The 57,340-nt window shown below is 42.3% G+C and overlaps 1 protein-coding gene across 1 annotated transcript; it reads right to left on the bottom strand.

Annotated features, from left to right (window-relative positions):
- Positions 1–1,234: 1,234 nt before the first annotated feature.
- RFXAP (regulatory factor X associated protein) lies at positions 1,235–20,334 on the bottom strand. Its single transcript, XM_030200386.1, has 3 exons — positions 19,717–20,334; positions 7,397–7,507; positions 1,235–1,665 (listed from the first exon to the last, which is right to left on the bottom strand). The coding sequence occupies exons 1-3, from the start codon at positions 20,164–20,166 to the stop codon at positions 1,558–1,560; spliced, it is 669 nt and encodes a 222-aa protein (XP_030056246.1). The 5' UTR covers positions 20,167–20,334; the 3' UTR covers positions 1,235–1,557.
- Positions 20,335–57,340: the final 37,006 nt, after the last annotated feature.

The following is a 57,340-nucleotide window of genomic DNA, read 5'->3' as shown; positions in this document are numbered from 1 at the left end:
TCAACCTTGTCTTGTCTGTCTGTATTTTTAGATTGTAAGCTCTATCAAGCAGGGACTCTCTCTGTGTCAGGTGTTCAGCGCTGCATGGGTCCGTTAGCACTATACAAATGTTAATAACAACTAGCCTCTCTTCCTCCCCTCCATACTAGTTTTTCTAGACAGTGGAAAACTGTGGAATGCATTCCTTCCTTCTAGCAAAGCTATTTTACTCACAAACTAATGTGTATGTCATTCCTCTTCCCTAATGACAACATACAAGCCAGCCCAGTTGCTATGATAGTTCTGTGTACTGCCATGCTTAGGACATTTGAAAGGCAAGGTCTTCCATTTCTCAGACTGGCTGAGGATATTGTGGAAGCAGAAATAACCACCACTGCATGGGGGTGGGGAACAGTATGCAACACCAACACTAAGGAACTGGACTTTTTGTTAACACTGGCCGTATTCTAGAAAGAACCAGTTTTATGACCCTTGGTTGAGCACTCTCGCTGCAATGACTAGTCTGAGTTATGAGAGGGAGTTATAAAACAGGCACTGTTGCCCAATATCAGGTGACAGACTGTGCTGGAAGCTCCAGGAGGCACAAAAAAAATGGCAAAAACAAAATTCCATACCTAAAATGAAAATTACACAGAAAACTACACATCTGATGTCCAGGACTGGGGCACTAGGATGACAGGAACAAGAAAGCATAGAAAACATATAGGAGTAAGAATCCTATTTTAATCTTGGAGTAAGAATCCTATTTTAATCTTTAGTGCAAGGCATACCATATTCTGTTCTAACATTTTCCTCTCCCTTTGCTTTCCTCGATACCCAAAATGAAATGGCACTTCCTGTCCCCACCCTCAAGCCCTCGCTCCAACATTCATAATGCAATATTCTTGCATTGCTTCTACCTCTCCATGTAAAATAAAAGGTCCCACATTTACAAAAATAAATTGTTTACTTATTTTTCTAAGGAAGCCCTATCTACAAACTGGGCGCGAGAATAAAATGCTTATAATGAGAAATCTACTATGCTTCGTGGCTCATAAATCACTAGTGGTCTATGGAAAGTATGTGTTGAGGTTTCTAATGATTTTTTGCCGCCTTCCTCTCCAGTTCTGAAAGATTACAGTACTGTTATAACTTGTGTAGCTTTGATTTCTCATTTTCAATACATATAAATGTTTAATTTTTCCTGCAAAAAAATTAAAGCCTTTTTTTTTTTTTTGTTAAACTTGACAGGATGTTGTGTTTCTGAATGCTTATTTTATTAATATTCCATAAAGATTTACTTTATTGGCCCCGCATGAAAAAAAAATATCAGGAAGACATTGGCAATACATTTATCATCTGCATAAGGAAACTTTTTATTCCTCCCTATATTTTTACAAAATCAGTAGTAACCGAATAGCTTAAAAAAACACAAACTGCATCACATTTTTATCGCTGAATGATAAATACATCTTAAGACAAGACCACTTGTAGAAGTTCAACCTGAATTCAATGAAAAGTTATTTCTAGCCATCAGTTCATGATGATGCCAAATTGTTGATCTTTAACTGGACTCTGTCACACAGATGCTTCCGGAAATGGCCTTCTTGGCTCAAAAGTCTGTTGACTTAGCAACTGCTGTTGTGTCTTCAAAAACTGTACCACCGTTGGGCTTCTTAGTAATGACTAAAACAAGAAATAAAAAGGGATGATAGATGTGTATATCTGAACATTAAAAAAATTAAGTTCTCTACAATTTACTGCTACATTTGATTAAAAAATGTATTTGAACTCTGATTGCACTCATATGGAGGCAGTGCATAATAATTTTATACCACATGTGCAGTATAGTTCTAGCATAGTTCTGAAGAAAGCACCTGTGAGGTCCCAGAAGGTCATACCATAGTGACTTGTAAAAATCTTCATACCCTTGTACATTTTCATCTTCTGTTTTCTACACCAATTCAAGAAGCATTAAAAGTAGGAGTCTGTTTCACTAATCTACACAACATATTCTACAATTCAACATGAAAGAACTTTTTTTGACTATTTCATTAAGAGTAACTAAAGAATAAGAAACAAAAGTCTTCATCACCTAAATTTTCATACCGCTTGAATCATCTAACAGCCATAAGTCGTTTAGGATAAATTATTACCAACTTTGCAGCAGCATGCTACAGTTGTTGCCTAATTTTGGTGGAGTATCTCAGGCTCTTTCAGGTTAGAAAGGTATTTACTATCTGTGGACTGCAGTCCTCAAGTCTTGCCACTGATTTTCTAGTGGACTCATGTCTGGCCTTTGTTCTGTTTGAGGACATTCACTTTCTTCTTGTTCAGCTACTTACTTTATTCAATGACATGCTTCACTAAGCTTCAGGTGAATTACATCATGGAAGTGAGGATAGATACCTGTAGCAGGTATTCTCCGAGGACAGCAGGCCTTATATTCTTACGTGGATGACGGCAACCTCGTCGCCCTGTCTGGGACTTATGACCAGCATAAAGTAGAGCTTTGTGGAGCACGAGACACACTCCACCACATATGTACAAGTGCCTTCCAAGGGGAAATGGAAGGGACTGTGAGAATATAAAGGTCTGCTGACCTCGGAGAATACCTGCTTCAGGTAAATATCTTCGCTTTCTCCAAGGACAAGCAGGCCTATTTATTCTCACAAAGTGGGGAGTCCCTAGCATCTAGGCTCAATGAAAACAAACAACATTGGTCAATTGGGCCTTGCAACAGCGAGGACAAAAACAGAGATCAACCTGAAACCATATACATACTGAGTGAGAGTGTGCAGCCTGGAACAGAATAAAACAGGCCTAGGGGGTGGAATTGGATTCTAGACCCCAAACAGATTCTGCAACACTGCCTGCCTGAACTATCGCATCAGGTATACTGCTCAAGGCAGTAATGAGATGTGAATGTGTGGACTGAAGACCACGTTGCAGCCTTGCAAATTTCTTCAATGGAGGATGACCGCAAGTGGGCCATCGACACAGCCATAGCCCTGATATTGTGAGCCATGACCTGACCCTCTAGGGTCAGCCCAGACTCGGCATAAGTGAAGGAAATGCACTCTGCCAGTCAATTAGAGATGGTGCATTTCCTGATGGTAACCTCGTCCTGTTGGGATCAAAAGATATAAAAAGGTGGGTAGACTGTGGGCCCAGTCCGCTGCATGTAATAGGCCAATGCTGTCTTGCAATCCAAGGCATGCAAGGCTCTCGCCAGGATAGGCATGAGGTCAGGGAAAGAATGTTGGCAAGACAATCGACTGGTTCAGATGGAACTCTTGACACCACCTTCAGCAAGAACTTAGGGTGCTTGCGGAGGACTACTCTGTTGTGATGGAACATAGTATAAGTTGCATCCACTACTAAGGCCTGAAGCTCACTGACTCTATGAGCTGAAGTAACAGCCACGAAGAAAATGACCTTCCAGGTCAAGTACTTCAGATGGCAGAAACTCAGTGGCTCAAAAGGAGCTTTCATCAGCTGGGTGAGAATGACGTTGAGGTTTGACAGGGGGCTTTGATAAAAGCAAACCTCTCATAAAGCGAAAAACTAGAGGCTGTCCAAAGATGGGCTTATCTTCTACATGATAAGCACTGAGGTGAACCCTTATTAGTTGGTCTTAAGACCAGACTTGGAGAGGTGGAGAAGGTATTCAAGCAGGGTCTGGGTAAGGCAAGGGGATCTAGGGCCTTGCCCTCACACGAGACAGCAAACCTCCTCCATTTGAAAGAATAACACCGCTTTGTGCAATCTTTCCTGGAAGCCAGCAAGACCCAAGAGACACCCTCCGAAAGACCGAAGAAAACAAATTCTACGCTTTCAACATCCAAGCTGTGAAAGCCAGAGATTGAAGTTTGGGATATAGACGAGATCCCTCGTTCTGTGTTACAAGGGTCGGAAAACACTACAGTCTCTACGGTTCTTCGAAGAATAACTCCAGAAGTACAGGGAACCAGATCTGCTGAAGCCAGTAAGGTGCAGTCAGAATTATGGTCCTGTGGTCTTGCCTGAGTTTCAACAAAGTCTTCCCTACAAGAGGTATGTGAGAATATGCATACAGCAGACCTGTCCCCCAATGGAGAAGGCAGCCGATGTTGGCCTGCTGTGGGCCTGAAGCCTGGAACAGAACTGAGGGACTCTATGATTGATGTGAGTGAAAAAGAGATCCACCGGGAGGTGCCCCATGCTTGGAAGATTTCGCGAACAGTGACACTGAAGAGATCACTTGTGCAGTTGCATAACCCTGCTAAGCCAGGCTGTTGTTTTTGCCTGCCAGATAAGTGGCTTCCAGGAAAATGCCATGTTGGCGAGTACAATGCCACATCCAGATGGCCTCCTGACACAGAGGGCGTGATCCGGTGCCCCCCCTGCTTGTTGGTATAATACATGGCAACCTGATTTCTGTTTGAATGAGCACAATTTGGTGAGACAGTCGATTTCTGAATACCTTTAGAGAATTCCAGATCGCCCGGAGCTCCAGGAGATTGGTCTAAAGATTTGTTTCCCGAGTGGACCAAACACCTTGAGTGGGGAGCCCATCCACATAAGCTCCCCAATCCAGGAAGGATGCATCCATCGTTAGCACCTTTTGTGGCTGAGGACTTTGGAATGGAAGTCCCAGAGTCAAGTTAGATCGAATGGTTCACTTGTGAAGTCAGCGAACAAGCTTTGGGGATACTCGGATGGTATCTTTCAGACTTCCCATGGCTTGAAACCGCTGAGAAGCAGGATCCATTGGGCCGATCTCATGTGAAGACGTGTCATGAGTGTGACAGACTGTGGATGCCATGTGGCCCAACAACATCAACATCTGCCGAGCCATGACCTGAGAGGCTCGAACCTGGGAAGCCAGTTCGACTAACATGTCCGCTCTGGGCCCCAGATGGTAAGCTCGAATCCTTTGTGTGTTGAGCAGGGTTCCTATGAATTCCAATTGTTGGGCAGGATAAAGGTGGGACTTGGGGTACTTTAAAAAGAACCCTAGTAGCTCAAGCACCCGAATAGTCCTCTGCATGGACTCTTGAGCACTTTCCTCCCAGGTGCTCCGAACACATGGACGCCCAGTCTGTGTAGCGATGCTGCAACTACTTCTAGACATTTGGTGAAGACCCTGGGAACTGACACGAGGCCAGAGGGCAACACGTGGTACCAGAAATGGTGTGTTCCTAGCTGAAATTGAAGATACTTTCAATGGGCTGGAAGCATTGGAATGTAGGTATATGCATCCTTCAAGTCCAGAGAGTATTGCCAATTGTTTTCCTGAATCATGGGGAGAAGGGTGTTCAGGGAAACCATCCTGAACTTTTCATAACCATAAACTTGTTCAGGGCCCTTAGGTCTATGATGGGACGCATCCCTCCTGTACAAAGTAGCACTTGGAATAGGATTCCTGCCCTTCTTCCTCTGGTGGAATGGGCTCGACTGCATGGGCCTTCAAAAGGGCTGAGAGTTCCTCTGCAAGTACCCATTTGTGCTGAGAGCTGAAGGAATGAGCTTTTGGTGGGCAATCTGGTCGGAGATTGTAAGGGGCCACCTTTCGTGAGAAAACGTCAGCCACCCCCCCGACGGCAAGTCGTCCCAGATGAACACTGGTACTGCGGCTATGCTCTGCTGAAGCCAGTCAAAATCCCGTTTTGACTGGGGATGAACACAGACCTTGGGCGCACGCTATTGACAAGAATGAGCATGTTGGGGCTGAGCCTGAAAAGGCTGGCAAGTAGAGGTGGCGTACCTATGCCTCCGAGAGTAATAGGGACCTCTCCTTGACTTGCCAAAAGACCTCCTAGCTGAGGAGGTTGATGCAGAAAGCACCCAGCGGGAGGGAGAAGAGATGGTATCAGTGTGATTCTTGATCTGGTCAGTGACCTCCTCAACCTTCTCTCCAAAAAGGTTATCCCCCTGGCATAGGGTATCTGCCAACATCTGCTGAACCGACTGTTCCAAGTTAGAAACATGCAGCCATGAGAGTCTGCGCATTACTATACTTTGGGCAGAGATCCTGGATGCCACATCAAAAGTGTTGTAAGCGCCCCTGGCCAAGAACTTTCGACACACCTTCTGCTGCTTAGCCAACTGACAAAGTGACTGTAGCAATGTACCAGTGTGAAGGTCTGAAGCAATGTTATTTCTTCTATGTAGCACTGCACACTGATCAAGCTCTTTTGCTAGTATTTAAAACATTACATACAGATGACATTCACTTTTGCACCATCATCCATCTTGTGCCCTTTGCTTGAGCCAAAATTGCTTAATATATCCAATTTTTCAAATCATTCAGAACACAATCACACATGCTTTATCTTTTCACTGGCTAAATTGGAATGCTGAAAAAAAAATGGTCTTCCTATAGATTTTCTGGAGCGCAAACCTTTAGGTTTCTATAAAAAAAAAAAAAAGGGACACATTTAGACTAGCTTATTCTAGTTAATGCTTAATTAGAACAATTTATATTCACTTGTTATTTATTCTACATAAGTACATGAGTATTGTCACACTGGGACAGACCAAAGGTCCATCAAGCCCAGCATCCTGTTTCCAACAGTGGCCAATCCAGGTCGCAAATTCCTGGCAAGATCCCAGAAATAAGCAGCAGATGTTCCCCAAGTCAATTTAATAATGGTCTATGGACTCTTCCTTTAGGAAGCTGTCCAGACCCTTTTTAAACTCCACTAAGCTAACTGCCTTTACCTTGTCATGTTTTTATTGATGTGCTTCACTATCAATGTTCTGACAGGTATTCAGTGCAATTTAACTAGCCAGGAACAGCTCCTGGCCGGTTAAATAGCCTTAACCCGGCTAAGCGCTAATATTCAGTGAAAGATAGTCATGTATCTCGGCTGAATATCAGCGCTTAGCAGCTAGCCCGGTCACTGGCTATGTTGTGTGACATAGCCAGTTAGTGCCAATATTCAATGGCTGACCAGCTAAGTTCAGCGGCCAAACAGACCTGCAATTTATATCAATTTAACCAGTTATATAAACTTAACCAGTTATGTTTATAGCGGCCAAAAAAGCCCCAGAAATTCAATGCTGGTTGCTGGATATGGCCCAGAATCCAAGTTCCAGGTTCACAGCCAGCTGCCTCCCGTTGTTTGTAATCTGCTTGGAAGTGTAATGATTAGTGGGATATAAATAAAATGAAACAAAATAAATATACTCTCAGCCTCACAGCTAAGATAGCCACCAGTGGTATCATGTGTGCTCTGTACAGTGGTGTGAACAGCTGAATGACATCACTAACATTTCACATAGGTCACAAAACAGTTTTCAGGCAACCAATAACCCATGACACACTAATGACCAGAATGACTCAGCAGTGAAAGGGTCTCTATCATTGTTGAAATCAGAAAGCCATCCAATCCCTTTTGTCAGGATACAGTGTCATGAATGCCCTACTTACCAGTCTTTTTTGATTTAATACTTGTTCCAAAAGACTAGGTCTGGCAGGACGATCTCCAACAGAACTTGTCTTTTGCTTGGTCATTGAAGAAACGGCATTTTCAGTGCAATCCTAAACATAATTTTAACATTAAAAGATACATAGAAGACAAGCATTACATAAAATCTTAAAATAAGACAACCAACTTCATGTAATAAATATGTCAAGACTGCCAACTAAGTCTTGCAGCTAACAATACTGCCCCACAAAAAAACAACAGGGCATTATCTGGCACTAGCCAATAATGCCTCTGAATGGAACATTCCCTTTTCCATAGTTTTGTGGATGACAGTAAAGCAGGTACAAATATTTAAACTGTAGAACTGTTAATTGGGCATTGCTGTATCTTCTTCCTTCTATAGATCCTCAATGTCCTTCTGCAGCCAGCGACTGCCACACTCACTGTGAAGGACTGAAAAGCCATGTCACTTGAGAACTTGAGTCAGTGATCCTTTTATGGCAGATTGACCTCTAGCAAGACTACCACTAGGGGTCAGATTCACCATCTGGAACCTAGGGCCACTCCTGTTCTGTATACTAGATACCAGGGATTATTTGGGTAAGTGGCTGGGGTGGGCTGGAGAACTGGGATCACTATGTATGGGGGCTGGGCTTCACATGGGGGGGGGGGGGGGGGAGCGAGTAGCATGTGTGCCACCCCAGCAGATTATTTTTGTGCTTGGGCTGGCATTGTGTTACATGAATTGACAGATAATGGTGCCCCTGCATATTACATCTTTGATAGACTGCCAATCATAAAACTCTAAGCAGTTTACAGTTAGATCAAACATCAAGCAGAGAGACAGACGCAGGAGACCACATGCTGTAATGAATTCTAGGTTGCAACTGCAGTTTAACAGCAATTATCCACAAAAGGAACTAAAACAATGATAAAAGGAGGGCTGGAGTAAAGACATAAAACAATGCTGGGAGATGTAGATGGGGCTGAGCTACTAGCCAAAATTAAGAGTGATCTATGCTGCATGATAAACCTAGCTGAAATAATAAAAAAGAAACAACTTTTTAAACGCCGACTTCAATTTCTTAAATGAAGTTTCAAGGCATATCTCAAGAGGCAGGACATTTCAGAGTAGTAAATAACATGGTATCCATGTGGTACCTGTCTGTCCTGTGTGGTAAATGCACAGTGCTGCGTACGACTGGTAGGGCTATAGAAATGATTTATAGTAGTATGTCCTCTGCATTTACCACATAGGCTTTGCACTTAAGGTGCATAAGGGCAAACACTTACTACATATAATAAAAAGGCCCCACAATCTCTACTTCAGCAGTTCTGTAGAACGTTTATGTGAATGTTTGCTGTCTTGCTGCATGACACGCTTATAGCATAGTTTCAGATCATGGGTAAATGACCTATATATTTGTCTATTCTAAAGAAGTTTTTATAGTTCCACCAATGATGGCAAGCCATCTAGGCCCTGCTGCCACTACACGGCCCCTCACCAGGATACCATGCTTGACAGGATGAGATTCTTACTTTGAAACCCAAGCACTGCCTTCCAAACAAACATGTTTGGTATTGGCAATGAAAATTTTAATTTTTGAACCATCTGTTCAGAGAACATTATTCTCAAAATTGCATGGGTCATCCTGGCTTGAGAACCTGCTACGGCAGTAATGTTCTTTGCAGAGAGCAGTGGTTTTATCCTAGTTATCCCGCCAATGAACACACCATGCCTGTTCAATTTTTCCCCCAATAGTTGATGCATAAACATTCACATCTACCTCAGCAAGAGACCTGTCAATCTCTAAAAGATAATGTGAGAAAGTGACCTTCCTGCTTACTAAGTCACACTAACAGCTGACGGGCGCTAATGCTGACACAGCCCATTCACTTTGAATGGGCTGTGTCTGCATTGCTGCATGGCTAAGTAAATTGGGGGGGGGGGGGGGGGGGCATAACTTTGTGGATGATTTTCCAGTTAGTTCCTGGCATAGTCTTGTAACATGTCCAGGCAAAACTATTTATGTGGGAAGAATGACCTCAAAAGGTAACACTTTTTCCAATATGCAATGAAATGACCTCTTGTTCTTAAAAGCTCATGCCTCAAAGTGGTTAGTGTATAACAGGCTTGTTCAATCTATGGTCTGGGAACCAAAACCCGACCCCACCAAGTACTGTTTTCTGGACCTTGGAAGCTTCGCAATTCTTGTGGTGCTTGCATCAAGACTAGAAAATGCAAGACCAACCCAAACTTCTGGCACTGTGTGGCTCAAGCTTGCAGACAGCCAAGTCATGGTGGGGAAGCAGGAAACCCACTCTTTCTTCTGCAGCTGAAGCCAGGTGAGGGAAAAGAAACTGGAAGGGGGGAGGTGGTTACATGAGCGACAGAAAGTAGGTGTAGGCTTGGGGGGGGGGGGGGTACATGAGCAAGACTGGGTGAAGGCTTACGAGGTGAGAGGACGATGCACCATCATATTTTGTCACTATCTGATGAAGCATGCAGCAAAATACGATGATGCATGTTTTGGCTCTCTGAATGTTACAAAAGATAAGACTAGATGGACCATACAGGTCTTTATCTGCCATCATCTACTATGTTACAATGCATTATAAATGTGGCCCCCGAATCATTATTAGCTCATACTCAGACTATACAACTAGATCCTGGTCAAGGTACAGAAGAGTCATCCGACAAGTAAAATATTTCACCAGTTTAATGTAATTTTAAAACCTTTATCATATTTTTTGGCAAACACCTTACCTCGAGCAACCTTCCAAAGTACAGAAATATCAACATGAAAAACAAAGTTAGTTACTTGCAACAGGTGCACTCCAAGGACAGCAAAATATTCTTATATGTGGGTGACATCATCCAACAGAGCCTGGCACAGAGAAGCTCCCCAGTGTTCTAATATCAAAGCCTTTGGAAACACTTCATCGCATGTGCACGCCTCTTCCCGCCTGCCGTCATTGACTGGACCAGGTCAGTCTAGTACAATAGCTGATAGAATGCAACTCCGAGGGAAGGAAGGCAGGTATGTAAGACTATCTACTCTCTTGTCCTCAGAGAGCACCTGCTACAGGTAAGTAACTGTCTTCTTTCCATTAGATTGTAAGCTCTTTGAGCAGGGACTGTCCTTCTATGTTAAATTGTACAGCGCTGCATAACCCTAGTAGCACTCTAGAAATGTTAAATAGTAGTAGTAGTAGTTCTCCGAGGACAAGCAGGATAGTATACTCTCACATGTAGAAATCCCTAACTACCATCTGTCCTAAATTAAAAAATAAAAACCCAGAGAAAAGAAGGCCTGTAATAGGCAAGGCCTATTGACAGAGCTGCAATTTTGGTTTGTTTGTTTTTTTGGAATAGCCTGGGCCTGGAGGAAGGGAGTTGGATTCTAGACCCCAAATAAATTCTGAAGGACTGTCTGATAAAACTGGCTGTTGTGTCAGGAACTTCCTCTGTGGAGGTTCTCAGTTGGGCAACCAATACAGCCATGGCTTTGATGTAGTGAGCTGTGACATGACCCTCCCAGAATCAGCGCAGCCTGGCTATAAGCAAATGAGATGCGGTCTGCAACCCAACGACTTCATCCTATTCTGATAGTCATCTTTCGATAACTTTGTTCAGCTCTTTTTCTCCTCATCCATGATCTTGTTGTAACACCAATTGTATCTGTCTCCTGGAATGGCGATGCCATAACAGGTTTCTGTAAGCCACATTGAACCTGCAAATAGGTGGGAAAATGTGGGATACAAATGCAATAAATAAATAAATTATTGATGGCAGCCCCCATCCTATTGGGGTGAAAAGAAACAAAAAGCTATGTGGACTTTCTCTGGGCTTTTACTCCACTCCAGAGAAGGCCAAGGCTCTCTTGCTGTCCAGGCTTTCACCTTGATGGGCATGTGGTTTTGTGAAAAATGTTGGCAGAACAATTGACCAATTAAGATGGAATTTTGACAAAATACCGTAGTAAGGAGTTTAGGATGCAAACACAGAACCACTTTGTTGTGATGAAACTTGGTATAAGGTGGATCAGCTACTAGGGCCCGGAGTGACCTCCACCAAAAACAATCTTCCAGGTCAGGTACTTTAGGTGACAGGTATCAAGAGACAATACGGCTCATTTGTAAAGCACTTAAGTTCCATAGGTTCTTAGACCTGCAGTCTAAGTGCTTTGAAAAAAAAAACCCCACCTCTATATTATTTATTTATTGCATTTGTATCCCACATTATCCCACCTCTTTGCAGGCTCAATGTGGCTTACAATACATCATGGATAGTGGAAATGAGAAGATAGTAGACATTAAGTATAGCAGTAGGATTTTGGGTTACATGGTGATAGAATACATGATAGTGAAATAACAGGTATTCTTAACATTTCTGGATATATGTGGGAGTTCACTTGTTTTGATCTTTGTGGTATATCTTGTCGAAGAGATGGGTCTTTAGTAATTTGCGGAAGTTAGTCAGTCCATAGGTCGCTTTTAGGTTGCGTGGTAGTTCGTTCCAGAGTTGCGTACTCATATAGGAAAAGGTTGATGCGTACATTAATTTATATTTTAGGCCTTTACAGTTGGGGAAATGAAGATTAAGGAATGTGCGAGACTATCTTTTAGCGTTTCTGGGTGGTAGGTCTATCAGGTCGGACATGTAGGCTGGGGCCTCGCCATGGATGATTTTATGTACTAGGGCGCATACTTTGAATGTGATGCGTTCTTTGAGTGGTAGCCAGTGTAGCTTCTCTCGTAGGGGTTTTGCTCGTATTTTGATTTTCCAAATGTAAGTCTGGCTGCAGTATTCTGGGCCGTTCGGAGTTTTTTTTTTAAGTATTTGCTCTTTGCAGCCAGCATAGAGTGAATTGCAGTAGTCTAGATGGCTGAGTACTGATGATTGTACCAGATTACGGAAAATGGTCCTTGGGAAAAATGGTTTTACTCTTTTTCATTTCCACATTGAGTGGAACATTTTTTTGGTTGTGTTTTTTGCGTGATTCTCAAGTGTTAGGTGCTGATCAATGGTGACTCCAAGAATTTTCAGGGTATCCGAAATTGGTAGATTTAGTTTTGGTGTGATGTAACCCTTTCACCTTCTTATATTTGAGATTCCACCAATACGATCAATATACTGATCAGATTTATCATTCAATGATGGTTAAATCATTTTGGCAACTATGGACATTGTATCCTTTACATCCCTCAAACTGAAGTCGTTAGCATCATTGAGGATATTTTAAAAAGTAGGAGGTCCACCTAGAATTCCTACATAGTTTATTCTTGCATTAGTAGAGCTAGCTTTGAAGGAGAATTTTTTTTGTATTCTGCTGGAACATTTTATAAAATGATTAAAAGGGCAGCTATGGGGCCACTATAGCCCCCCAAATAGCTAATTTGTATGTAAAACCTTTGAGAGAACAAATGTAGATGTCTGTCCATTTAGGAAACCACTTATATTATGGAAAAGATTTACAGATGACATATATGATATGGAAAGGCAATAAAGAAAGCTTGAATGAATTTCATATATGGTTGAATAATAAAGATTCCAATTTTAATTTAAAATATGATCCCATAAGTATACCCAGGGTAGACAACTTCGGTCTGGCCCAAAATCATTTTTCTGCCCATTTTGGCTGAGAGGCTATGGCCATGGTTTTGGTTGATACTGACCGTGTTTTTTTGGTGGAAGCCAAAAATTTGTGCTTTGTCATGTTTTGTCTCCCTCCCTCTGAACAGGAGTTGTCTGTCCCCCCTGCCCATCTTACAATCCCTGGTGGTTTAGGGGTGTAGTCAGGGCAGGAGTGATCCCCAGTTGCTCTTGCCCACATTGGCTGTGCTCTCAAAATAGCTGCCGTGACCTTTAGTGGCAATCTCATGAGACCGCTGCAACAGGTCACGGCAGCCATTTTGGAAGTAGCGCTGACATGGGCAAGAGCAACTGGAGATCACTCCTGGGTATACTGAGTAAGAAATAAGTTTGTATTTTTATCAGTTTTAGCTTTATTCATCTACTTTGATCTCCTGAAGTGTTCACTATTGAGATATCTGGTTTACAATAAGAATGTGGAACATAGAATGACAAGGGGACAGGGACCCACAGTAATTGCGGGGACCAACTTTGTCCCCATGTCATTCTGTACTTTGAAGCCTGTTAATAAACTGGACCGTTATTTATGTGTGAGTGATGCAGATGATGATATTTTGATTTTGGGGGAAAAATCAAGCAAACATGCTGGCCACAACTGGCAAAATTTGAGTGGGGGATCCTGTGCATGCATGCTATCAGCACATCTTCTGAGAAAACATCTTCTATTGCAGGAAAGACTGTGGAAGACAGCGAGACAATCCTGAGATTGTTGACGACTTATTATTCATTCACAGATTGAAAAATCATAACGGTACTTCATAGGGCATATTTCTCCCCTGTTAGCACAGAGAGGGTTCTTATTTTGTACCCATGGACATTTTAACAGGATGGTAGTGGTGGTGGTGGGGTTATTATAGTTGCTGATTTATAAACAACAGTTGCACAGCATATTGCTCCTTTTTATATTTTAATAAAAAAAAGATTTAAAAATAAAAATTATAAATGTTCAAGGCTTCTGCAGAGGAGGAGAGAGCCTGAGGGGATGGAGACAGAACCCACAAGGACAGGGCCAAACTTTGTCCCCGTGTCATTCTCTAATGTGGCATTGTAGCTCATTAAAGTAAATGTGTTACTGGTTTTATATCTCATTTAACAGTGATAATATATCTTTTATGGTTATCTAATTTCTCCGATACACATTTCCCAAAATAAACTAATCATAAGAACATATGATGGATTTTAAAGCTTGTTTTGAATAATTTTCATTGATTGTAAAAACAATTGCTCTTTATTTAAAACTGCCATGCAGACATTAATCATGGTCATACTGTTTCTATTATAATAAAAAATTGTGTGTGGGGGAGGATTTTAATTATAACCCCATTACATTGTTCAGTTTTGAAAATCTGGTTTATGTATGTATTATATAGAAGTATTGTTTTGTTTGTAGGTCTTTAGACATTTAGGAATCAGTCTAAGCTATGTTTTAAAATGTTTTTGATGCTCCTTTGGTAAGTTTACACATAAAACACACACACACACACATATATATTGCATTTTGTCACAGATGCAGAGAGGTGGCAATCTGCAAGTGATCAGAACAGCAAAACACGAAGCAGACCAGCAGGTGTAGAAGTGTGCAATTAATTACAAGCAAGCAACCATTGCGGCCAAGCTTTGTCTTTATAAAAGACTACAGCAGGGGTAAAGCTAAAGGGAATTAAGTCTTGTGAAGGAGATGTGCTGCTGCTCTGGATACAGAGTACTGAAATTAGGACAGAATAAGGATCTAGGGCCTTGCCCACACACCAGACAGCAAACCTCCTGGTTAAACCTCCCCTGGGATCAAGGAGGACCTAAGACACACTTCAGTAGATTCAGTCAACCTCTAGCTTTTCAACATTCAAGCCATAAGATACTGAAAACAGCATCTGTACTGTTTCATGGAAAAACGATGACATACCCGCAGGTGGGAAGACAAGTATGCGCGATGATGTGCTTCCAAAGGTTTCGAGAACACTTGGAAGAATCTCCACACTGGCTTCAAACTGCATTAACCACATGTAAAAATATACTACCCTGCTTGTACTGGAGAATGAATTTTCACCTAGCAAGGCATCAAAGAAGTAATAAAAATGATTTTATAATGGGGGGGGGGGGGGGGGTCAGCCATTATGCAGTGGTAACACCTGTTGATGCACTGACTAAGCTGGGAGACCTAATCCTATGTAATGAAAAAAATTCCACGGTAATTGGAAATGAAGACTCATGGCATCAAACCCCAGCTTTGGTTCTTATTGAAATGAAAACACAAGAGCGGGGGGAAACTGCTGGGCCATCAAAGAATAGTTGTCCATTGCTGTTTAAGTCAGAACAAGGAAAATACTTGAGTGAAAAATAGCCACGCTATAACCAAAACAATTAAAAATATTTACAGTATAACAAATGAAGCTTCTCCCATAAACTTGGAACACTCATACTCGTATCGGTATTACCAATTACACTGCACACTTATATACGGCCTCATATTTGTGTGTGATGCAACTTTATATCATCAATCCCATGTGCAAATGATCATCTGTTGTGCTGCTCCAACAAGGGCCTGACTAGCACTATATTGGAAACTAGGCACACATAAATTCTCTGTAAACCTGGAGGATGTAATGGGACAGTTCTACAAACTGAAAAGTAGCAATCACCTGGACCGGATGGTATTCATCCCAGAGTACTGATAGAACTGAAAAATGAACTTGCGGAGTTATTGTTAGTAATAAGTAATTTATCCTTAAAATTGAGCATGGTACCGGAAGATTGGAGGGTGGCCAATGTAATGCCGATTTTTAAAAAAGGCTCCAGAGGAGATCCGGGAAATTATAGACCAGTGAGTCTGACGTTGGTGCCGGGCAAAATGGTAGAGACTATTATAAAGAACAAAATTACAGAGTATATTCAAAGTCAACATGGATTTAGTGAAGGGAAATCTTGCCTCACTAATCTACTACATTTCTTTGAAGGGGTGAACAAACATGTGGATAAAGGTGAGCCGGTTGATATTGTGTATCTGGATTTTCAGAAGGCATTTGACGAAGTACCTCATGAAAGACTCCAGAGGAAATTGGAGAGTCATGGGATATGAGGTAGTGTTCTATTGTGGATTAAAAACTGGTTGAAGGATAGGAAACAGAGAGTGGGGTTAAATGGTCAGTATTCTCAATGGAGAAGGGTAGTTAGTGGGGTTCCCCAGGGGTCTGTGCTGGGACCGCTGCTTTTTAACATATTTATAAATGACCTAGACCTAGAGATGGGAGTAATTAGTGAGGTAATTAAATTTGCTGATGACACAAAGGTATTCAAAGTCGTTAAATCGTGGGAGGATTGTGAAAAATTACAAGAGGACCTTACGAGACTGGGCGTCTAAATGGCAGATGACGTTTAATGTGAGCAAGTGCAAAGTGATGCATGTGGGAAAGAGGAACCCGAATTATAGCTACGTAATGCAAGGTTCCACGTTAGGAGTCATTGACCAAGAAAGGGATCTAGGTGTCATCGTTGATGATACGTTGAAACCTTCTGCTCAGTGTGCTGCTGCGGCTAAAAAAGCAAATAGAATGTTAGGTATTATTAGGAAAGGAAGGGAAAACAAAAATGAGGATGTTATAATGCCTTTGTATCGCTCCATGGTGCGACCGCACCTCGAATATTGTGCTCAATTCTAGTCGTATCTCAAAAAAGATATAGTGGAATTTGAAAAGGTGCAGAGAAGGGCGACAAAAATGATAAAGAGGATGGGACGACTTCCCTATGAGGAAAGGCTAAAACGGCTAGGGCTCTTCAGCATGGAGAAAAGGCGGCTGAGGGGAGATATGATAGAGGTCTATCAAATAATGAGTGGAGTGGAACGGGTAGATGTGAAGCGTCTGTTTACGCTTTCCAAAAATACTAGGACTAGGGGGCATGCAATGAAGCTACAATGTAGTAAATTTAAAACGAATCTGAGAAAATATTTCTTCTCTCAACGTGTAATTAAACTCTGGAATTCGTTGCCAGAGAATGTGGTAAAGGCGGTTAGCTTAGCGGAGTTTAAAAAAAAGGTTTGGCTGGCTTCCTAAAGGAAAAGTTCATAGACCGTTATTAAATGGACTTGGGGAAAATCCACTATTTCTGGGATAAGCAGTATAAAATGTTTTGTACATTTTTGGGATCTTGCTGGGTATTTGTGACCTGTATTGGCCACTGTTGGAAACAGGATGTTGGGCTCGATGGACCTTTGGTCTTTCCCAGTATGACAATACTTATGTACTTATGAACTAACATTTTTGTAAGCAATATTATTGAAAGGCTGTCTGGTAAGGTTTGCCTCTTTGTAGACGATACCAAAATCTGAAACAGACACCCCTGGCGGTGTGGGTAACATGAGGAACAACTTAGCAAAGCTAGAGGAATGATATGGAAGTTGGCAGCTTAGATTTAAAGCTAAAAAATGCAGGGTCATGCATTTGGGCTGCAAAAGTCAGAGGAAATGGTACAGTTTACGGGATGAGGGACTTTTGTGCATGAAAAGAGGAGTGGGACTTGAGTGTGATCATATGTTAGGACCTCAAAGTGGCCAGATAGAAAAGAAGACAGTGAAAGCTTCAGGGCACAGAGAAAGGAATGGCCAGTAGGGTGGGGGTGGGGGGGGGGGGAAGAGGTGATGATGCCCCTATATAACACTCTGGTGAGACCTCATTTAGAATATTGTGTATAATTTGAGACCGCACCTTCAAAAAGATATAAACAGGATGGAGTCAATCCACAGGGTGGTTACTAACATGGTCAAAGGTTTTCGTCATACAGCGTATGGGGACAGACTTAAAGATCTCAACCTGTATACTTTGGAAGAAAGGCGGGAGAAGGGAGATATGCTAGAGACATTTAAATAACTACGTAGTATAAATGTACAGGAGGCGAGTTTCTTTCAACTGAAAGGAAACTCGAACAAGGGGGCATAGGATTAAAGGGAAAGGGGAAACTCAGAAGTCACCTGAGGAAATACTTCTTGAAAGGAAGCTCTGGATCGAGGGGGCATAGGATGAACATGAAAGATGACTCATCTGAGGAAATACTTCTTCATGGAATAGGTGATGAATTCATGGAATGGCCTCCTGGTGGAAGTAGTGGAGACGAAAACAGTATCTGAATTCAAGAGAGCTTTGGACAAGTACACAGGATCTCCAAGATTGATAAATAGAGTAGATAGCATGGATGGGCAGACTGGGTAGGCCATATGTTCTTTATATGCTTACATTTTTCTCTGTTTTTAAAATGAAAGCACACAGAATATAATGAATATTAACCAAATGGCAGATTACCTACTAGCAATTACATAATGTCAATTTAAACATTAAAATCCAGGAGTAGCCTAAGAGTACCTTATGCCCTTGCTCTGTGAACTTCATTAATTTTTAAGCTGGGGCTGCTTTGGATCCAAACGACCTGAAAGAGAGCTATCAATTATCTTCCCAACCAGAACTGTGGCAGTGCTTCAAACTTTTCATTGGGGGTATTCTGAAGGAGACTGGTGTTTTCAAATGCGTTCTTTATTTTTGGGGCAATGTCTTGTCCTGCAAAAGCATGCAGGTATTCCCCCTCCATTTCTGTCCCAAGCTTGAATAGGAGGCAGAGAAAAAGCCCAGAATGATGGCTTGCATTAAAGAACACTTCCCTGGGTGAACCTTCAGCTGTGGTTTCCCTTGCCCAGTGAAAGACCAACCAGGATAAACAATAAGACTTAACGGGACAAACCCCATAGGAAAGACACCAATATGGTAAGAATATTGAACAATGAAAACTTTTCTTGCAATACTGATGTCTTTCTTGTCATTTTGTCCTTCAGTTTGGAGTCTTAGTCTCTCCTGATTAGGCTTGTTCTTGCTGGACTACAGAGAGAAAACATCTTCCTTTCTACCCCCCCCCCCCCCAAGTGGCTAAACATATCCCTTTCCACTCCCTACCCCTCCCATTAAGCATCTCCTCTCCCTTTTACTAACCCCTCCAATCATGTGTTCCGCATCTTCTCCTTCTTTCCTCCCACAACTATCACTGCCCTTACCTCTTCCTAGATATGGACTGAGTTTTCAAGCAGACTTGGCATAGACTGTCCTAGCAGTACTGTCCCCCACCCCACCCTCCCTCCCACCCACCCACCCTACAAAGGAGCTCAGCAGGGGAGGTAGATGCGCAAGCACTTAATCAGCTTGAAACTCTGGGTCAAGCCTGGAAAATAGAAGGGATGGGGGTAGATCCTGAGCAGAGATGGGAAAATATAGAAGGGGACAGTAATGCTGTTCTCCTGCCACTCTAGGCAGACGCCAAGTCCACCTACTATCAGAGCACCTTTTACCCTCACCCAAGTATCTTTACATCACTTTACCATTCTGAGGTGGGAGACTCAACAGGTCTGTAAACCTCGTTTTTAGACTCTAGGCATATGCCTAGTTATCCCTTAGTCATGCCTTGAGGCGCTGGTTAAAGGTCCCATGATTAGAACAAAATGTTACAAGAATGCCCACTCCGTCTACCCTCACCTCCCAAGAACAACAAACACCTGTTGGCGGGCCACAAGCTGCAGTACTCGTGATCCGTATGATGGAGCTACAGCAAACTTATGAACTACCATGTCTCACACGCCCTCTATCTGGGGCTCATAATCTGCTCTTTGCTGGAGCGCCAAGACATGCTGCTTACCGCTGCTCCCCGAGCACTACCGGACGTGGCTTGGTCGCTCTTTTTGCGCTTGTACTTGTCCTTGTACACTTTGTTGCGGTGCTTCTTGCACATCCAGGGTTTGCGCTGCTTTGCCCCTTGCGCCCCGCCGCCGCCCATCTCCTGGCAGCCCTCGTAAGTGCACGTCCTACCATTCCCGCCTCCTCCGTCGCCAACACTACCACCGGCACCCCCACCGCAGCTTCCGCTGTCGCCCGAGTTCTCCTCCTCGTCCAACTCCTCGGGGCTGGCTGTGCTGTCCAGGGGGTCGGACGTGTCCAGCAATTCAGCCTCATCTTCGGGCCCTGCGGGAAGTAAGTTGTAGAGCACCCGCACGCCAGCCTCTTCCTCTACCGCCGGGGACACCTCACCCAACCTCTGCCCGACGTTCACCGCCGCTTCCTCCTCTACGTCTTCTTCGCACGGCTGCATCAGAAGCAACACTGAGCCGGCCAGCGGCTCACCGGGGTCCCCGGGTCCCTCCGTCCCGCTGGCAGTGGCGCTCTTCTTCTTCCCCGCTCACCCTTAAGCTCGCCCGGGAATGGCACAGCAGGTAGGCAGTAGCAGTACTGCGCAGTGTGTGCATTGCGCAGGCGTGGCCGGTGTTTACTTCCGGCATTGACGGAAAGCAGGAGGTACGTGCGCGCGCCCGGTTGGCGGGTATTTTGAGGGCGGGGCAGCGTGTGTGGTTGGCTGTTCTTTACTTGGCCATTATTACTGTGATGTAGGGGGAATGCACAAAGTAAATAACAGGATGATTGGAGAGTCGAAACTTTTCAGTTATTCAGTGTTGTGTCTCCTGCCTTTCCCTAGTAGCTCGAGGTAGTGCTGCTGTTACACATGCTAAACATGCTGGGGCCCAGGGTAGAAGTGCACGAGGGAGTCCCCAAACTAAGTTCCCCAGCAAACTCTGTCTTCTGCAACTCTGGACAGGTTTGGGGGTGCCCAAGGCAGGTACCATGATCTCATCCCCTTCTCCTACCCCCATAACGTTGTCTCCGGCTCAAGGTGAGGGACAGCATAAAATGTAGTAGAAAAAAATACTGCATACAATTACAATTAAAAACGAGTAGAAAAGAACGCCCTTATTCAATATAGCAAAAACATTCATGAAGCAATAGGAAATAAAAATGCACTTGGAATCGGGGCAGACACAGGGTAAGCTATATTTTGTTCTGTTGTCATTCCTTCTGTCACTATGATTAGTAAAATATGGCTAAACAGATAGTATTGAATATAATTAACTAAATAATCTTTGAAAAAGCCAGATTTTTCTCAGTGTCCTAAATGTAAGGAAATACCAAGTTTGCTTCTTTTAGGTCTAAAAGTGGATAAAAATTACTATGACGAAATAATAGTGGGTGGAACTGTTAAATAAACCCTTGTTTAATATGCCGAACAACACAAAAAAGATACTCCATAAAACTAATGACCAGCAATTTCAAAACAAGTTGTAGAAAGTTGTTTATATATATTACTAGTAAAAAAGCCCGTTTCTGAGACAAATGAAACGGGTGCTGGCAAGGTATTTGTTCTCTGCAATGAATGCTTTGAAAGTGTTTTTTTATTATATTTGTGTTGTGTTGGTAATGAATATTTGACTTTTTTGTGTAATGTGCATTTTTTGTTGTTGTAGTGTTGGTTGTGTTGTTATTGTATTTGTAGGATGTAGTGTAAAGAAGTTAAAAAGCAGTTTGTGAGACATTTTTATTCATTTATCTATTTGTTGTTTACATTTGTAATATTTCTTTATAAACAATGTGATTTGGTGTGAATTTGCATACCTGGGAGTCCAGTTGTTTTTTTTTTTTTGAGTTTTGGTCTGTGCTTCACTGTTTCACTCTGTTGTGGTTTTTCCTTGTTTGCGTTTCACCACACTGCTTGTTTTCTCTGTGTGCACTTGAGAGGAAAAATGAAATGGTCATTTATAAATTGTAAATGTAATTGGAATGATATATGGTACTGTGAAGTTACTGGTTTTGTTATTTGTGTTTGTGAGATTGTGTGTGTGTCTCACAGTGTGTGTTTATTGGAGTGATGTTTGGGTTTGATTGTGCTTATTGTTGAAGTGGTGATATAGAGAGAGTGAGAGTGTGTGAGTGTGCATGTTGTTGGTTTTTTTTTTTGTATTGGTTTTTTTGTGTTGGAAGTGGGCGGTGGTTGTGTGTGTGAGTGAAAGATCATGTGTGTCTCACAGGTAGTTTGTTTGTGTGTGTTGTCCTTGGGTGTTCGTGTGTGTGTGTGACACATTGTGTGTGTGTGTTTGTCTTCCCTTGTGTTCCTTCCACTGTTGTTGACCAAGCTGCATACCTTGTATTAGAGATTGTGAGGGTGTGTTGTCTCTGTACTGTGGTTCTAAGTGTCAGTCCTTTTAGTTAAGAAGTGCATTTCCTCGTACCTTGTACGTTCGTTGGCAGTGTTATAATTTTCTTATTTTCCTTTTTTTTGGACTCTGTTAGGAGACATTAGGTTTGGCAGTTGCATGAAGTGACTGTGTGTGTGTGAGAGTGATGCATGGGAAGGAGTACGTGTGAGAGAGATGACGTTTGGTTAGGGGGTGTGTGTGGTGATGGGTGAGGTGGCATCATTGTGTGTGTGTCTCAGAGAGTGTGGCTGTGTGTCACAGTGATAGTTTGTGTGGGTTTGAAAGTGAGAGAGGGTTGTGTTGAGTGGGAGGTTATTTGTGAGTTTCTGTGTTTGTGTGATGTTGTGGTTTTGTCTCAGAATGTCATTTGTGTGTGTGTGTGGGGGGGGGGGATAGTGTGTGGGGGTGGTGAACTGTGAGTGTGTGTTGGTTGAGAGAGTGAGTGTCCATCTGTCCATGTTGTGCATCTGTTTGTGGTTTGTTTTTTTTAATGGTGGGGGGGTTGTGGGGGGCGGTAGTGGTGTTTGTGATTTTGAGATACAGAGATGTGTCTGAAAGATAGTTTGTGTGTGTGGGGAAGTCAAAGATGTTGGGGCAAAGTTGGAGTGCGTGGGCAAGTATTGTGTACTAATGTTGTGGGTGGGGGGACGTCTGATGAACATGTAGGGGTTATAACAAAAGAGAGGGAACGAAGTACAAACTAAAGTCCAAAAAAAAAAAATCTGTTTGGATACAAAAAGTGAAAGTGCCTTGGTGCTTTGTAGCTTTTACTATATGAGACGTGGGGACCCCTGACGCAGGTGCTAGTCACCGAAACACGACCCGTGTCGGGTCTTTTTGTCAAGGCTCATTCATTAAAGAACTATGTTCCATTTTTAAAGGCCCGTGGTGCTGTTTTTTTTTGTTTGAACATTTAGGGGTTGTTTGTTGTGTTTTTTTGTTTTTGTTTTAGAGTTGCAGTTGTCTTGTGTCTTTTTTTGGCCTGGGGGTTAGGGGCATATGTTGGGGGTGGTGCATGTTTTGTGATATTTAATTCTGCTTCAGTGTATGTGTGACACAGAGAGTGTGTCTGTGTGTATTTCACAGAGAGTGTTTGTGTGTGTGTGAAAGTGAGAGAGGGTGGCGTTGACTGGGATTGTGGGGGCGATTGTATTTGTTTTTGTGATGTTGTGTGTGTGTCTTACAATGGAAAGGGTGGGTGGGTTGGTGAACTAAGAGGGTTTTGGTTTAAGAGGGGGAGGAGGGGGGTTTGTGGATGTTTTTTGCTGGCTAAGTTACAGGAATTGTTTTTGGGGGGAGGGTTTAGGGTGTTTATTGTTGTAGGGTTGATATATATATATATATATAGAGAGAGAGTGAGTGTATGTGTGTGTGAGTGTTTTTTGTTTGGTTTTGGTGTTGAGGGGTGTGGTGGTTGTGTGTCTGTGTGTGAGTGAGTATAAGATCATGCCTGTCACATTGTTATTGTTTGTGTGTGATAGTGTGAGTGTCTGTAGGTGATAGTGTTGGGCGCACAGGGTGTTTGTTGGTGGATGTGTCGTTGTGGTTGTTTGATATTTTGTGTGGGTTTTGCTCGTAGTGTGTTGCTGGAGTGTTTTTTTTTTCAGTTGGGGGGGTGGTGGTTCGGGGAATGTCCCTTGTTTGCAAATTTTGGATGAAGTGGTGGGTGGCGTTGAGGGTAGTGTTTAACTGAGAGTGTGTGGTAGTGTGTTTGGAGTGGGGGTTTGCGTGTGTGGTGGAGGGGAGTTACGGTTTGCAGCATCAGTGCAGCTAAGCGTGCTTTATCTGCCCTTTTCTCTCTGATGTTGTTTTTCAGCAAGGGCGTGATCAAAGCTGAGATAGAGAGAGAAGGGCAAAGCCTGCACTGTTTTTTCAGTTCTTGTCGGCTTTGGTGGGAGCAGATCTTGAAGTGATGTAGCGATGAACGGATGTAGGACGACGTTTGAATTGTTGTGGAAAGGGGTGTTGTTCTCTAGGTGCAGAGGCTTTTCATGACGGGAGGGGGCAGGGGAATGCTTCAATGTTTTTGTCCACGCTGCCAGCTTCAGAACTTTGGAGGTGCTTTTTATTATATAGGACTAGTAAAAGAGTCCCGTTTCCGAAAGAAATGAAATGGGTGCTAGCAAGGTTCCACGCCCCCTCCCTCTCTCCTCCGAGTTCCAGGCACCCCCTCCCCTTCGAGTTCCAGGACCCCCTGCCCCCTCCCCTTTGAGTTCCAGGACCTCCTCCCTCCCCTTCGAGTTCCAGGACCCCCTTCCCTCCGAGTTCCATGCCCTCTACCTCCCTCCCTCCTCTCCTTCGAGTTCAAGGCACCCCTCCCCTTCGAGTTCTAGGACCCCTTCCCTCCCCTTTGAGTTCCAGGATGCCCCTCCCCTTCGAGTTCCAGGACGCCCCACCCTCCCCTCCCCTTCTCCTCCGAGTTCCAGACCCCCATGCCTCCCTCCCTCTCTGTCCCCTCCGAGTGCAAGCACGACCTGTCCTCCGGCAGCCCCTCGCCTTCCTGCGTGCCGGCTGTAATTTAAAAATTCTTACCTCGGGGTCCGGCGTCTGCAGTGAAGGCGAGCGGTGCTTCAGACTGCCTTCCCATATGTCTCAGCTCTGCCTCTGGTCCCGCTCTTCCGGAAACAGGAAATGAGGGCGGGACCAGAGGCAGAGCTGAGATACATGGGAAGGCAGTCTGAAGCACCGCTCGCCTTCACTGCAGACGCTGGACCCCGAGGTAAGAATTTTAAAATTACAACCGGCAAGCAGGAAGGCGAGGGGCTGCCGCAGGACAGGTCATGCTTGCACTCGGAGGGGAGAGAGAGGGAGGCGCGGGGCTGTGGAACTCGGAGGAGAGGGGGGCGTGGAACTCGGAGGGAAGGGAGGGATGTCCTGCAACTCGAAGGGGAGGGGGACCTGTAACTCGGAGGAGAGGAGAGGGAGGGAGGTATGGGGGGCATGGAACTCAGAGGGGAGGGGGCTGGAATTCGGAGGAGAGGGAGAGAAGGAGAGGGGGGCCTGCAACTCGGAGGGAGGGGGGCGATTCTCTACTCACCTCCACTGGCTGGTGCTGGGTTCCCTTCCCTCTCACTGATCCGCCCTCTGACGTCATCGCCAGGGCGGACCAGTGGGAAGTGTGTTACGAACCCAGGCATCCAGACGGAGGTGCAAATTATTAGATACTAGTAAAAAAGCCCTGTTTCTGATGCAAATGAAACGGAGGCTAGCAAGGTTTCCTTTAGAGTGTGCATGTGGGAGTGTGTGTCCCTGCCCTCTGCCCTCTCTCCCTCCCCCTCCCCCCTCCGAGTCCAGTCCTTCAGTGTTAAGTTTCCTGCTGTTCTGTGTTTGTGTTATAGAGAGAGTGAGGGCATCTCTCTCCCCTCCCCCCTCTGAGTCCTTCACTGTTACAGAGAGAGGGATTTCGTGCTGTGCTGTTTTCCTTCACTCATGGGGAAACCGGATATCTCTGGCGCTTCACACTTCCGGCTGGAGGCTTCATAGAACGTTGGTGGTGCCTTTTATATATATAGATAGGAATAGGATAGGATATTTTTAATGCAGCACATAAACTGTGGAACCTGTTGCAATTGGAGATGGCCAAGGTGACCAACATAGTGGGATTCGAAAAGGACTGGGCAAGTTTGGATGAAAAGTTCATTAAAAAATTATTTGCTAGAGTTGAGAGAGCCATCTCTGTAAATCAAGGAGGTTTTATGACAGGAGACAGCATAATGTCAAAAAGTCCGCCATATTGTGTGGACCCAAACATTCGCAGATCCTATTGAAAACATTAGCAAACGTGAGGTTTATGACTGCCTATCTGTATTTTTAAAATTTGACAGCTTTTTTATTTATTTAAAAGCTTTCCCATATGTAACCCAAGGTTTTTTAACCTCTAAGGGGGGGGGGGGGGGGGTCCTGGGACATGAGCCACAGTCCCGCCACAGGTGCAGGCACTCTGGAGCAGCAGACTTGTTTTTGGAGTAGAGAGCTGCACGGGAACGGGGTTTGCGGGAATCCCGCGGAACCCGCGGGATTCCCGCAGGGACGGAAGCAGTTCTGTGGGGTTCCCGCGGGGACGGAAGCAGTTCTGCGGGGTTTCCTTGGGGACGGAAGCAGTTCCTGTGGAGATCCCGCGGGGATGGAAGCAGTTCTGCGGGGTTTCCGTGGAAGTGTAAACTACACCTGCACCAGCCTCTCATCTACCAAGTACCAAGTTCTTTGAGTGCTGTCTCCTCCTCCTCCTCTTCCTCCTTGCTTTAACAGCACAAATGTGGAAAATTTTCCATTAAGGAGGTGGTAGTCTAGTTTAGGATGGGCTGGAAAGGGCATAGACAGCAACTTCAGTGGCTGGAACATAAGGACAGTTCTGGACAGATTTTTACGATCTGTGTCCCACAAATGAGAAGATGAATAGACTGGAGTGGGCTTCAACGACAACTCCAGCAGTTGGAACATAAGGATAAGGCCAGATAGACTTCTATGGTCTATGTTCCAGAAACACAAAAGAAAGACCATAATCAAGTATATAATATCACACTCATTGATTTAATCATGAATTGATAATGAGTGTGACTATTGGGCAGACTGGATGGACCATTCAGGACTTTATTGCTGTCACTTACTATGTTACAATTAATCCTCTTTGCTCCTGGGCTGATGAGCAGACCTCAGCTCTGACACAGGCATGAGCATCAGATGTCGCCTGATCTACTGGCGCGTGCATGTGGTGACCTCTCAGCACACAGTGCCAGAAAATCAGAGACAAATCTTACATGTGCACACCAGAGTGTTCCAAGTTTCAGCTTCCATTCCTTTCTTGTCTACAGTGCTGTAGCTCAAATCCAGAGACAGACTGAGGGAGCTGACTGGAATTTTCTTTTATGTACCATTAAATTCTTACAGTGATGGGTGGGGATGGGTTAAATTCTTGCGGGGACGGGTTGGGATGGGTTACATTTTGCGGGGATGGATGGGTAAGATTCCAGTGGGGACGGGTGGGGATGGGTAAGATTTCTGTCCCCGTGCAACTCTCTATTTTGGAGCCAAGGGAGGCTCGATTTTTGTAGGGGCAGCTTTAAGAATGGCCCTGGCTCTGCTTCAGCCTTGGGGCCAAGTTGTGGGAAGTCCTGCTGCTCCAAAAACACGTTTGCCACTCCAGAGCACCCACACCCGCGGCAAGACCACGGCTCACCCCTCAGGTCAAATATTTTTAAAAACATAGGCAATCATAAACCTCACAAGTTTGCAATTGTTTTTAATAGCGTCTTTGAATGTTTGGGGTCACACATTATGGCAGCAAGTTCCACTCATTGGCTTCAGCCCACAGAATAGACCAGATAGACTCATGCCACCTTTTGTCATACTGTATAACCTCCTTGCTGTAAATGAGCTATGAGAAATAGATCTACTTTTTGGGATCTGCCAGGTAATGTTCCCTCTAAGCTGCACAGCCATGCACCTCCTTTTTAGAAGCTGCGCAGAGGGCACACTGGGACAGGCCCCACCTCCCTCCCATTGTCATTCCTGCCATTATTGCTGTTCCAGACCACCAGCAGCAGCAGTGGTGGCGGCAAAACAAAGGACAACCGTCCAGGGACTGCACTGTTCATACTCGTGACTGCCGGCCCTGCCCCTCCGACATCACTTCCTGTTCCAGGCCAGAGCTGGCAGCTGCAAATACGGCCTCCAAAACTGAACACAATACTCCAGGTGGGGCCTCACCAACGACTTATACAAGGGCATTAAAACCTCTCTCTATACAGCCTAGCAACCTTCTCACTACGGCCACCGCCTTGTCACACTGTTTCGTCGCCTTCAGATCGTCAGATACTATCACCCCAAGATCCCTCTCCCCGTCCATACCTATCAGACTCTCCCCGCCTAACACATACGTTTCCCGTGGATTTCTACTCCCTAAGTGCATCACTTTGTGTTTTGCTGCTGCTGCTAGTCTAGAACAGCAACAGTGGTGGGGGTGGGGGACAGAATGAGGTCAGACGCTGGTTGGAAGGATTAGAGAGAAGTGACAAGATGCAGGAAGCAAAGAGAGGACATATGCTGGATGGAAGGGTCAAAGAAAAGGAACGGACACTGGAAGGAAGGAGAAAAGGACAGATAGATGCTGGATGGAAGGGACCAGAAATGGGGCAGACATTGGAAGGAAGGTCAGAGAGAAGGGACAGATGCCAGATGGAAGGGTCAAAGAGAAGGGGCAGATACCGGACGAGGATAGATGCTGGATGGAAAGGTCAGAGAACATAACATAAGCATTGTTATACTGGGATAGACTGAAGGTCCATAAAGCCCAGTATGCTGTTTCCAACAGTGGCTAATCCAGGTCACGACTCGTGACTCACGAGTACCTGGCAATATTCCCAAAAAAATTAAATGGATTTAATCTGCTTAGTCTAGAAATAAGCAATGGATTTTATTTATTTATTTATTTGTTGTATTTGTACCCCACATTTTCCCACCTATTTGCAGGCTCAAATAGCATCATGAGGCGTAAGCCGCCTCCGGTGTTGAAACAAATACAGAGTGATGTGGTAGAGAATGAAATGTATGTGTTACAGACACATAATAGAATCGAGAGAAGAAGAGTTATATAATGTTCGTTGCAGGTTATGGTTTCGTTGTGTTGCTGATTCCAGGCACTTAAGTTGGATCAGTAAGGTATGCCTTCTCAAACAGGTCGGTCTTTAGTGATTTCCGGAAGTTGAGGTGGTCGTGTGTTGTCTTTATGGCTTTTGGTAATGCTTTTCATAGTTGCGTGCTTATATAGGAGAAGCTGGATCCGTGGATTGATTTATACTTGAGTCCCTTGCAGCTGGGGTGGTGAAGATTTAGGTATGATCGTGATGATCCAATTGTGTTTCTTTTTTGGTAGGTCTATAAGGTCAGACATATAACCCGGTGCTTCGCCATGGATAATCTTGTGGACCAGAGTGCAGATTTTGAAAGTAAATACGTTCTTTGATCGGGAGCCAGTGCAGTTTTTCTTGAAATATGAGTCTGGCTGCTGTGTTTTGAGCAGTCTGTAGTTTCTTTATGAGTTGTTCTTTGCATCCCGCATAAAGTCCATTGCAATAGTCAGCATGGCTTAGTACCATTGATTGAACCAGGTTGCGGAAAATTGCCCTCGAGAAGAATGGCTTTACACGTTTAAGTTTCCACATTGAGTGGAACATTTTCTTGATTGTGGAGTTAACTTGGGCCTCGAGTGTAAGGTTTCGGTCAATTGTGACACCCAGGATTTTCAGGCTATCTGAGATGGGGAGGGCGCAATCTGGGGTGACTAAGTTTGTGGGTATATTCGTGTTGTATTGGGATGTGAGGATAAGGCAGTGCGTTTTTTCTGTATTGAGTTTTAGTTGGAATGCATTTGCCCATGAGTTCATCATATCATGCAGAATGAGGGATCTCTTCTGCATCCCAACCTTCAGTCTCTGGCCCTCACAGCCTGGATGTTGAGAGTTTAGAATTTGCTTCTTTGGGTCTGTCAGAGGGTGTCTCCCAGGTCTTGCTTTCTGCCAGGAAAGATTCCACTAAGAGGTGTTATTCTTTCAAATGGAGGAGGTTTGCTATCTGGTGTGAGGGCAAGGCCCTAGATCCTGTTTCCTGCCCTATACAGACCCTTCTTGAAAACCTTCTACACCTCTTTGAGGCTGGTCTTAAGTGTTCACCTCAGCGCAATTAGTGCTTATCACCTCTGGGCAGCTTCTAGTTGTTCGCCCCTTGTCAAACCTCCACCTGTGTCCTGGGACCTCAGTGTCGTTCTTAACCACCCTTTCGAGCCACTGAATACCTGCCATCTGAAGTATTTGACCTGGAAGGTCATTTTCTTGGTGGCGGTTACTTCAGCTCGTAGGGTCAGTGAGCTTCAAGCTGTAGTAGTGGATGCATCTTATACTAAGTTTCATCATAACAGAGTAGTGCTCTGCATGCACCCTAAGTTCCTACCAAAGGTTGTGTCAAAGTTCCATCTGAATCAGTCGATTGTCTTGCCAACATTCTTCATGTCCATCCTGGCAAAAGCACTTTGCACACCTTGGACTGCAAGCAAGCATTGGCCTATTACGCAGAGCAGACATGGCCCCACAGACAGTCTGCCCAACTTTTTGTTTCTTTTGATCCCAACAGGATGGGGGTCACCATCGGGAAACACACAATCTCTAATTGTCTAGCAGATTGCATTTCTTTCATTTATGCCCAGACTTGGCAGACCCTGGAGGGTCATGTCAGAGCCATGGCTGCGTTGGCAGCCCAGTTGACCAGTTTTTGTTGTTTTCAGTGAGCCTGGATGCTAGGGATACGTCGGGGCTCATTTTCAAAGCACTTAGACTTACAAACTTCCGCAGGATTCCTTTATGTTTATCCCATGCATGTTTGAATTCTGTTACCGTTTTCATCTCCACCACCTCCCACGGGAGGGCATTCCAAGCATCCACCACTCTCTCCGTGAAAAAAATACTTTCTGACATTTTTCTTGAGTCTGCCTCCCTTCAATCTCATTTCATGTCCTCTAGTTCTACCGCCTTCCCATCTCCGGGAAAGGTTAGTTTGCGGACTAATACCTTTCAAATATTTGAACGTCTGTATCATATCACCCCTGTTTCTCCTTTCCTCCAGGGTACACATGTTCAGGTCAGCAAGTCTCTCCTCATGTCTTGTAATGCAAATCCCATACCATTCTCGTAGCTTTTCTTTGCACCGCTTCAATTCTTTTTCCATCCTTAGAAAGATATGGCCTCCAAAACTGAACACAATACTCCAGGTGGGGCCTCACCAACGACTTATACAGGGGCATCAACACCTCCTTTCTTCTGCTGGTCACACCTCTCTCTATATATAACCTAGCAACCTTGTTGCTGCGGCCAACGCCTTGTCACACTGTTTCGCCGCCTTCAGATCCTCAGATACTATCACCCCAGTTGTGAGAATTAATGGCCTGCTTGTCCTCGGAGAAAGTGAAGATACTTACCTGTAGTAGGTATTCTTCGAGGACAGCAGGCCTTATATTTTCACAAAGCCTCCCACCTCTTCTAGGAGTTGTTTCCTATTGTTAGATTGCATCCAGCGTTCAAAGATGTTGATTTACGGATAGCCTATGCTAGAGCATTATTATGTCCAGTGGATATAAGACCTACAAGTAAGAACAATCAGATAGTAGGTCATTACAAATGTTTAAAATGTTGTATCTGTGATGTTACCTTACAGGTAAAAAAATTTAAAAATCCTGCTTTTCCGTGTCAGTTAAGACACTTCACGACTTGTAGAAGTGATTTTGTAATATATGTGATCGTTTGTCCGTTTATGTGGGTATGAGAATTCTCTGTTTAAAAACAAGATTATTAGAACATAAATCGAATATCAAATTAAAAAGATTTACTGCGCCCCTTGTGGATCATTGGATGGAGTTCCAGCACCAATTTAGTGATCTCAAATGTTTTGCTATTGATCGAGAACCAACATGGAGACGTGGTGGAGACCGATTGCTAAGGTTGCGGAGATGTGAAGCAAGATGGATTTTTACCCTAAACACGATACAACCAGCTGGTTTGAATCATGATTTAGAATGGACTACATTATTATAATAGTTGTATCTATATTTAAGACTATAAAGATTTTTTGATAATTTCACAAGAACAGATATTTAGTTCTGTCTAAGAGCAGATATGATGTATGTGAGGTGGATCTTTAAAGCGCTCAGCACACAGCGCCATTTTGGAGACATGAAGTGGTCTCCGATCTATATACAGGTTTTCCAAGTAAGTGCGATTTTTCTAAAAGAATTTATAAATTTGAAGGTATAGAAATGGCTAATGGAGTATTTGTTTGAGTTTTAGATCTGAAGCCTGAATTGTATTTGACCCTGACGAAGCCATTTAAGGTGGCGAAATGGGTCTTGTCTGCTGAGTCTGAGCATGGGTTAGAAGTACGACATGTTCAACATTATTATGGCTTAAACAGGCGCTTTCAAGATTCATCTTAATTTTTGAATTTTTCGATGTGCTATATGAGCTCCATCAGATTTTGAATAATTTTGAATAGTACTCTTGTTAAGTTTCGAAAAGAATAAATATATATTTTTTGAAGTACTTTTGCACGTTTGATGTTTTGTGGAGGAACTTTTTTTAGTGCAGTGTTTTTGCTTTGTTCCTATCCATTTCCTTATTTTTTTGATAAAGTTGTTTACGACCTTGAAAATCAAACACAGAGTTTTAAATTTAGCCCTGTAAGATACTGGTAACCAGTAAAGTTTTTGAAGGAAGGGTGTCGGACTGTGGCATTCTGAATTATTTGGAGCTGATGCAAGCTCTTTTTGGTTTGATCAGCGTACAAGGCATTACAATAGTCTAGTCGTTACGTTATCATAGCATAGACCGCTGTGGTCAGACTTGTCTTTTCAATATATGGACAGAAAGATTTCCTAGTTGCCGCAGGTGATGGAGGCAATTTTTAAAGGTTGTTTGAAAGTGACTGATGAGTCTAGCAGTATCCCAAGATTCTTGACCTATGATTTTAGGGGGAGTTCATACTTCCCAAAAGATATTTTGAAGTCAGCTATTTGTCCACCTGTGTTAGGTACCCAAAGAATCTCTGTTTTGCTTGGGTTCAGGCAGAGTTTGTTGTTTTTTGCCTATTCCTAAGTTGCAGTTAAACAGGCAGTCAATTTATTCAAAACAGTGGGTAGATCTGTTCAATAGGCATGAGTAGTTGCATTTCTATTGCAACATATTGCATCTCCAAATAAAGTAGATTATAAATAATTTCAGTGACGTAGTCCCATATCATAGTTCAAACACATGCAGTCTGTCAATTCATTATTCATACAACATCATCATCAAATATTTGAAAATCAACCAAGGAAGCTCTTTTCTGAATTTAGACTTCACAGACTAGTAGACTGTTGCAAGAGCAAATAAGTCCAGACAGGAGTTCCCTGTTTCACCTAATGCAGCTTCAAGGGTTGACCAGCAATATCTTCTCAACAGCTTCCAAAATGTCCTGGATTGGTGCCTGTTTTGCATCACCTTAACTATGCCCCCAGGGAATGCTTCCACTAAATGCAGGCACACATATCTGCATTGTTGCAGACATGCACACTTTTGCCACATGGAAATAGCCCATTTTTTTCCACAGATAAAACACTGTTTTTATCTGCAGGGATGTCTTGAAAAATTACCCCAAGAAATTTATGCACTTACATATACACTACTCTTTGGCATGCTCACATTTCTAGAAACTATATTGTTTCTTCTGTTATAGAAAACACAAAAAGTGTAAAACTATAGTCCTTTTTGAAGTATGAAGAAATTTGAAATGCCTTCTTCAGGAAACAAAAGCTCCCAGCAGTATGAGTGGGCTCCTGAGGAAGAGCTACTATCATAAATGGAGGGCAATTTTAAAAGTCCTTTCTGCATGTGGGAGGTGATTTTATAACAGTATGCCTATGTGATAAGTCCAAAAAGTATCTGTTTTAAGCCTGTTTTATAAAGCAACATAGGTCCCTAAGAGGGGCATAATCGAACGTTGCCGGCGAAATAGATCGCTGGTGATCTATTTTGGCGGCGGCGCAACAGCTGGCCGGAACCATATTTTTGAAAAAGATGGCCGGTCATCTTTTTTTTCAATAATACAGTTTAGCCCGGCCAAATGCCAGAGTTCGCCGGGTTTCAGATCGCCGGTTTTGTTTTTCAGCGATAATGGAAAAAAATGCCGGCCATCTCAAACCCGGCGAAATCCAAGGCATTTGGTCATGAGAGGAGCCAGCATTTGTAGTGCACTGGTCCCCCTCACATGCCAGGACAGCAACCGGGCACCCTAGGGGGCACTTCTAAAAATTAAAAAAAATATATACAAATAGCTCCCAAGTGCATAGCTCCCTTACCTTGGGTGCTGAACCCCCCCCAAATCCCCCCAAACCCACTCCCCACAACTCTACACCATTACCATAGCCCTTATGGGTGAAGGGGGGCACCTACATGTGGGTACAGTGGGTTTTGGGGGGGTTGGAGGGCTCAACACTTAGCACCACAAGTGTAACAGATAGGGGGGGGGGGGGTGGACCTGGGTCTGCCTGCCTGAAGTGCACTGCACCCATTAAAAACTGCTCCAGGGACTTGCATACTGCTGTTAGGGAGCTGGGTATGACATTTGAGGCTGGCATACAGGCTGGTAAAAAAAGGTTTTTATTTTTATTTTTTTAGTGTGGGAGGGGTTGGTGACCACTGGGGACTATGGGGAGGTCATCCCCCATTCCCTCTGGTGGTCATCTGGTGAGTTGGGGCACCTTTTTGAGGCTTGGTCGTGAAAATAAAAGGACCAAGTAAACCCGGCAAAATACTGCTTAACGCCGCTTTTTTTTCCATTATCCGCGAAAGCCGACCATCTGGTAGCCACGCCCATGCCCGCCCATGTCCCGCCTTCACTTCACCGGTGACACGCTCCTTTGAACTTTCGCTGGTGAGGCGACGGGAAAGCGGCAATGGTGTCAAAAAAGCCGCTTTCGATTATACCGATTTCGCTGCTTTTGAGAGATCGCCGGCCATCTACCGATTTATGTCGGAAGATCGCCGGCGATCACTTTCAAAAATAAGCCTGTATGTGCCTTTATAATTTAGGCTTGCAAAAACCAACACCAACAGTACACAAGTTCCTATGTACAAATTTACACTTGCTGTGAAAAAGGTGTAAATGTATGCTACTCTTCCGAAACTACATCTCTGGGAACATGTACACACAGATTGTATGAAAGTTGGCACATTCTTCTGTGTGCCTACATTTTATGCAGATTATGCAATTGTGCAATTTTATAAAAGCCCTTTTCTGTGTTTCACATGCAGAAAGGTCCTTTCTAAAATTAAACGTATGAAACAGTATATCTGATAAGCAAGTAAAGTTATGCATGTAAGGCCGGATTCTTTATAAGGTGTGGCAAGTAGCGTGCGTTAAATTGTGCACGCAGCCAATTTAAACGTGCTACTGAATTGAGTATTGAGCCAATCAAGATGATAATTGGCCGATAACAACCAATTATCACTAATTGGCATTTGGAATTTACATGCACTTCTTTTTAGGCGTATTCTAAAATAAGGCACATGTAAATTCCAATGCGTTTAGCTGAAAAGAGGGTGCAGCCATGAGAGGAGTGTGGGCATTTTAGGGGCATTACTTAAATTTACACGCGTTGTTATAGAATAAGGGGGAACGTGCCTACATTTATGCATAGATATTAAAACCTGGTTTTCAGTGTTATAAACGGCCACACCTAAATATAAGTGCATTCCCTGGTCCTTTGTGCTATTCTATACACTGTGCCTAACTTTAGGTGCATTATGTAGAATAGTGCTAGGCGTGTTAATTGGCCGCGTCTAGATTTTAGACACTATTTACAGAATCTGGCCCGTAATGTATCAGAACTGAATGAAAGCATACTTGAGGAAAATGAACCCAGAAAATTTGTTTGTGGTAAACAGTGGTATAAATTTAAGTGCATAAATTTCCTGGGATGATTTTCCAAGTGGAAATATACTTCTTTATTTTTGAAGGTTTACCAGTGCCCATCCAGGAGAATGTATGCAAGTACTATTTACATGAGTGCTTTGTTATAAAAGTACCCCAGAGAGGGTACTAGACTGGGAGGGTACACAAGCACATGTGTTGCACTTGTTTCATAAATGCAACATATTTATTTATTTATTTAGATTTAGCTCAAACCTTTTTCAGTAGTAGCTCAAGGTGAGTTACATTCAGGTACACTGGATATTTCTCTGTCCCAGTATGTGTCTATATTGAATTCCTTCCCTGAGTGGTGCCACACAGTCATATCTTTCTGGCAGGAGTAACATCATGCATGCATGAATGTATTGTGTAAGCATCAGGAGACTGCAGCCTGAAAATTTTCATTTTGTATTAATTCCCATGTTACTTATGGGAATATTTGTTTTGTTAGGAGTGTTTTATGGGTTTATTTTGTTACAGGAGCAATATTGTTAAGAATACATGCTCTTTTGGGAAAAGTACACAGTCTTCCAAGAGGATACACCTTTTGGGAAAGAATGGAAACTCTTTCCCGATAGTGTGTGGTCATATGCACTATTTGTACATATGCGCACTATTGGAAAGAAATGTGCAGTCTTTCTAAAAGAATGCGCCTTCTTTGTGAAAAGTGTTGAGAGGAAAAAAGTGACATGAAACAACATGCAAAATGTTTCAAATGCACATCCCTAATAAACATAGAGGGCCCAATATTCAAAAAGGTTTAATAATGCGGTAGAGGCTCCTACCAAGTTAAATCACGGTGAGCAGGCAGGGAGAGGATATTCAGTAGCATTTAACTGGGCAGTGGAACTAAATATCTCACTGCCATGGTGGTCTGGGGCAGAGTCCGGGCAGTCCTGGATGTTATATGCTCACCAGCAATATTCGATGCCAGTGCCTGCATAGCTACTCAGGCAACGAGTCCTAACTTGACTTGGTTTAGCTATGTACTGAAAATCAGCTGTATCCATATAACTTCTGAGTATTGTTGCTGACCTGGATATTCAGTTCTAGTGCCTGGATATGACCAGTATTGAATAGCCAAGTCTAATATAGGCAGCAACAGTGAGCATTTTAAAAGATGCCCACCATTGCCTGATGATTATAGACCAGGTAGTTTATAATATACATACATAAGTGCTCATTTTCCATACCAAGGAAAACCTATGTGCAGATGTGTTTTTCTAATGCCTACTTTTATGAATATATACACCAGGGCAATTTTATAAAGGCTTAATTGAGCATAGGAAATGCTGTTCTACACACTCTAATCGCTTGTAAAATTGCACAACAGAATTCATCCAGACTATATCCCCTTTTGCCTTCTGATGCATTGATCAGTCTATTGAGTCTTTCAGTTATTATGTTGCTTGGATAGGACATACATGGATTCCTCTATACTATACATGGTTTTATATATGCGAAGTAAAGTTCTTATTGAATGTAATGTAATGTAATTTCAGTTTTCCATTATGTGCTTATGGGCACATTTCTATGTTGAATAGGGCCCTAAATTTCTTTCACCAGTCTTATCGTCCAATATAGAAACAAGTTATCTTAATTGTTTAGGTAATGTGAAATTGTTATTTTCGCCCATAGTTCACTGAGTTAAGTTTTTCGTTATGCAAACAGCAAAGAAGCAATTTATGCATTTCCTCAGAGAGGTATGGGTAAGATGACTTATCATTATCTTAGCATATTCTGCACCTAAGAAGTGCTGCTGTCTTGATCTCTTACTTTAAAGTGTGTATCGCATGTAAAATTAAGAACTCAAATGAAAAATGAGACTAGGAATTTTAATACATCCACTGCTGAAGTGCTCCTACAGAGAAAACATAATCTAAATGCAAATTATCTTCTAACCTGATTACACCTTTATAAAATGAAAAGGTCAAGACAATAAGAGTGCTTGGGGTTTTCACAACACTCTCTTGAAGGATACAAAGGAACAGGGGTTTCTTTTCACTGGTACGGTAACATATCTTATTTAATTACCTCCCCCAACGATAAGCCTTCCTTCTGAAAATGTTTCAAAATATTGATTTCTATTGATTTAAGTAGCTTAGGCTTTTATTCAGTTCTATCTTTAGATGTATTACAGCAACAGTACTATTTAGATTGATATCTTACATCTTAATAAACATATTGATAAACATCTTAATACAAACATATATATATATATATATATATACATATATATATATATATATAAAATCAAAACATTTGTTTTTGAGTCTTTAGTTTTTAGGATTTTGGGGGTTATTATATTTTATTAATATATTTTTACATATGGGGGGAATAAATGGTTCATATTTTATTGTGACCCTTCAACTGTTTAAGTATTCAAGCTGTGTGTATTTATAGATCTGAATGTGATGCTTTCATGGGGTTCTGTTAACAATAAAGCTATCAGCATTTCAATTTACTTAAATTTATGCTGGTTGTGTGGAAGCAGCATTCATACCCTCTGGAAGAATTGGTACCACAAAGGCACCTATTAGCTGATTTAAGATTATTAGGGGCATATAGGGGGATTTTTTTCATTTGTATTTTGTTTCACTGTGGTGTTTGTTTCTTCCAGTTTTTTAATATTTTCATTTTGTTCCATTTTAGCACAGGTTAATTGCCAATAGTGCATGCTAAATCCAAAATCTAGCCAGCTCTGGACCTTCCCCACTGAGAAAACCTGCATCTTATATTTTTAAAAGTCCTTTCCTTATCATCGTTCTAGACCAGTCCAGACCTATGGGTTATGTCCCTTTACCAGCAGATGGAGGCAGAAACCTGAAGATTCTAATGATGTGATCAATGTAATAGAAGAAACATTCCACTATTTTTCTGCCTTTATTAGGTGGTGCAGAATCTTTTGTGTTGTTTTCTCAGTTTTTGGACCAAACTCTCTGAGCAGGGAGAAGGGGGTTAGCTGGGGACCTCCCCTTTGCTTTCTTCTAAACTTCAGATCATAGGTGGACCCAAGAGGCCTTTTGGCCCCTTATGGCTCTGGGTTTTGACCCTTCTGATTATCTTAGGTAAGCATTCATGGAGTTCCAAGAGCATGGCCAGTGGGAAGCCGTCCCAGGGGTCAGGCACTGAGGGTCCTTAGGGGCCTTTAGTCTCTAGACAAAGTGGCCATATTCTCCAGACAGTTGATCCTTTGTGGAGGATGTTTGGGTGATTGGATGAGTTTTCTTAGGATAGGTTCCCCTTAAAATTCTGGAAAGGTCTCTCTTGATAAGGACTCTGTATCCCTGGTAGTGCAATTGTTTCATTGAGAGGAGTTGTTCTCTCTCATAGTTCAAAGAGAAACAGGAAAGTATCCTCTATGAAAGTCTAAAGGAAACCCAAGAAGTAGAGGATAACACTAGAACTTCCAACTGTGAGTCTGGTCAAAAACACTATTAGGCACCAGAGAGAGACACAACACGTGGGCATGTTTTGACGGAAAAGCCCGCCTGCTTCAGGGGTCAAATACAATTGTACTGTAAAGAAATAAAAATACAAATCAAAATCACCATTAAAAAATCACATATGAGATACATAAACAGTGTAAACCCATAAAAATATGTTAAAAATCTAATGCAATTAGAATTCTCAGTGCAAACGTAATAAAAAAATATGATTTAAAAAACAATGCAACTTAGATTGTACACTTTAAAAATAATATGTATCTACAGCTCTTTGACATGTAAAAGAAAAGTTGTAAGAAGCATGAAACTGCATCTAAAATGAGGATGAGTAGAAAACTGATAAAATACAATAGGCAGACATTATATGGTACAGACATTGTATGATAAAAACAGACAATGTATGATATAACGGTACCTGGTCAAAACAGCCCCGTCAAAACATCCCCATCATTAAAGCTCTGACAAAAAAGCCTCCAACATAATAGCGTCTGACAAAACTGCCCGCCTACATAATGGCTCCTGACATAATAGCTCCCAACAAAATGGCCCACTTACTCATGTTTAATTTCTCCTTTCCGCTGCATTTTTTTTTTAGTTTTTATAGGGATGTGTGTGTGAGAGGTTGCAACACAGGTACAGTAGGTGCATGCAGTTAGCGAGGAGCGCCGTCACCCTCTCCCCTCTCCTGATAGGCTGAATCGGGGGTCTTTTTCAGAGCTTCCTTGGTCGATGAGGGGAGACTTTGAGTGGCAGCGGGAGATGAGCTGGTGAGGAGCGAACTCGTGTAATGGTTTCTCGCCATGGTGAGTGCTTACCGGTTCCTGCCAGTGTTTTCTGTCTCCCATCTGGACTTTTGGAACTGTTTCTCCTGATAGTCTGAGTCAGAGTTTGTCATTTCCATAGCTTCTTTGGGCAGTGAGGGGGGTTTCTGAGTGGCAGCGGGAGACGAGCTAGTGAGGAACAAACATGAGTAATGATTTCCGGTGGAGAGAGAGGGGGAAATCCTGGGAGAATGAATTTGATAGAGATAAGGTGTAGAAGAGTTGGGAGAATATGTTGCAAGGGAGGTGGAAGCTTGGACATAGGAGTAAGAAAGGTGTTTGGGAGTTTGGGGGAAGTGTTATATGATTTAGAGCTGTTGATAGCCTTCCTAAAGTGTATAATTTAAGGATTGGGAAAGTACAAAAAAGAAACCCAGATAATGCTCTGGCTTTTCAAATAAATGTTCTGAAACTAGAGCATAAATATTAGGAGGCACAGATATTTATGGACTGAACAGTTTCTACTCTCTCTTATCTTTCCACCCCATTCACTCAATTCCTCACCAAAAAAGCAGTATTTTCAATTCAAACCTTATAGTAGCAGATAAAGAAACTTATTATTCAAGAGGACTTTTTTTCATTAACCATAATGTAATGGGTATTCAGCTTTATACAACAGTTTAATAAATATTCTATATTGCCCTCACAGTATTTTGAACTTCATCATAGATCTCACTTCAACAAGCCAGTCATCGATCACTAGGGAAAAAGAGGTGATATAATTCCATATTCTCAATTCTTCTCTTTGCTCCATGTGTCACTTTGGTGGGAAATTTGTATATAGCTGTTTTAATTGTCTTACTATGTTGTTATTTTTAAGGAAGGCCGGCGAGGTGCATGCTGAGCAGCCGCACATAACATGGCGGCTGCCACGAGGCAGACCCCGGCCTGGGCTTCCCTTCTCTTCCGGTTTCTCCACCAGTCTGGGTGACGTCAAGGGGTTTCTGCCTACTATTGGTGGGGAGGCCGGAAGGGGGCGGGGCCTCAACTTAGCAGTCCATGAGCAGCATAAAAGGCTGCCGAGGAAACGAGTGAGTCTTTTACTTCGGCAGCGAGCAGTGAAGGAGTTTTCCCCGCCCTCCCTCCCTGCGCACTTAGCGTGGTGGGTGTGGGTTTCCTCCTTTAAACTGCACATAGTCTTGCATCCCCAAACGCAACCAATATACCATTATGTGCCACTATATGTTGCAGTATTTAATTTGATATGTTACTACGCTGCCATGCAATGTTTTGTAGTTTGTATTGTTCTCCAATACTATTATGTTGCGATACCCACTGTTGACTGTTTTGATTTGCTAAAAACCTTAAGTTACTATGCTTTTATAGACATTGTTGCTGATTTGAGTTCTTAAAGCCCAATGTTGATTGCTTTCATTTCCTATAACCTTGCATTACTATGCTTCCATAGACCTCGTTGCTGATTCCATTTGTTAAATTCTTGCGTTGCTATGCTCCTAGACACATTGTTGTACATTGTCACAGCAGCGGAGGCACCCGAGCCTGGGAATTCTTGGATGTGCGGGAACAACAGGCGAAAGGAAGCTCGGTCGCTTCAGGCAAGCGACAAGAACACGCACTGGGGACAGGACTAATCACCTCGCTGGCTATACACGGCAGGTGGAATACTGGTCTGGGGCGCAGTCCCAAGCAGATGGACGCTCGGTCACGCTGGGGGCGGAGTCATGGCTGACCGCCACGAGGGACGGCGATGCAGGCTCCCTCGCTGGAAAAGACATGGCTGGGAGCAGAAGCATCTGCAACATCAAACCCAAGGCTCGGGTGCTTCCTAGGGATTGTGTTAATGTGTTTTAATAAAACTGTGGCCAAAAATTCCCAAAAGAAAATGTGTTTCATGCCTGGTCTGTACATCTATGAGTGTAGAGGGAGAAAATGGGGCGAGAGGGTGCAGCCTGCCAATGTTATGAATTTCTATCTTTTCTGATGTTATTAGTATATTGTAAAACATTTTAGATTGGCTTTTTCTTGTCATTTACACTTTTTAAGTTGGTGATTTCTCTGTGGATAGGTTCTTTTATTTGAGTACTCAGTTTTGCTTGTTTTTAATGTTTTGATCATTTTGTGTAGGTTGATTATAATGGAGTTTTCGTGATGAGGAGACGTGCTGAACAAGGAATGGAAAGCCTAGGCAGATTATACAACAGTGTACTAATAGGATTTCTCTTCACCAATTCCTATAAACCAGTCCTGGATATCATATGTAGTCTTAGATATTCACATATAGCAACCAAGGTTCAGGAGATTATTAGAAAGAACTGGCACATTCTCGAGAGCAACGAATGCTTCAAGAATTAGAATCTTGTGATAGCCTATTCTAGAAGCAGGAATCTAAAGGAGCATATAGTACCTTCTTCCCTTCCAGACCCTGTGGAGGACTTGTTCTCAGACATTCACTTTGGACACAGAGCATGTGGGAAGTGCAGTGTTTGTCCACATGCTGTGGAGACTGTCATCACTCATCCACAGATGAATAAGAAGTATTTCCTTCGCCACTATTCTAATTGCAACACTTCAAATATCATATACATCATAAAGGGCCCTTTTACCAAGCTGTGGCAAAGAGGGGCTGGCGTCTGTGCCTGTTTTACATGTGCGAAGAGGCCCCCTTTTACTGCCGCTGGTAAAAGGGAAGTCTCACTTTCCTACAGGAAATGGCCATGTGGCAAGTAAAGCACTTGAGGGAGCCCTTAGGTAAGGGCTCCCGCATTAACCCGGCGGTAACCGGGCAGAGCGCAGCACTGCCCAATTACCATCGGGTACACTTTGGTGCTAAAATTTTTGTAGCACTGGAAATGGCGGTGCGCTAGGGGTGGGAAGAACCGCCAGGCTGCTGCGGTAGCCAGGATAACGTTGGGCTTACCGACGCTTAGTAAAGGAGCCCAAAGTGTCCATACAACCTTTTATATGTAGGTAAAACTAAGTGTCAGATTAAAACACATCTAATTGAACACAGGAGCTGTATCAGCTAGAACATCGTTATAGCCCATTTAGTTAACCACTGGCATTCATTGAATCATGCTACAGATGACCTTACATTTTTGGTTTACAGAGAGGCATATTTTCAAAGCACTTTGGGAGGCTAAGTTCCATATGTTTCTATGGAACTTTGGGAGGCTAAGTGCTTTGAAAATAAGCCTCATAGTCATCAAGATATCCTGGAGAGGTGGTGACACAGATAAGCAATTAATGAAGGAAGAACAAAGGATTATTTTTCTTTTTAATACACTGATACCACATGGTTTTAATTCAGAATTAGATTTAAGACCTTTTATATAATACAGACTCCTGACCTTTTAAATAATACAGACTCCTTTCCAGTTCCATTTCTGTGTAACATACCTGGTAGAATTTTTATGTACTTTCTTTTACATATAATGACTCCTGGTTTTCAATATACATCTCCTTTGTATGTATATGTAGTATTTACAATATTTTCGATATACATTTTATACATATCCCCTTCACATACATTCTCTTCTTAGAAAACCATTTTATGTTTTTAACCCGCTAATCTTTTAACCAGTTATGCTTAACTTAAACGACTTTTTTGAAATGGGCTTTCTTTTACTGCCTTTTGATGAGATTACCATGTCATACATTATTCATGTCCTCAGATTTTAATATTCAGTAATCATGATGTAGTTCCATTTTTGAAACTGTTGCAGTGGTGATTTTGGCGCCACAGCATCTGTTTGATTTTAACTGCAGGTGAATTTCTCTATTCCCTTCCATTTTTATGGCATGCTAATAGTTTATTATTTTATTAATTTTATTATTTTCATCTTGTATCTTAAACTTAGATATCATTATTTAGTTGTCCACAGTTTATACGTCTTTTAATATTTTTACAGTGTATGCTCTTTTTTTAACACTTATTTGGTATTTGTCCTTAACCGGTCAGTAGATTACTGGCCAGCACAGGCTGTTTCATGGCGGGCCAATTTTGTGCATCCTTTTTATAGTTTATTCACTACTACATAGTTTATAGATACCATGGCTACTGTGTAAGCCTTAGTAGAAGCACACACCAGTTTCTTCACAGTTTATTCTTCTCTATGCATTTCTTACCCTATATGCAGTTTGTACTTTAGTTTGGCAGCTACAGTAATTTTAATTCAGCAATGCATAGATTATTCCACTGTGTTCCCTCTACAGCTTTGCTTATTTTTACCTCTGCTCTACATCAGAGCAGTTTATTAAAGGCACCGTATATAACATTCTTGAATTTTAAGGTGAGCTCATTTATTTTGAATCTTTTGACAATGGAACATGTTGTTTATTACTGGTGTCTAGCATGATTCAGGTCCCACATTTGTGTTATGGCATCATTGTTTTATCACACTAAAATATATATAGATAGTGGATAAATCACATTACAAATGTACTCCAGATTATGAAACGTGATATAAACACACAGTTCATGGCATTTCTTAAATATCCTTTTGCTTAGTATCATTACATTTGTTTTTTTTTTTTTAAAGAATTTTTCTTTATATTTCCAAAAAGGAGGAAAAAAGATATTTTTTGAGGGTGGGGGGGGGGGGGGGGGGGCTAGTGACCACTGGGGGAGTAAGTGGAGGTCATCCCCGATTCTGGTGGTCATCTGGTCAGTTCGGGCACCTTTTTGTGGCTTGGTCATAAGAGAAACAGGACCAGGTAAAGTCGTCCAAGTGCTCGTCAGGGATGCCCTTTTTTTTCCATTATGGGTCGAGGACGTCCATATGTTAGGCTCGCTCAAGTCCCACCTTCGCTACGCCCCCGATATGCCTCCTTGAACTTTGGCCATCCCTGCGACGGAAAGCAGTTGGCGATGCCCAAAATCGGCTTTCAATTATACCGATTTGGACGACCTTGTGAGAAGGATGCCCATCTTCCGATTTGTGTCGAAAGATGGGTATCCTTCTCTTTCGAAAATGAGCCTGTATGGAACTTTGTAAGTAAGTGCTTTGAAAATATGTAACTTTATACGTCCAAGTGCTTTGAAAATACGCATCATTGAGGATCATTTTCATAGACTTACAAAGTTACATAAAATAAACACCTAAAGAACTAGAGGACATAAAATGAAGTTACAAGGAGGGAAACTGAAAATTATAATCAGAAAATACTTCTTCACAGAGAAGATAGTGGATGCCCAGAATGCTCTCAGCAGGAGATGGTAGGGATGAAAACAGTGATGGAATTCAAAAAAGCATGGGATATATACAGAGGATTCCTATGTGAGAAGAGGATGGAATAAAAGTATAGAGTATTTGCACTCAAAACATATTGACTCACACAAATAAAATAAATAAAAGGGAGAGCATAGAGGGGCTTAACCTGCACACAGTGGCAGGTGCAACTCTGGCCACATTTCTGGTCAGTGATCTTCGTCATAAAGTGTATAGGGACAGACTTAACAGACTTAAGAATCTCTATGTATACTTTGGAAGAAAGCCGAGGGAGATATGATAGAGACATTTAAATATCCACATGGCATAAATGCACAGGAGGCAAGTCTCTTTCAATTGAAAAGAAGCTCTGGAATGAGGGGGTATAGGATGAAGGTGAAAGGGGATAGACTCAGAAGTAACCTGAAGAAATACTTTTTCTTGGAAAGGGTGCTGAATTCATGGAATGGCCTCTCAGTGCATGTGGTGGCCTAGTGGTTAGAGCACTGGTTTTGCAATCCAGAGGTGGCTGGTTCAAATCCCACTGCTGCTATTTATTATCCAAAATCCAAATAAATAAAGGAGGTGTCGGAGGCGTAGCAGGTATGGACATCCTTTTCACAGAAACATCCAGGAATGGATGTCCTCACAAACATCCACATTTTGGACCTCGCACAGACGGAGCCAGGACGTCCTTAACTGCCGTTGCAGGGACGGAGGCATAGAAATATCCAGTGTACCTGAATGTAACTCACCTTGAGCTACTACTGAAAAAGGTGTGAGCAAAATCTAAACAAATAAATAGCAAAAGACGTCCTCAACTGCCGTTGCAGGGACGGCGGCATATCGAAGGAGGTCCTTCACCCATACTCTAAAAAAAAAAAAAAGACAAAAGTTTTTTAAGTTGTATTTTTCAGGGTGGGAGGTGGTTAGTAACCACTGGGGGAGTCAGGGGAGGCCATCCCCGATTCCCTCTGGTGGTCATCTGGTCATTTAGGGCACATTTTTGTAGCTTGGTCGTAAAAAAAAAAGGACCAAATAAAGTCGGCCAAGTGTTCGTCAGGTACGCCCTTTTTTCCATTATTACTTGAGGCGCCCATCTGTTAGGCATGTCCCAGTCCCGCCTTCGCTACACCTCCGACACGCCCCCGGGAATTTTGTTCGTCCCTCCGACGGGAAGCAGTTGGGGACGCCCAAAATCGGCTTTCGATTATGCCGATTTGGGTGACCCTGAGAGAAGGACGCCCATCTCCCGATTTGTGTCGAAAGATGGGCGCCCTTCTCTTTCGAAAATAAGCCTGATGGTCTTTACCTGCCTACATATTTCTATGTTGCTTTGTTTTCTTCATAATCTCTGATTTGGGTTCAAATCTTCAGTTTACAGAGCAACTTCAACAAAATAAATAGTCTTTTCTAATATCTATTATTATTAACTACTGTTCAGGACAGGGCTTGACCTCTGGCTAGGCTTAGCAGAATTTCTCCTATATGGCTTTACCAAACACTGCTTTCAGCCCATACCTTTCTCCTACTCTGTGGTTAGACTTTACAGAATTCCTTACTTCAGTAAAGTCTGCTGTCAGGGTATTTACCCTGGGAATGGATAGCCTATACCTTATTCCTGGTTTCATTCAAACTCCATTTTCGGGGACCTCTTTGCCGTGGTTATGGACAACCTGTAGCTTATTCCTGGCCCAGCATTTAATTTGGGGTCTTCTTTTCCCTAAACTGAGTAGCCGGTTCACTCAAGCTGGCTAGCTCTGAAGGAGTTCATTTTTCTCCTTCCTCCGTCCTTTCTCTCCTCACTCTGCTTGTCCCAGGAACCTTTTCAAGCTTGTGCCCTAACCCATGTGTGCCCTAGACTCCTTCCTTTTTCAGTTTCTCATTAATGTCTGATCTTTCAACTACATTCCCCAGAATGCACCATTGTCTGCCTGCCTGCCTCTGCATCAGTTCCCACTCTTCCTCCTCCAGGAATGGGAAAGTATCCATTTTCTCCTGGATGCAAGCTGGTTTCTTGCTTTTCCAGGTAGAATATTTATAATTCCTTAACTTATGGACTGGTCTTTCATATGGGGAGGAACTGCTTTCTCTAAGTAATTTAAAATTATGATTGCTTTTTCCGGAAACCAGCCTGGTTTCCCCTGGAGTCTCGAGGGACACATGGACTGAATGCTTCACCCCTCCCCCTTCACTCAGTGAGATCTGCTTAAGGGATCACAACATGCAAGCACACAAACACACCCATCCACTTAATCACTTATAAACATCACACATTTGCATACATAGATACTATAAAAAATTCTCTCCTACAATGTACTCCATTCAGGCATTCTACCCACTCCCACTCAGTCATGGACAAGCACACACAGCCCCAGTGGCGTTCCTAGGGGGGCTGACACCCGGGGCGGATCGCCGATGCGCCCCGCCCCATGGGTGCAGCGCGGACCCCCCCCCCCCGGTGAAAGAATACCCCCCGCAAAGGAACCCCCCGGGTGCACGCCGCTGGGGGGGTGCCGCGCGCACCTGTCCTCCGTTCCATGCTTCTTCTCTGCTCCGGAACAGGAAGTAACCTGTTCCAGGCAGAGAAGAAGCATGGAACAACGGAGGACAGGCGCGCGCGGCACCTGGGGCGGGGCGGACTGCACCTACCGCCCCCCCTAGGAACGCCACTGCACAGCCCTGTACTACAAACCCAACGATAACTCCACCCACTCAAATATATCAAACACAGTTGTTTACTCTTACAAACACATTCTTACCATTCTATTGTGTGAAAAGTAAAATTATTTACCTTTGTATAATTCTGATTTTTTGGTACATAATTTTGAATTTTTGGCTCATAATGGCCTGGGGTTTAAATGAGATATCATCTCTTATTATCTACTGACCATTCCTCTCCCTATTCACCCAAACATCCTTCTGGCTTTTGTAGTTGCCTTATAGCATCTTTTATCTTTGCTTGTTATTTCTGAGATATTTAGCAAACCATCATAATAATGCTTCAACCTTTCCAATCTGCCATCTGATTATAGTACTGACTTTTTTTTTGGTCATCATTCATTGTTTTTGTCAGATATAGTCAGTATCTCTATTCTTCACAGTTTTTATTTTCTTGTAGAATGGTTTAAAATCACTATTTTATCTTCCCAAAGTGATCCCAAGACATTCATAACGTTGCTTATTTTCCTACTCATTTAACTTCTGGCCAGCCTGTACGTTATTTCTCCTCTAAGCTTTGTATGCTTCCTTTTTCCTTTTAACTTTCTCTCTGATTTCTTCTACAGAAATGCCAAGTGTGAATCATCCCAAAGAGTGAGATTTACCATTCCATGGAGTTAAATTTGAAAGCCAAAGAGTGAGATTTTTCAGACGGTATATCCAGGGTATAATCTAGAATGATTTAAGTGTAGTATTGCTTCAAGACAGCATTAAATGATACTGACATTTTTTTTTTTGGGGGGGGGGGGGAGCTTCTGAAAGAATACAGACAAAGTGGGGAGCAATTTGAGTAAATTTTTTAAGCTGAAAATTTTCTTCCCCTCAATAGTTAAAAGTATGTACATGGGTTTCAGAGCACATGTACTTGCAATAAAGGGAAAATGGTTAGAGCAAGAGGAAGCAATAAGCACGAAGGTGTGGTCAGATTTCTTCCTATTGGTTGGACAACTTAGTTTACTTCTCTAAGGCTTCCTTTTCATGAAAGCAGTCATCAATATCAATACACTGGTGCTGAGGCTCTGATGAGTGAGAAACAGGGCTCAAAGAGTGTGAGAGTAAGAACGTTTTCAAGTGAGTATGACGCACTGTTAATAGCTGAGACTTGGGCATCTCTGCTTCTACCCTCCTGGCTGATCTTTTATATTTTCTACAAAAAGGGCATCCAATGTGCACCCCATTAGACCTTAGGATGTAGCCTTCAGATTTTTTAGAAAAAATGTGTTTTTACCCAATTAGCCAGCACACTTGATTTTGGAGAATTGCAAGATAGTGGAGCAGGTTGTGGGGTATACATTTTGAGGGTGGGACAATTGAAAGCAGTAGTTTTTGGATGTGAGCAGTTTGTAAGGGTATTTTTTGAGGTGGTGGAGTAGTTGGGGGTATTTTTAGAGGGTTGGGCAGGAGGTAGTGTTTTGGGGATGGGGAAGTTTGTAGGGTGTTGGGGTAGTTTTAAGGGGTGGGTTAGTTTACAAGGTGGTCATTTGAAGGGTGCTGGTACAGTTATGGGGTAAGCTTTGGGTATAAAGCAGTGCTAAAGTATTTAAAAGAGTATTTTGGGGAGTGAGGATAGTTTGGAGTGGTGGAGCAATTATGTGGGGTAATTTATAGGGTGGTTCACCTTTTGGGGGGGTGAAAGGTAGTTTTTAGGGTTAGGTCACTGTGGGGTGGCAGAGCAGTTGCAGGGCTTAGTTTTTGGGAATGGGGTAGCTTACAGGGGTTGTTTTTTGTGATTAGGAACAATTTATAGGGTGGTGGGCATTGCAGAGGGGTAGTTTTTATAGGTGGGGAAATTTGTGAGGGAGTGGGGCAGTGTCAGGTCAAGTTCGTTTTTGAGTATGGGGGCAGTTTGCAGCATGGTGGGGCACTTGTGAGGGCAGTTTTTTGATGTAGGACAGTTTGCAGGGATAGTTTTGAGGGTGGGGCAGTTTGTGTTGGGAAGTAGTTTTTTTGGGGTGGGGCAGATTGAGGGGTTGGGAGAGTAGAGAACAGGGAGAGGCAGTATACAGACCGACAGACATTCTTAGTCCCTTTTATATAATTCTTTCCAACTTCCATTTGGTTGGAAAGCATGAAAAGGGATTGTGAGTATTGTTTATTACACAGCTCATTAAATACTCATTTTCAGCCTGTTCGGCCTTCCACTTGGCTTCAGCTACAACTTTCAGTAACATTTTTGTGTGTCTTCCTGAATAGCTATTTATTATTATTATTATTTATTGCATTTGTATCCCACATTTTCCCACCTATTTGCAGGGTCAATGTGGCTTACAAAGACCTGTTATGGCAATGCCAGACCAAGTTACATCATACAATTGGTGGTACAAAGAAGTTAAAGTCAAAGAAGACAAGAGGGTTTGTTCAAGCAATTGTAGAAGGATACATCCTGAATAAAGTAGGATAGGTATTGTGTTATAGTTAGTTAAGGGTTCTCCTGGTAGAGGTAAGTTTTCAAGGCTTTGCGGAAGTTAGTTAATTCGTTGATCTTTCTCAGGTGGGTTGAAAGTGAATTCCATAGCTGCGTACTCATATAAGTAAAGCTGGTTGCGTGTATTAGTTTACAGCTGGGGAAGTGTAAGTTAAGAAAGTTAACCTCAGGATAAGTAAATAGACCCTATGTTGGGGAGATATACTATGAATAATCAATTCTTTAGTATTGTTTATGCTGGAATGGTGAGGGCTTTCAAAGGTACCCTCATATAAACTGTCTGTGCAAGATTCAAAAGCACTTGTGGTCAGCAGTGTGTATTAACTACCTAAGGGGTTCTTTTATTAAGGTGCACTAACACGTTTAATGTGTGCTAACAATTAGGGCATGTTAAATGCTAAGAAGTCCATAGGTATAAAATGGGCTTTTAAGCATTTAGCATGCACTAATGTACCTTAGTAAAAGGACCCGTAAGTACGTAAAAAAAATGGCAGGCCCAGCTAATGGCTAAATTTTGTTTGGATAAATTTTATGTCAAACCAAAATTTATCTGCTTACATTAGGAAGGGCTGGGGCATTTGGGCCTGGGTCAAAATTAATCCAGATAGTGCAATTTTCAACACTGTCTGGAAAAATGTATCCATTTATGTGGATTTCATAACTAGTACTCTTAACTTTAAAAGGAAAAGTAAGCCATTTAAGACTAGGACTGTGTAATCAGTGTTCCTGCCTGAACAGATGAGGCTGTTGAATTTTGGTTGTACAGAGACAGATAAATCATCCACTTATATTTATGTGCTGGCCATGACTTTGACTATTGGCCTCTTTGATTCTCTCTGCGGTGCTTATCAGTATTATGGGGAAAAATGAAACTATCCTTTAGTTAAGACTGGAGTTGGCTTCTTGGGCTTGTGGTAGCATGTTGAACCACTCATCCATCATTTCTTGATTTCAATTGCACCGTTTTCTGTACATTTGGAGGTGGTTTATTCTCTCTATGCAATGTACATTTACAAAAGACAATGCATTTTTAGACATCCTTTCTTTACAAGCTAGAAAGTATGTTTTATGTCTTGGTCATACCTGTCTGCCATCTCTTTGAAGCTCTTTATCACAGAACCCCCAAATTCTTGGGTTATAAGATTGTACATGCTCCTAGGCAGGATAAACGAGGGGGGGGGGGGGTGTGGTAGCTTTTTTGAGGTTAATGTAGTTAACTCCTGCATATTTCTTGAACTAGAACTTATGACTTATAGATTATTGGATGATTCAGTTGAGTCTTCTAGTTATGTGGAAATTGTGGTGATATATCGTCCTCCAGGGCCTTTGGCTAAAGCTGAGTTGTTGCTGTTCGAGGCATTCTCTCAAATGAGGAGTCAATTCACTAGGGTGATCTGAACCTGCATTTGGAGGATATTTCTAATCATAATGTTAAGGATTTTAAACTTTTTTTGAAATCTTAGAACTTGACTCTATTAGCTGAAGGTCCTACTCATGAAAAGGGCCATTCGTTCTACTTCTTAGCTGTATTTCCTTCACCTTTGGTGAATACTGCCACTTGGATGGCAGGTCCCTGGTCAGATCATGTTTTGTTAACTTCTACAATACAGTTATGCTTGTCTAGATCACCATGTTCTTATCATACTAGACTAATCTCTTCCAGAGGTAAATTTGATAATGCTGTATTTTGGTCTAAATTAATTGATGAAATCTCTTCACAATTGATTGAGTCTAGGGATGCAGCTTCTAAGAATGTGCTAGATAGGGTAGCACCATTAATTAGTAGAAAGGTTTTGGTTAGGAGGGCAACTCCCTGGTTCACTGAGGAATTGCAGGAATTAAAATGTAAATGTCACCAGTTAGAGAGATCACGTCGTAAATCTAAGTCCAGTCAGGATAGACAAATATGGAAAATAGTTGAAATTTTATAAAATAAAGACAGCTGAAGTTATTCTTACGATTCTAATGTAATTAGCTCATGACAGATACTGTAGAAAATTGTTTTGTTTAGTGAAGGATCTGACTAATCCTACTTTTTTGGATAAAAGTAATCAATCATCCTGTTCTACTGCACATCTTGCAGATTTTCTCCATCACAAAGTGACACAGATTAGAGCTGATTTAGAAAGCAAATCTTTGGAGGTTGGACACCTGACAACCGGCCCTATTCATTCTTTAAATGAGATCAAGGTAGATCAATGCTGGAATTCTTTCTCCCCTGTTGCAGAAGGGGATGTAGAGCCTCTAGTGAGGAAATTATCTCGTTCACATTGCTCTTTTGATGAATGCCCCACTTATTTGTTTTCATCTACACCTTATGGTTAATTGCACAACTTTAATCATAAAGATATGGAAAGGATAGTTCTTTAGGTAAAGCTTCTAATTTAGATCTCTCATTGCCTGCCAGTTTTCATGTGGTAGCTAATATACCTTATTTTATAAAGTTAATTGAGACACTGGTAAGCAAACAGTTTTCAGACTATTTGGACAGATTTTCATGTTTGCACCCTTCACAGTTTGGCTTTCATCCTTCTCATGATACAGAATATTTAATACAGAATATTGAATACAGAAACTTGAATATTAATTTTAACATCCTATATGAAAAAACAACTGTGTTTGAGTCGACAAGACATTTTTCTGCAGTTTAACATCTTGGCAGATTTCAATGCCGTGGATCATGGTTTATTGTTGTGAAAGCTTGGCGATATCGTCTTAACTAGTTCAGTCTTTAACTAATTTCACAAATTTCTGGCTAATAAAAGCTATTGCATTAAGAAGAATAACATACTTTCTAATTACTGGTCTCTGGGATGTGGAGTTCTGCAGGGATCTCCACTTTCCCCTGTGCTTCTTAATTTTTCATATCTTCATTGGGTTCTATTAAATTGAAAGCAGATGAGATGCTTCTTTCGTATGCTGATCATATCTTTATGTTATTTCCAGTATTTGATGATCTATCAGAGACTATTGAAGAACTTCTCCAAGCCTTTAATACATAGAATGACTGACTATACACTCATTCTGCACCTGGCCTAGCTTGCTACACATACTGTAAATTAGATCAGCCCTTATCTCTTGCTTAACTATACAAAGAACGTGCCTTGATTTTAGCTAACAAATTATCCCAACTGACTCTTTACCACGTATCTTATTCCCATCATATATCTGCTCTTGGTCCCGCAGCTATATGGTAAGCCGCAGTGGCGTTCCGAGGGGCGCTGACACCTGGGGCGGATCGCCGATGCGCCCCGCCCCCGTGCAGCGCAACCCCCCCAGCGAAGGGACACCCCCCACCCCAGCGAAAGAACCCCCCCGGGTGCACGCCACTGGGGGGGTGCCACGCTCTGGTCAGCGTCGTTCGTTTCCATGCTCCCTCTGCCCCAGAACAGGTTACTACCTGTTCCGGGGCAGAGGGAGCATGGAAACGAACGACGCTGACTGGCACGCGGCACCCCCCCAGCGGCGTGCACCCGGGGCGGACCGCCCCCCCTTGGTACGCCACTGGTAAGCCGTATTGTAGAAAATCTTCAGCATCATATCTGTATTAGTTGAATGTTCTAATGCATGCTTATTAGGTGTATCATTAGTATTATGCTAACATTGTATTATATCTCTAGTATTTGAATTCCAGTGCTGTTAGATGTGTATATTTTTTCATTCTGTTTCACAGTAGTTCTATTATTAGGTTTCAGTTTACTGTTTTCAAGTTTACCTCATTTATTGTACTGGTCGCCGATGACACAAAATTATTCAGGGTCGTCAAGTCGCAGGAGGAATGTGAACGATTACAGGAGGACCTTGCGAGACTGGGAGATTGGGCGTGCAAGTGGCAGATGAAGTTCAATGTTGACAAGTGCAAAGTGATGCATGTGGGTAAGAGGAACCCGAATTATAGCTACGTCTTGCAAGGTTCCGCGTTAGGAGTTACGGATCAAGAAAGGGATCTGGGTGTCGTCGTCGATGATACGCTGAAACCTTCTGCTCAGTGTGCTGCTGCGGCTAGGAAAGCGAATAGAATGTTGGGTGTTATTAGGAAGGGTATGGAGTCCAGGTGTGCGGATGTTATAATGCCGTTGTATCGCTCCATGGTGCGACCGCACCTGGAGTATTGTGTTCAGTACTGGTCTCCGTATCTCAAAAAAGATATAGTAGAATTGGAAAAGGTACAGCGAAGGGCGACGAAAATGATAGTGGGGATGGGACGACTTTCCTATGAAGAGAGGCTGAGAAGGCTAGGGCTTTTTAGCTTGGAGAAGAGACGGCTGAGGGGAGATATGATAGAAGTGTATAAAATAATGAGTGGAATGGATCGGGTGGATGTGAAGCGACTGTTCACGCTATCCAAAAATACTAGGACTAGAGGGCATGAGTTGAAGCTACAGTGTGGTAAATTTAAAACGAATCGGAGAAAATGTTTCTTCACCCAACGTGTAATTAGACTCTGGAATTCGTTGCCGGAGAACGTGGTACGGGCGGTTAGCTTGACGGAGTTTAAAAAGGGGTTAGATAGATTCCTAAAGGACAAGTCCATAGACCGCTATTAAATGGACTTGGAAAAATTCCGCATTTTTAGGTATAACTTGTCTGGAATGTTTTTACGTTTGGGGAGCGTGCCAGGTGCCCTTGACCTGGATTGGCCACTGTCGGTGACAGGATGCTGGGCTAGATGGACCTTTGGTCTTTCCCAGTATGGCCCTACTTATGTACTTATGTACTTATTGTACTTATGTTTATTCTTGGTTATTTTACTGTTGTGCTGTTAACAAAATTGTAAGTTTTATGTTAAACTGTACCTGCTGTACATCATCTTGGGTGATTCTCTTCATAAAGGCAGTTAATAAATCCCAATAAATGAATAAATAAATAAATAAATAAAATAAACTTGCATCTTGTATAGAAAGGGTCCACCATTGGGTTCTAAGTAATAGATTAATGTTAAATGCTTCTAAAATGAAAATTCTGTGGTTTAAAAACCCTGGATTTATTCTGTTAAGGAAATGTGTGTATATTTCTGCTGTTCTTATGAAGAAGAGCAAGATATAGAAGACTGATGTCATAGAAATAAAATAAGCAGATGTAAAGGTCAACAGTTTTGTAGCGCTATAGAAATGCTAAATAGTAGTAGTAGTAGAGTAGCTACAGATGACATTGGACTAAAATTAACATATTGAGAACATAAGAACAGCCATACGGGGTCAGACCAATGATCCATCTAGCCCAGTATCCTGTTTCCAACAGTGATCATTGCAGGTCACAAGTACCTGGCAGAAATCCAAATAGTAGCAATGTTCTATGCTACCAATCCTAGGGCAATCAGTGGCTTCCATATCTCTGTCTCAGTGGAATTCAAAGTATTATGTTTTGTCTTCAAAACATTGTTTTCAGATCGTCCTGTATATTTCTCCAGGAAATTAATTAAATATTGTCCTGCACGATCATTTGCATTCTTTTCAAAAAGACATTCTCGCATTACCAAGACTAGAGTGCTACTTTTCTGCTCGGCACCTTCTACTATATTCCTTTTCTTCCATAGGGTCCCCCTTTGCATTAGGTTTGAATTTTGTTTGCATTCGAAGTAACTGGTGTGCACTGGATTGTCTGCTGTTAACTGGCTGATGTACTTAAAACTACTGACATGAGAAGAATGAGGTGCTGAATCTTCCTCTTGCAAAGAAGTTGTGACAAGCGCTGCATGTAACCATCTAGTTCTGCTTCTTACATACTGTCAGGAAACCTGTTGGAAATTAACACTGCATGTATTTGCTACTAGCAGAAAAGAAAATGATTTGAACTCAAGAATATATGAAAAAAAATGCAGATGACTTTCAAAGAGGTGAGAATAATTGGGCTATGAAATTAGCTATAAATTGGAATGCCTGTAGGTAATCATTTCTGCGGTACTGCGTCTTCTGAACCAATCCAAGCATTAAATAAATATGACAGGAAACATGATACTCTGAAGTAATCCTGAGATTTTATATTTTCAGCCTTGCGTATTTCAATTATCTCAAGTAGAACTTGATATTTTATCAAAACTGACAAGTAAAACAGTCAATCTCAGCAGTTCTGATGGGATATTCCAGTACAGCTAGTGAGAGAGGGAAAGGAAATAGGACTGCAAATACCCTGGGTGTTAAGTGCTGAATAAATGTTTAAGAGAATGTGCAAATCAAGAATCATATTTGGCTTTAAGCCCTCGGTATGTGCCGATGTCATACTCAAGCACGCTTTGTGCACTTCCTCCCTCCCTTTCTATGGGGAGCTGACATCATCAGAGTGGCTTTGCATTTCCCATGATGGATAATGATGCAAATATTGAATTTTGTATTTAGTATACGAAATTTACTGCTCCACATATCATGATTAGTTGATAATGATGAATATACATACTTTAATGAGGTCAAATATACATTAGGTGGCTATGAACCAAATATGTAATTATATACTTATTAACAACTTGTTTACTGGTTTTTTTTAACCTCTTGTGGGCCAGGTTTTTCAAACACAGGGTAGGATTTGAAAACGTTTTAGCCCTCCTGAATACCTGTTAGCCATGGCCTTCTTTTTTATTTCAAATTGGGTGAATCAACTCTACTAAAAATACAATACATTTGTAACCACAATTACCATTAGTACTAGTGCCATTAGCTGTAATCACTTTTGTTAGTCTTACTGTAAATTCAGATTTAAATGAGAGCCCAGGGTAACATTTGAAAGTGTACTTCACACGGCAGGCATGTATTGTAATTACATTACTGGTTAATAGTATACATTGACTATCTAGAGATGTAGAAAAGTATTAATAAATATTCCTGATCTCTACCATTTTAACACAAACCTATCAATGCACAAACACCAAATATAAAGGAAGGGGGAAACAAAAATTGATAGATGCAGATAAATATTGTTGAGCCAATATTTAAAACCATTTATCTGGGTGGATATATGGAACTGAGTAAGATATTCAGAGGCCCACCTGGTTTTCCTTTGTGTACATTTTGTGGAATCTCATGTTGTATTATAGTTGGCCAAACTCTGTTTGGAAGAAGAGGAATTCTGGATTTGTTCTTCTCCTTTGGATGCCTCTGATGTTTTTCAAAGAAGGAGGAGACTTTCTGTTCTAGTTAACTTGGTTCCCACTGCTTTGTTATCGAAGTACTGAATAGGGA

The sequence above is a fragment of the Microcaecilia unicolor genome, chromosome 4 (genome assembly GCF_901765095.1).
Source record: "Microcaecilia unicolor chromosome 4, aMicUni1.1, whole genome shotgun sequence".
NCBI lineage: Eukaryota > Metazoa > Chordata > Amphibia > Gymnophiona > Siphonopidae > Microcaecilia > Microcaecilia unicolor.
This window is presented reverse-complemented; position numbering and strand designations above follow the sequence as displayed.

Bases quoted from the DNA above. Each gene is read 5' to 3' on its own strand.
- RFXAP (XM_030200386.1), bottom strand. From the start codon at position 20,166: ATGCAGCCGTGCGAAGAAGACGTAGAGGAGGAAGCGGCGGTGAACGTC. The intron at 7,508-19,716 runs GTAAGCAGCATG...AATTATGTTTAG, and splicing joins GTAGTGCTCGGGGAGCAGCG to GATTGCACTGAAAATGCCGT. The intron at 1,666-7,396 runs GTAAGTAGGGCA...TTCTTGTTTTAG, and splicing joins TATTAAATCAAAAAAGACTG to TCATTACTAAGAAGCCCAAC.